Genomic DNA, 51,077 nt, shown 5'->3' on the forward strand with positions numbered 1-51,077 from the left:
TGAATCATCGCGCTACGAATGTTCTTCATGGTCGAATGACGCACGAAACAATTGCAAGTATGCCACGATATTGGCCTCATCCTGGTGCACCAAAAATAGCAACGTATGTCGCGATCTTGTCCTTATTTTGATCCACCAAAAATAGTAGCGTCTGATCCAAAAGAGTGTTATTTAATTCAGGAAAAATCAAATAATAAAAAAAAAATGGTTTGACAGTTTTTCGTGCAGTGAAAGAAACCGTATTGTACTGATACAAATTGGGTGACTATTTTGATTTTAAAAATACTCCTCAATATTCACTTAGTACCTTTCTAAAACTGACAAATATAAAAAAAATAATAAATAATCACTAGGCTTTCTATTGGCACTGGAGCTTTCCTTCTTTCTAATTTTTTTGGCATTTGTCTTTTGACGCACTTTAATTATGACAGGACATTGAAGCACTAGAAATGTGTACTCGTACTTTTTGCCCCCCTTAAAAAGCAAATCACTTGCTTGAACTGTCTGGACATATTGCTATGCAAGAGAAAACGGCATTTGGCCGGTCACATCGTTTTATTAATCATCGCGAAACTGATTGCTGGCAGTCGTGGTTGGACACGGTCTGCAAAGCAGGCTGGGACGAGTTGTTGGTTTTAGCTCAGTTGCAACAAATCTTCGTGCTTCGGGCAGGACGTGTGTTTCCAAGCTCCGTCTCTCGACAGTGGAAAAAATTGTTTTTTTTTTTTTTTTGTTTTTTTGTTTAATTAACGTTCTACTGGCAGGTGATGCCGATAAAAACTAGAAGTAAGAAAGGTGAAGAAGAAATAATGAGCGCTGGAGATTCTGCACGCTTGCTGGAAAAGTCGTCAAAGAAGCTTGATGAGATGAACACAACTCAAGAAAGAGGCCATGAAGAATTATGCAATAAGCTCGCAGGGTTGGAACAGAAAACGTCGACGTTAGCCACTGATTTGAAGGAACTTAAAGAGGGGCTTCAGTCGTTAGAGAATGATTTGGCAGACGTGAAGCAAGACGTCGAAACTAAAGCCGACACAGCACACGTTTTGGAGCTTGAAAACAGAATTATCGATTTGCAAAACAGGTCCCGTCGCAATAGCATAGTTATCTGGAATGTGCCCGAAGGCAGTGAGAAGGATATTTTCTTGGTACAATTTGTGAAGTGGAGTCTTTTAATTGATCACATGAAGCTGGAGGGTGCTGAGAATATCGAAATTATGAGGGCTCACCGTACGCCGACGGCCATTAGAAGAGATGAATTGAAGCCGCGTCCTATACATGTTTATCTTTTGAAGTATACAGGCAGACAATATATTTTAGCTAACGCGGCAAAATGTCTGAAGGAAAACCAGTATGATGGTTCGTCGCTCTATATTTCGGATGACGTTACCAAGGATGTTCGGGAGCAGCGAAAGAAGCTGAAAGAGAAGCATTTAAAGAATCTTCGCCAAAGAGATGATCTGCAATTTGCATACATGGCGTGGTCAGTTCCAGCTAAGATCCTGTACAAACTTAAAAATAATCCTGGTCTAAAGGCTGTTCAATGAAGAGACTTGACTGTCAGTTGCGTTAGTTGTATTCTTTCTTCTTACGTCGGAAGTGAGGAGCTGATCTGGAGTAGCGAAGAGAGTGCTGATTCCAGAAAGTGCGAGATTGCTTGTTTGTTTTGTCATGTGTGTTTTTGTGTCTATTGTCCGGGGCAGTAATTGTATCATATTATTTAGCAGTAACGGATCACATTATATCTTATATATTATATGTTATGTATTTTTCAGGATATGTATTACATTTTTTTTTCTTTATTTATATAAATGTTTAAGATGATGTCTTTAAATGTCAGAGGATTGAATAATTTTAAGAAGCGAAAGTTAATTTTTTTCTTGGTGTAGAAAAACAAAGTCTGACATAATTTTTCTCCAAGGAACGCATAGCAAATTTGAAGCTCAAAAACAATGGGAGCGAGAATGGGGAGTAAGTATGTTTTTTTTTTCTCATGGTTCAAACAATGCTCCAAATTTTGAGAATGGAACTTTTACTCAAAACATGGTCCTAAGGCCGACGTCATCTAGTGCGGTTACCATGGCAACGATACATCTGCCGATCCAAATAGGGTTGTTTTAGTTTATCCCCCAAGGTAACCTACCTCCACACAAGAATTGAAGGGGGGGGGGGGGGGGTTAAAATTTTTCATTTCCAACTTTGCTTCACTTTCCAGGAGAATTGCTCTTAACTTCGCAAGATGCAATTTTAGGCATCAGTGGCAATAATAATGGTTTCTTGAATTACTGTACAATACTAGGGAAATCTATTATTTATTACTGTAGAAGAAATTATGTAAAACCAAATATACAATTATTTAAGGTGAAATTAAAGCAAAAATATCAAACTGAATTGTATTTAGCTCGGAAGAATGCTACTCTAGATAATTTTAATCAAAAGTGGTTATTCAACCCTCTGGCGCTTAAATTTTGAAGGAGTACTCGTTGCGAAGTATCCGTTGCATAATGTTATGTACAGTTTCTTTTGAATTTTAGCGTTATCAATTGTGCTTAGTCTTTTGTTTTGTGTTTGGGTGTGTGTGTGTATGTGTGTATGTGTTGCATGTGTCTGGCAATGCCTGTAATTAATCTTTTTTTCAAAATGCTATGTAACGGTTTAAATAAATAAACAAGAAAAAAAATCTTCGTGCTGTGTGGATCTCAAGGGATGACAAATTTTAACTTCAAGAAAGCAGAAAACTGGAATATACGGCAATTTAATCGACAACTTCAGTTTCTTCAGTTACCGTTTGCTTACATCGAGTGACTGATCTAACGTTCAAAACGTTAGTTTTGTGCGGCGATGCTATCGATCGAGCGAAAGGCGTAGAGCCGAAACTGCTTTCACTACCGCCATGTTAATTGAAAAAGCAATACTGTGGGCCTTCTAATGTCCATTGATAGCTATAAAAACGTATCTTTTGCTTTATGATTGTCGATCATGAGCTTGAAATCCTGGCACTGAAATATTCAGATTTTCCCAACCACAAGAATCTAACTCTGGTGGCAATTTACAATCTCGGCGGCTGTAATAAATGCTGTTTGTTTAGTGCTGTTAACTGCTGTAGTGTATGTACAATGAAAACAAATTTAGCATAAAGGCGTGCACCTCTAGGGGAGTAGAAGCTTTTCACACGCTATCACGTATATTTATAGCCGGATATAGTGACAAGTTATTGGCAGCTTATCGGCGTTAAGTCCACAGTTTAAGGTAATATGCCGGCTCAGTGGGTCAGTATCCGCTGAAATCCGCCGTCGCTTTGGTGTGACTTACATATATAGCTTTGGCTGAGCAAGGGTTGATGGACCCTTCTTTTCAAAATTTCGCAACCGCTACTGAAGTTTCAAGCCCGCATACCACAACGACAACAAACTTTGTAAGGATCATTTCAATCGATAAAAGTTTGACAATAACACGATGAAAGTAAATGAAAACCCAAGTTAACTACGGCTTTTCGATAAAGAAAGGTTAACATTAAATCGAGGCCTATTTCCGTAAATTACCGTTTTAATAAGATTTGGATTGAAAGGAAATGTAATGTAATTTATTTTTAAGCCTGTTTAACAAATGAGAATGGTGCATTATTTAGTAGTGACACAGGCAAACTCGGAAAAAGAAGTCTGAGTGCTCCTATCAGGAGTCAAACCTAAGACCTTCCGATTACTAGTTCGGATGCTCTACCAGTGAGCTACAGGAGACTACAGGGTGAAGGCTGTTAACATTTCAATCCTAGCGAGGTGAAATCTGAACTTGAATGTGATTTGTATAGGTAATCACATGATTTCGAGTGCAATTTGGAATAAATAAGCAGGAGTAAAATTTTTAAAGGCTAACAAATAATAAAGGACTCGTAAAGTCCTTCGCGTCTTTTTTACGCACTGTTGCGTGAAATCCTCGAGAATTTTGTTGAGTGCCTCCGGTTCATAGTTTTCAATTTTTTGGTCGTAGCCCTTTTGTGCTGTCCAAGGCCTTCAAATTTTTAGCCTGTTATTTTTGCTTTGTCGAGTTTCTTTGCATTAATTTTTACTCTAAACTTCGAATAAAAATGCTAAATGCTGCTACTCTCCTCAAACCTGTTCGCTAATTTGTTTCGAGACAGCCGATTTGCAAATTTGTATAAATGTCAATCATTTTAATTTCACCTTTGTTGCACTAATTTCAATTTTCTGCACTCAGTTTCACATTTCTGCACTACATTTAGGATAAATTAAGACGCTCTCCACCAATCACATTGCAGAAATTTTTGTATGTATATTATTACAGCCAGATAAAATCGGATCTTGCCAAGATGAAATCTGATCTGGACGATGTTTGTAATAATGCCATATCTTCTAGGCCTTAAATTTCCCATATCACGAAAGTTCGAGGTGGAAATTCTCTTCAGAAAATTGTAGGGGATGAAGGGCTTTCCGAACACAATTTACCGAAACGATCTGTTGGGTGCCCCTTATGATTACAAAACGATGTGACTGTCCCAACTTTAAGCTTAAATGAAAATTACAGTTGCATAGCCATATGTCCTGATAGTTCAAACATGTAACTTTGCTTAATCAGGGAGCAAAAAGTACGAGAACATTCTTCTACTGTCCACTGTCTTGCAAGAATTAATTCACGTCTGAAGACAAGTAACAGATAAAAATAACAACACCAGCGGCAACAAAAGCCTAGTTGTATATTTACGCGTGATACCCTGAGGGCAGCACGTGTCTTAAAATGGGCTCGATATATTCGTCGTCGTATTTTGTTTTTTTCATGGTAGCCTAAAATCTGCATCTTCCAATTATTAACTCGTTACGCGTGATGCCCTGAGGGCAGCATTGTGGCGACGATCTTGTTTACATGTTTTAGACTCCACTAGGCCGTTCTCAAAAAAGAAAATTGAACCTGTCAAAGCGGTAAATGGAAAGAATAACTTCTAAGAAGCACTCGACAATTAAAACGGTGGAAATTGGAGAGTTCCTGGCGAAAGAATCATGCTTTGTTTGACAGTTTTAGAACCACGAAAGGAGACTGATAAGCCCACGTTTTCGTAATGGAATTGCCAAACGTTCCGGTATAACCTTAAGTAGTGTAACACAAGGGAAACAACATAATATGATCTTCATGACTCAAACTATTCCATTAGCAAGGATAGTTTTATCAATCCGTGAAAAATTCAATTGGAATAAATGAATCATTCACAGCATCACGCGTAACTGCCAGTATAGGCATCTTGTTTTTAATTGAATTGATCAGAGTTAGAAAGGGTGAATAGCTGCATTTGCACGTGGACCAGGAAGTCTTACAATGATTTTCACGTGTTAATATTCACAGCTATAGAAACCAAGGTTGCCAGCTCATGCTGTGGTTTCCCGTTTACAACCGTCATAAATATTGTTTTGTTTTTCTTGAATCCGGTAAAATAATCCGCAGATTGAATCTTTCAGGCAAGGAGTTCAAAAGATTATTGTAGTTCATTTTCGCTGGTAAAAATCGTACGGTTAATGATTGTTGAGAAAATAAATGACAATATTAGAAACGTTTTAGTTGTGCGTGTCCGCTAAAGATAGGTATCTCTTTCTACTAAAAATAAACACGACTATATTAAGATAGTGTGTCCTGTAGACATGTGTAACGGTTGCATTTGTACGTGAAACAGGAAGTCTAACATAAGGGAGATTTAGAATTATGTTTACACCAAAATGCAAACGGCAGAAATGACCACGTGACCATGTTTATCCTCTATTTGTCGTTCGCTGTTTCTAGTTTTACGGTAAAATTAAGAAGTTTTGGGTTTGCACACAAAGAACGAAATTATTTTAAACTATTCGTATCCATGCTCCTATTTTTTCAAGAAAACACAAAAGTGAATCTTACGTTCGCCGTTTGCTGTAAACGTGATTCTAGATGTTTCTAATGATTTTCACGTGTTCGTATTCACATTCTTTGGTCACGTTTACAATCGACATAAACATATTTATGACGGTTATAAATGGAAAACCACAGCATGACCTAGCGACCTTAGTTTCTATAGCTGTGAAACCAAACACGTGAAAATCATTCAAATCATTCACGTGAAAATCAGTCACGTCAAAACATACTCTTTTATTGTTGGCATTGATCCTGAATTACTGTCGCCGCGGTCAGCGAAAGAAAATTTTATTATTTTTATCAATTTTGTTCAAGAAAATAATTCACACATCAAATCCTTCAGGCGTGAAATTCGACAGATTTCATGTTGTTTAATTTGGATGATTAAAATCCACGGTATGTGCCCGCTTTATACAAGATTTTTGAGGAAGGAATGACGATATTAGCAACGTTTTAGGTGGTCCTCTTCGGGTTATGGGAGGTACTCTGCTTAATATAGACTTGGTTACTTACAGTAACCAAGGAAACAAAAATTGAATACATTGCATACTTCTGCTTAATAGTAATTATAAGTAAAGAACACTTTATTGTTCTACACTGTTTTACGTTATAAATCTTCAAACGATCTTACTATATCTTGGCCGTTATATCTTGCCCGTCTTTGAAAAATTTAAGCACACAACAGGAAACGCTGCACTCCTTCAACCTTATGTTTTCTGGTCTAATGGGCATCAAGTTCAGTGCATGTAAAATTAATTATTTATCGATATTTTGGCCAGGAGGCATGGGAAAATTATTGGCAAGATTTTTTATTTAACCTGCTGTACTGTTTGGGTACAAAACATTACTCTACGCAATCGTGTTGTGATCTTCCGGTGATCGCTAACAATCGTCTTTTCTTGTCACGTTGGTTGAAGCTGACTCAGACTTAACAGATGGATATTAAACCGAATCCGGAGGAAACCTTTGGTAAAATACAGAGGCTTTTCACAGGCAAACGTTACAAAGACAGCATCTTCTCCTGGGTGGTATGTATTTCATCAGCCGTTTGCAATGCTCTCAGCCTTGGTTTTGCGCTCAGCTTTGGAGTTCTGTTTCCCGAGTTGATGAAATATTTTGATGAAACAAGAGAAAGAACTGGTTAGTAAGAATTTTTCCTTCTAACGACTTGTAAATTTTTTAAACATCCGTCTTTTTGCAATACCAGTATCTCGTGCATTATGGCAAGTCTGCGAAGAGCGACTTTTCCTTGAACATTTCGCTTCACTTCTTAAGTTTCTTTTAAATTTTTCCTAAAACGTCCATATCTAAGAGCCGTTTATACTTAGACACAGGCGGGTGTGTTTGTTTGTTTCTATTCTTAAGGATACTTTACATTACGCAGTGATTTGCAAGTACAAATCGACTTTCCAAACACACCTCCATTAATGTTGTTCATTGATCATTGGTGTTGTTCTTGTACGAAATCAAAAAACCTTGATTTTCAATTTGGAAATAAGTCATAGCCATATGCCCTGATAGTTCAAACATGTGACTTTGCTTAATCAGGGAGCAAAAAGTACGACAACATTCTTCTACTGTTCATTGTCTTGCCAGCATTAATTTACGTAAAGAACAACTCCAGCGGCAACAAAAGCCTAGTTGTATATTTTTTAATTGAATCGGGTCAGTGTTAGCAAGTTAGTTGCAAAAGAAATATTGAGAAATATTTAATCAAGATAGTCATCCAATTTGTATCTAGTACAACACTTTTGAGAAAGAATTTTATGTGTAAAATAGTGTGCATATTACCACAATAATAATCAATTAAGCAATTTGAAAAGTATGCACCGTTGTACGTGACAAGAAGTCAGATTATTTTTAGTTCTAAGCTTGTTGGTGATTCGCTAATTCGCTAACTATCTGTTTGTATTGTTCAAAGTAATAAACTGATCGTACGTACATGAATTACCGTAGATACAGCTTGCCTGAAAGTTTCTCGAAAAGTTAATTTCTACTGACAAACACAACTGTATTAAGGGCACCGCGTGAACAGTTGCATTTGCACGTGGGGCAGGAAGTCTGACAATGAGTTTCACGTGTTAGTATTCACAGCTACAGAAACCAAGGTTGCCAGTTTATGCCCTTTTGGTTCCCGTTTACAACTGTCATAAATATACGCTTTCCTTGTTGGCATTGATCGCGAATCAATGTCGTCAGCGAAATAATTTTGTTTTTTCTTGAATCCGGTAAAATATATTCACAGATCCAATCTTTCATGCATGGAGCTCAAAATATTATTGTAGTCATTTTCGCTCAGGGTAATAATCGTACGGTTAATGATTGCTGAGAATATAAATGACGATATTACAAACGTTTTAGGTGTGTGCGTCGGCAATTTCAGTGAATTGGATCTAAGGAGAAAGTCAGTGGTCGCCGCTAAGGACGTCCGCGCTAATTGTTTATGCAGTGCGCAAGTAACGCACACGTCACGCAATGTCACGCGCAATTCATTGTTGACGATACACGGAGGAACACGAAGGTAAACACATATGTCGACTGATATGAGAGCATTAAAAGAGAGGAAAAGGGGGAAAATTCATCTCCGTTGCACAGTTTAGAAAACAAAAACTCGACGTGAAACGATTAGACGGGTTAAGGTTGCTACAAAGTGTCCAAGAAAAGGCGTTGATACCTGAGGATATTTCGCGCCAAGAGATTTATATATTTACTTCACTCTCGATATAACAAAATTATTGAAATGCAAAACTTTATGTGGTCTATTCGTCATACGAAGTCACCTTAAAGCTTTTTTAAGTTTTGATAGTAAACGAGAAAGTCTTAACTTACAAGAGAGCAATTTTATTGATCATCAATCCCGTGTACAATATCAATCTCCACATATTACCCATTCTAGGTAAATAAATAAGCTTACTTCTCACATTTTCGCCTCGCTAACGACTATAGATGTATTTTCTTGGCATTGGCTAAACAGCGGTATAGGTTTTGAAGGTATAATAACAATAAACTACTTAAACTTAAACTAAGGGATAGATAACCCTGGTTTGTCGCTAGTCTTCTCCGACCTGTCACGCAAAAACGTGACTTGGAAATTTGTCAACACAGCTACTACTTTGTCTACATTATAACTCTCTAAAATGTTCGGTGACCCCAACTTTTTTTTTTTTTTTTTTTTTACAATTGATCACTACTATCTTTATCTATTGTCTACGTTTTAGGGAAAAATGAAAACAAAATCTATGGTGCAGAAGTTTGATTATTTTCTATTTTTCTGTCCACGCGCCGACCTAGCGCATTTTCGAAACAAAAAAAGCGAGAACAAGAAAAACATTAGCCTAACACTTTTCATGTTTCAATCCATTCCGACCTACTCTGTCGTCTCTGGCCAGAGGCATTATTCGACAGTTTTATTGCACTGGGGTGATAATTTATAACAAACTTGACAATTATTTCTTTGTTTCTGCTGACAGACAAACATGTTTGGGTTTTTAAATGACATCAAATTCCCGTGATACTTCCCCTTTAAGTTAGGTAACTTAGGAATTTCCCTTACTACCTATATCTCCATTGGCATTGATATTTATCTAAACAGCTCTCTTTTGTTAGGTACTAAAAACTTTGGAGAATCAAGTCCTTGCATTATGCCGGACGTTTTCCACGTGAACATATTTTAATGGCCGTAGCTCATATGAGTCTCCTATAGCTCGGTGGTAGCGCTTCCAAACTAGTAATCCATGGGTCATAAGTTCAACTCCTGCAGTTTCTGAATTATGCGTGTGTCACTGGCTGAATAGCACATCATTTTCAACATTTCCCAATGTCTTCATTTTCAGCTTTGGTCGGTTCAGCAACTTTGGGGATGCTATGGTTTGCAAGTCCGCTGGCTGGCTATCTCTGCGATCGCTTTGGTTGTCGAATTGCGACATTTTATGGAGGGGTGCTATGCATCACGGGCTTGCTGACGTCGTCATTTCTTCAGAGCCTCACTCCGATGTACTTCACATACAGTTTGGTGCTTGGCTTGGGAGCTTGTTTTATATTCACTTCCTGCTTTCTCGTGATTGGAAAATATTTTGAAGAAAAGTTGTCCATGGCTACTGGGATTGTATCATTGGGTGCAAGCTTGGGTGTTCTTTTCACAGGACCATTGCTTCAAGTACTTTTAGACTCGTTTGGATGGAGAGGCACTTTAAGGATAATGACAGCATCTTTCGCTTTGGTCTGCATCCTCAGTCTGGCTTTCAACCCGAACGTGGAAAACAAAGTTCAAGTTGACACAATAACAAACAATGAGAATGAAGAAAAGGAAAGAAAGGGAATCTCTTTGTACTGCAGCGTTTGGACATTTCCTACTTTTACTGCGATCGTGACTTCCTTAACATTAGCAAGTTTTGGAATTTTCATCATTTACATCAATTTGGTTAGTCGATAAATTATTTGAATGTAACCTAAATCTTATTTAGCTCTATGTAACAGGAAAGGGAACGAGAGAGTTAACTTACTTGCTACGAGCTAGAATAACGTCATCTCCAAAAGTAAAATGAAGCGTACCGCCCTATAGCAAATTAAAGCCATAATCGTAGTGCAGCCAAATTTATTCGACTCATTTAGCATATATATTTCTCAATACATTTCCTGAATGTATCTTTAAACATACCTATAATTATGCTCAAGTAGTTCTTGATTGACGTAAACCTTACACCGACGGACAATCACTATAACCAATCAAAACAAACGACAACAGCATATTGAACGAATCAAAACTTGAAGCAGGAATGCGAGCAAGTTGCAGTTTGTTTTCTTGTTGGTTGAAAAAGAGGCGTCATTGTTTTTTTCCATCACACATCATATCACAGTATGTGTAACACTAAGTTTAAGGCAACCATGATTACGTTACTTTCAAGATGACAATCTCTACTGATATGATTCTACTTTTCTTCCTTAGGTTAAGTTCTCTGAAGATATTGGAATCACGCCACAAGAAGCCTCTCGCCTGTTTATTTTCATCGGCATTGCTTCATCGATGACACGGCTGGTATCAGGAAAGTTGTGTAACGAGAAAACTGTGAATCCCGTTTACATTTATCAAGCATCTGTGCTGGTAGCGGGCCTTTGCGTGTTTCTGCTGCCATTTTCCACAAATTACTGGCATTTAATTGCCTTCAGTGTTACATATGGCCTGAGCGAAGGCGTTTATACAACAACGCATCATTATATTTTGCTTAAATGCGTCGATGTTAAGAGAAGAACAGCGTCTTTTACCATCAACAATGTGTTTTATGCCGTGGCTGCAACGGCTGGTGGGCCTATTGCTGGTAGGTTATTGGTGTATACAAAACTTAGGCTAGGCTGTAGCCCAGGCCATGACCCACCCTACTGCCCACCCAATTATTATTATTATTATTATTATTATTATTATTATTATTATTATTATTATTATTATTATTATTATTATTATTATTATTATTATTACTATTATTTAAGTTTGAAAGGCAACTTACCATAGGGTGGGCCATTAAGCTGGACCATGGCATGATCTGCATGGCCTAGCCCAGTTTTTTGATACACCTGTTGGTTACTGTTCTGTATGGAGGCTCACAGCAATTTTTCTGGACTATAAAGGGTGGAAGTTTGGAATTTACAATCTCGCATTGAAGACAAAATGCGATCTCGTTTATACTACATCATCATTTCAACATTCATCAAAATTAATTGTTCGTTTTTCTCTAAGCAACAACTATTACCATAGCAACGGTAGCACATAGCCTCTCATTTAAAACGTTGTCGATTATCTCGAAATCTTTAGACAGGAACTTTATGGCGAAACTTTAAGCATTTAAACTACTCGAACAATTTTTACCGGGCTATTTTGTTTCCTTTTAACTATTGACAGTTTTGTCCAACACCAGCACTCTCAAATGAAACGGGATACCAACTAGAAAGCCGGCTAATACTATCGATACCTAATTTGAGGAGGAGGGTCAACGACTACAATAACAGCAAATACAAAAAAAACATTACTTTTCAATTTCACTTATAGACATATTATCCTCGTCTTCTTTTACAGGTCTCATAGCCGATCAGACGGGAAACTATGTTTATTCGTTCTACATGACGGGAGGTGCGCTGTTGACAGCATTTTTAATTCCCATGGTATTAATAGTTATCAACAAGAAACAGTCAAAAGTTCATCCCCAGAATGTGGTAGAAGTAGTAACTGAGAGCATTACTGTTAAACCATAAAAATATGCTTTTGTGCTGAACGTAACGTTTCGACATTATTTTCTCAGTTTGCTCTTTATTTGGGTTAGTCAGTTCTATATTGTGGTTAAAACCATAATGAGTTGTGTGCACGATATTATTGTGTATTTTTCACTTGTTAGGGGAATTCATATGAGAATTGTTATGTAAATCCTTGTCAGAAGCAGACTTAACTACCAAACGTCCTGGAGTTAACTTGTTTTCCATTCAAGTGTATTGGTAGGGATGTTTTGGTCTTGGGGTGATTAGCCAAAAACAGAACATGACATCATGCTATTATAATGTATTCCACAGTCCAAAAATGAAAATCCATCGCATTTTATTTGTGAGATCAACACAATAGCCTATGAAGTCATTGGCGTTATTTTGTTATTTCATTCCTCCGCAAATTAATGACTGAGATTCCCCCGCCACAAAAACGGCCCAAAACATCCCTTCTCGGTTCAAACGGATCAGCTTAAGAACGAAATAATTGTGATTTTAGTGAAGACTTCGCCGCTTTATATTCTCTTGATGTAGTTTCTAAGTATAATTGCGTAGATCAAAGGTTGTTTTGTCCTGGTTTTTTTTCCATAATAATAATAAATTGTTTGCTTCAGGCCGTTTCATATTTTCTGTTTTGACCTTCTGTTGACTTTTCGCTTTTGGTAATTCCCAGAAATAACATTTTTGATCGTTTTGGTTTAATTCCACCGTCGTTTTTTTACCAAATTTTCACCAGTCGATGTTTGTACTCTAGACTCTAGATTACTTTTCACCTCTAGAACTTAACCCTATCTAGACAGGTCTTTTTTTTTTTTTGGTCTTCCGGGTCTAGGAGATACGTCCAAAGATGTCTCTTTTGACTACCGCAACATGAAGTGATGACGTCGTATAACGTTGTAATGACATCATAATTGTCAAATTGTGGCCATCTAAGATTTCTGGGTTTCTCCAAAACTTCAAAAAAGCGCCGAAATCAGGCGAAAAGTAATCAGAACCAACAAATGAATACTAATATGGGCTACAAAAAAAAGTTACAGAAATAAAAGCAACTTTTCTTCATTTTAAATAGGGATTTTCAATTATTAAAAAAAACGGCCTGTAAGAAGTTAGTTGCCATAGCAACATCGAAGTCAATGAACTGTAGCGAATGACATCTACTTGTTTCCAGATAAATGTCCTAAAAAGTTCTAAAAAAAGCAGGCCGTTTGCTCAAATATTAAAACAGTTATTCAGGTTTAAAGGCGACGCCTGCACAATCGCCCCCTCCTTCCCGGTCTAGATGAGGTTAAATAAAATTTAAAGGTGATTTTAGTGTAAATACCTCTGTATTCTAAGTAATTAAGTCTCTATATCTTGTAAGCATGATAATTTACCATAATTTACGGATATAGGCGTGGCTTTACGTCCAGCCTTTCTTTATCCAAAAACGACTAGCTTTAGTTAACTTCATTTTTTTTTACTTTCGTCGTGTTATTGTCAGGTTTTAACAATAGAAATGTTCCTTACAATTTTTATATTGCTGTCGTTGTATTATGCTGTCTTGACACTTCAGTAGTGGCTGTGGAATTTTGTGAAGAAGGGTTCATCAACCTTTGCTCATCCGAAGCTATACACGTAAATCATACCGAAGTGAAGGCCGATTTCAGCGGATACTGACCTACTGAGCAGCAAATTAGTGAGACATTTCAACAAAACACAGTTCAACAAATTTTCACTATATCTATTACGTGACAGCGCGTTCAAAGCTTCCAGTGCCGTTGCTGCTGAGTGAAGTAATAAAATCAATTAAAGTGTGAAGTTTTCTGTCCCGGGAATTCCCAACGTGATCAATCCGTTCATCGTGATTTTTTCAAATAAGGTTTATAACAAGTATCCGGTTATTGGCGGTAGCATCACCAAAACTAGGAAATCAAATTATGCTGCTCAGCTGACCCTACATAGTGTCGGCCGAGTCCCAGTCTACTGAGTCAAACGGGTTGATGGTTTATTCATCCCAAGGGCTAAATTAAGCAACATTACAATCAAAGTTTTCAAATTAAAAAATTCACAAGTATAATAAAAGTATCAACAATAATCTAATTCGAAATAATATTAAAGAAAACATCACGCCTAACAAATTTTAAGTAGCAACCGATCTTTAGACAAATCTGTAAAAAAATTCTAGAGTTTTTGACGGGTCATTGCGTAAACAAAGGAGTTATTTGCTTTGTTTGTTTTTACACAAGGTAAGGCAAAAGGGCGATGATTTCTGAGTTTGTACTTTGTTGTTTGATGGTGGTAGTAAGCTGTTCAGTTAATGATTGGGGTTCGAAACAACATCGTCAAACAGTCTACTGCATAGCAGACTATGGTGCTTAGCTATAGGCGTTTTGCCCAAAAAACTGTAAGCACTGTTGTAGCTCAGGCTGGGCAAGATGATCGAAAGCGCCCTTCTTTAGATGCGCACGAGCTCCTGCGGCAGCGCATTGTAGAAAACTGGCACAGCGTAGTCTACAGAACTGAGATCGAACACACGATTTGTAGAACAGAACTAAACCTTAAGGAGGTGATTAAGCTCTTTTAGGCTGGACTAGAAAATAATTTTTTGCTAGCTTTCTTGACTACCTTGTTCCCAATGGGGATTCCAGGTCAGGTTGTCACTTGTTGTTAACCCTCATAACTTCGCACTCTTGACCAGTTTAAGTTTTTTGGCATCGATGGTTATGGCATCAAAATGCCCAGGTTTATGAGTAAAAGAAATTCTGATTTGTTTGCACCCTATCAGAGACCACTCGATTACTGGGTCGGTCATATCCTGAGCGTTGCTTGCATTTCCCTTCGGAACTATCCCCGAGGATGTGGTGTCATCGACAAATTTTCATGGATATGGTGAATTAATATCTAGATCATTGATAAATAGAATGAATAGCTACGGGCCCAATTTGATACCTTAAGGTTCCCCGGAGGGGACTGGACCCCACTCGGAGTAACAGCCCTTTGCTAACTTAATCCGTTGAAATCGGTTCGAAAGGAAATCTATAATCAAATTTGCAACACTACGGGGAATATCTAACCTACATAGCTTGTTTATCAGAATACTATGATCAAAGGGAGATCATAACAAAAGGTAAAGGTGGCTGACAACGGTTTCCAGCACTTTCCAGCGCATAAAATTGGCGAATCAATACTACCACTTTTTACTTGTTCACGTGACAATAATGGTATCAGACAAATGCCTTATCATTGAAGAACATTGGTCGTTTTTCTCATAGCAACAGCAAAAATTGTCGAAAACTCCCCTTATTTTGGCTTTAATTAGTCAAACAAGCTGAGTGACCCCCATTTCTATTATGAAACTGTAATCGGAATGCTAAAATGTTAAATTAATTGATTTATTTATTCATGTATTTAAATTTATTTGTCATTTATTTATCTCATGTTAAATTTTCGAAAATTAAGGTGGCTCTAAAGACCTCCCAGCCAGATGCATCTACACATGTATGAAGGGAAAGAGGGTCGGCTTTTTGTCAATTTGAGGATTTTAAGCAGATCTCGCCCTCCTTCGTAGCAAGTGTTTTACCAGTTTGAAGACAATAAGAATAATAAAAGATAATAAAAAAGCTAAAAGTGAAAGAAGCACCTAAAACATACTGCAAGTAGTCTATCATTGGTCTCATGGATAGTTGAAAACGCGCGAGCGCGTGCAAAATGTATACCGCGAGTAGTCGCGACGTAATGAGGAAGGGAGAAAATGAGCTCTTATTTTTTTCTTTTCACTCTGGTGGTGTTCTGCAGGTTCTACTACCCTTGAGAGAAAAAGAAACAGAGACTTTTAGCCAAAGCTTGGAAGTATGTATTAGTCCACTTAGCTGAGAATACCTTTTCGCAACGGCGCAGGACGTTCGGCGCATATTTTTCTCTTCTCTTGGCCGCTCAAACATTCCTACACGCCAGTGATAACACGATTAGCAAAGCTGATGATTAAACAAATGTACAGCAAAGAACAAGGCCAGCTAGTCTATGTAATCAATTAGAAAAATAAGCGATGTTTGCCTGCAAGAGTATATTTTGAGCAATAAGGAAATAAATTAATACATATGTATCACAATTGGGCTACAGAGGAGACATCTGTCAGTTTCGATAAGTCGGGATTTATTCAAACCCTAAAACAATAAACGTCAGTTATCAGGCCCTAAATCTAAAACCTTTCAGTACCTTGCTCGTAAGAGTTAGAGATATTTTATAAATATCAAAATATCAGTCAGTTATAGACCAGAATTTCAAAATAGAGCATGCTTGAAGCGGCTTCTTGTTAAAGTAATCTCCCGGTGCAAAAGCAATTAAAGGTAAAGTTTAGAGTCAATCCTTTTTACAAATAGCTCAATAGATTTAAGAAGAAATACAAAAAAACTATAAAAACTACGAAATTCAATTTTCCCAGATCAGCAAAAAAGTAGAGTATAAAAATTCCAAAATATTGTTTCTTTTCTCGGCGAATTCTCTCACGTGTTACATCAATCAAATAATAGATGCATAAAGTGGAATAAAGATGTAAGTCAATCTTTCCTTCTTGTTAAAAAAAGCAATAATTACATTTCAAAAACTTATTTATAATTCGTAAGCCCATTGACCTAGCAACTGGTTGATAAAACATCATGTGCAGTGGTTTTATATCCGATAAAACCTCCTCCTTATTAGTATGCGGTATTTAAAGGGCATGCAAACCTTCAAAACGCGAATTTTTCTGGTCACATAGTCATAAAGTACACATTTTCAGTATGCCGAATCTGTAAATTTTTTTAAAGCAAGCGCGTTTTCAGTTGGAAAAGGCCGCTGCAAATTCGAAGCGCCCGCCATTTTGATTACGCCATCTTTTCCGTGACGTCACGAGTGGATCTCTACCGACAGGAAGTGAACTTTCTCCCTTCCCGACCTTTTGTAATACGCACGTGTCTACATAAATTCCACCAAATATTCATTTATTTTCTTATTCCAATATGGTAATGCGCTGTGTCGTCCAGTTTTGTGGCATTCTAACACTGAAAACAAAATTTTCCAAGAGACTTCATCAGTTAAGGCGACAGTGGATTAAATTTGTTCTAGTCTTGGAGCGGGGTGATTTTATAGAGCCGAACAAAATCTTAGTAATTTGCGGCGCTCATTTCTCATCGGACTGCTTCGAGGGTGTATATCCCATCGGACTGCTTCGAGGGTGTGTATATATATATGAGAATTGGGTTTTAAAAAGTAGACGGATTTAATTCCCAGTGCAGTACCGAAAATTCAACAAACACCACAGCAGAAAGCCTTGTGAAAAATGTGTAAGCGAACAATGGAAAGCGAGGAAACAGAGCAGACTGCTGGGACATCTAGTAAGAGGTCACGAGAGAGCAAAGCTATATCAAAATTCGCAGTCGCTTCAGAAATAACGCCAAGACAGTAAAAGACACTTGTAAATTGTTCTTGTATTTATGAATAGACACTTTCACATTTATTATTTTTTTGACATACATATCTTAAATGTGTCGACATACCGAAGAAACCTGAAAGTTGGAATCGAGCTCAAAAACGGCATAAAATCAGGGCAATCTGTTATAAATAAAAAAAGGTTTTATTCGTCTTTTTCGTATGTTTGGTGGCGTTAACGTCGTGTGCAAAGGACCAAAATCCGCTAGAAATTTACTTCGTATTTTGTTGACCTCACAGGACAGGAGCACAACCACCACATTTCTGCCGAGATAGCCCCAACACCAACGACGAGTTGTCTGTAAGCAATGTACGAAATTTCGTACAAGAGACAAAAGGAATTACTGATAACTGTGCGATTCCCTATTAACTTTGTGATTTTACAGTGCGCTGTTCACAGAGAAAGGTAATGTGATAAGTGTACACCTGTACGATTGTCTGCGCCATACTGTTGTCGGAATGCATAATACGTAGTTTTAGAACCTAGACATCAAGGCAATTGGACCGAAATCCTGGATGCTTGGTTATACAGTGCATTTGCACTGCTGGTTTCTGGTCCTCTATCTTTCGCCAAATTTGGCCGATTTCTACATAGCAAACGCTCTCGTGAGTCGTTGGTTCGCACCTTATCATAACAAGAGAAAAACAACAGCATTCATAAACAAGATTCATGGTAACTTTCAGTTAAAAAACTCAATTTCTGTCTTTCAAAGGCGTAACAATCATATAAATGCGAATGAATCACAACACGAAACAATTACCAGTCTGTGTTTCCAAGACGATTCGTCTCGCTTTCGCCGTCTTCCTCGTTTGATTCAGGCTGCATATCACGCCGAACTCTGCGTGGCTCAAAGTGAAATGGACGAGCTCCGACATCCACGCTAGTTTCTGGCACTTTACCAACATCACTGTCGTACAAATAACATTTATTCATCGGATATTAAATCTCCTCCGAACTGCTACTATTTTCTCTCGGTGCCATGATAATTACAGTGGTATTCTCAATTGCGCAATGTTTGTGTTCAACCGCTGACGTCACGAGCACTCGTTATTGTTTTAACCGGAAGTGAACTTCCCACAGTAAATGCCGTTTTTCTCCTAAAATATTTCGAATTGGCAAAAATAAGCCGCAAAACTGTTTTAAGCACCACTTTGTACATAATATGAGATAAACTTGTGTTTGGGGGTTTACATGCCCTTTAATGTTTTTCTCGTATGCGGGTAATTTCCAACGTTCACAAAAGCATCATTGTTATGAACTCTCTTGACACACGCTTTTCCAGGAATATTTTTGAAGCCGATCAAAAACTCGCAGCACGTGTTTTATCGGGTCCAAAACCACTCGGCTGCGCCTCGTGGTTATAAATCCCTATAAAACACTGCTGCTCGTGTTTTAAACATTACATAATATTTTTACACAATACTTAATCCTTTCTGTCCATTTTGCCTCACTTTGCCAGGATAACATTAAGTTTCTTCTACAAGCTTCTATTAAATATTTCACCACAGCACGTTCTACATTAAAGTTCTTGAAGTTTTAAATACTATAACACCGTTTCTTTTCTCGATATCTTCTCTCTCATATAATAAGTTCTTTAAGTCGATATAACTGATATAACTCGATATAACTGCCGACTGCTCTACTCAGTTAATAGAGTACCGGACTAGGTAAGTAGGGCAGGTAGGTTGCCTTTATTTATACAGCTATTTCAGTTAACGTTGTCGGATCAAAGTATAAAGCTATAAGACAAGACCTCAAGATTCTGTGGATTTTTTATGAATAATTTCATCAAAATCAGCTAAAACTCGTCTGTCCAGTGAAGATATACGATGGCGAGCCAATTGGATGAAAGAAATGGTAGGACATCAACTTTAAAGCTGTCTTTAAGGTTTAAGCTTTTATGCTGCAACGTTAATTGAAACAGCTGTACACGATGTATATAAAAACTAAAAGCTTATGGGGTCGTGTACAATACATTACTACCAAATCAAATACAAGTAGAACTAAATATTGAATACAATTAAATGCAGACTACGGGAGGTCGTGCGTTCAAACCCCGGCCGGACTAACAGTCAGGGTCTTTAAATAACTGAGAAGAAATTGCTTCCTTTGTAATGACATCTGCAAATGGTTAGACTTTCAAGTCTTCTCGGATGAGGATGTTAAAATGCAGGCCCCGTCTCAAAACCCTTGTTTGTAGGGGAGAGTAGTGGGCTTAATTTTCCAGTGTTGTGGTCTGGTCTTGGTGTGTATATTCTCATGGTTGGGTGGGTAAATGCTAGGGGATACTAGCTGCATACGCTACTCTAAAATTCGAGGGTAAACAAAGAGATGAATATAAATGTTATTATGATGATGACGATGGTGATGATGATGATGATGATGATGATGATGATGATGATGATGATCCCTTCTATCCCTTCCAGTACAACATTTCTACATAATATTTACCCATTTGTTTCCTTTTTGTCTAACTTTGCCAGTACAGCATTTAGTTTCTCCTCCAAACTTCTCTTTACTTCAAAAATTTCATATTTCACCTCAGCTAGTTCTGACTTAACATCTTGAAGTTTTAAATCCTCGTGAACGTCTGCAAGGTTAGATTTAACCTCAAAGCGAACTACTCCCTCTTTTGTAGACATCACATTTTTACAAACATCGTCCAGATCAGATTTCATCTTGGCAAGGTCCGATTTCATCTGGGTAAATTCACATTCAAGTTCAGATTTTACCTCTTGAATTTGTAAGTCTTCGTGAACAATTGCAAGGTCGGATTTCACCTCATGCCGAACTACATCTTGTTTGGTAGATATCAACTGCTTGCAAACGTCGACAAGTTCAGATTTCACCTCCGAAAGATCAGATTTCAACTCTTGAATTTGTAAATCTTGAAAGTCAACATCTTCCCTCGGACACATCTGAAAAGGGAAGGAAATAGAACATCTTTTAAACGAAAACCATAAAAGCTTATATATGCATTTAAGAAGACAGTGAGACCCATTAGTAGGTTTATCATTATTTTTTATGTATGCTTGCTGCTCGTCGTTCACCTCTCATAACCACGCAAACAAAAGCGTTTTAGCCTACGTTTATAGCGGCAATTTTTCACGCGACTTACGCAGCACAATTTGCGGCGATTTGACTGCGATTTAAGCCGGTACTAATAAATAAACCTGGGCTATTAAACCACACAAGGCGAGCACAAACACCTCATAGTTTCCTGGCAGGGTACCTACAAGGTGGCTGTTTTGTGTTAAAACGCATTGAAATTGCACAGCAACAAAAACTTGTCGGTACTTCATTTACACATAAACAAATCGCCGTTGATATGGACCCTGAATCGGCAATAAATCCACATCCAAATTAATCTGTGTAAACAGCCTTCTACTAGAAACCTATGATGTTCCCGGAGTGTTTGCCAAAACTCTGGTTTATAAGAAATGCATGGTACTTGATCCACGGAACCTTTCACATGTACGAGGCGGTCACCGAGAGAAAAACATATACAAATGCAAACGATGTTGATACACAATGCAAATTAAAATGTAAGTATACACGCAAACGAAGCTCACATCACACATGATAAAAGTACCAATGTAAGCACAAACAGGCGGTGAAGTGGTGTTCATACGTAATACAGCGGGAGCGGTGACAGTGTTTACCTGACGCAAATTTCAACACAAACGTAAGCAATGCTTACAAGAAATATATATGCAAACAAAGTGCTTTTTCCGACGTTTGCGCATGCGTTTGGAAGGTGTTTGCAAAGTTCACACGTGAAAAAAATGCAATCACAATTGGAAGCCAATGAAAGGGGTAAACAAATTTGTTACACGCTTGAAGGTTACTTGCCCTAAAGATTACTTCTGTCCTTGGATTTGCGTTTTGATTTGACTCGAAATTGTCAATGGTATTTAAATACACTGAATTGACGTTAACTTACACCTTCTTTCTTCTTTTGCTATTAATAAAAACACACGCACACAACGAATACGCAACAGGTAAATACGGCGTGGCTGTTGGAATGACGTTACCAGTCCCAGTCTAAGTTTCGTTAGACGCCGCGGAAAGTAAGACAAGAACAACTGTGAATCTAAACGCATTATTCTTCGTGTGGGGGGGGGGGGGGGGGGGGGGGTCAAACAAAGGCGTAAACAAACGGAAGTGATAACAAATTCCCATACCAGGCTTGTTTTCTATCATTCCCAACAGAAGTTGGCGAGGAATGTAGGTTAATCACAAACCGTTGAGATTTTGCGCGCTACCATACACGTTTGAGGCTTATGAAGAAATGTACTAAACTAATTAAACAGAATACGCCATGTCATATTGTTGGACTCCTCCTCCTTACCTTGGCCAATACACTATTTTCATAGTAAAACCCTATTTGAGGGTAGAGTGGTCTGTCCGGATTGTACTCAATGTTTGTCTGACCTCGTTCTGAAACGATTTTACTTCCGTTTACAGTAAATACAACTGGAACTTCAACTGTCCCATCTCTCTCTTGTATATCCTCAAACATTACTGTACACCGAATTACGTCACCTCGACGGGCCGCACCAGGACCTGCGAGAGACAACACATTTTGTTACACTGCAATCTAAAACACCAAAAAAAAAAAAGTACAAAAAGACGCAAAGTTCAGTACAAGAACTCCTACAGTCACCAGAGTATTTTTTCGTTTCAATTTATTTAATTGGAGGACAGTACACCAGCAAGCCAGTGATTAATCTATAGACGAGTGGTCCATGAATAGCATAGTAAAAGGAGTTGGAATAACGCAAAATAGTATTATTATATATTAGCGGAGCTCCGCGCGCGTGGAGCCCCATAGCTAAGAGATTTTGGTAAATTCATCAGTGCAAGAAATTTTGGTTTGGTTATGACGTCATTTCCGTGTGAACGACCGCCCGACCGTAAGTACGAACTTACGTACGGACGTACGCTCCTTCATGTAATCCAATGTGAAATGAGACACTTAAACGCTGTGCTGCAACCCGGGTTTTTTTCGGCGGGAAGTCTTATGGCCAACTTCTTTCAGAAAAACAAACGAGAATTTTGAAGAAAACTAATTTTTGTATGCGTTGAATATTTCGACAAACGACATATGTCGAGAAAGCAGGCGACTAATAAGGAAATTTCAAACCCGAGAGCAACTGAGAGGGCGAACAAACAGGCGAAATGTCAGTTGAAAACAAGCATGTGGTGAGTAAGCAACTCGCAAGGCGCTTAGAAATTAAATGCAATTTTGCAGACAATTTTCGGTAATTTTCCATATTTAACATATTTCGAACTAAACACAATACTTAAGTCTTTGCCATACGACAAATATTCGTGGATAAATTAATTTTGAACATTCACAGAGCTATTCACAGTTATGAATTCAATTGTTTTGAACATTTTGTGTTGTTGTAGGTTAACGAGTATTATAAATTCATTCGCAGACCATATTTGTAAACAAGCAGTAAAAGCTTAACTATATTTTGGACAACAACCAAACATTAGTTTTCTTGTATTTTCCTTTTGTTAACATTTACTTAGAGACTAGAATTATTTCTGTAGGAGAAATATTCCCTGAGTTATGAATTGTTTTCAACATTTCGTGTTGGACTTGTGTAATCGGTGTAATTCATACGCCATTCGCAGCGCAAATTTGTAAACACGCTCTAATTAATTTTAAGCGCTCACTGAAATATTTCGCGTAAACGGTTTGCTTTATATTGAGATATATTTTACTCCAGAAAGGGTGAGGAATTTGTGACGTTATTACGTGTTATTACGTTCATACAATAAGCAGACTTGCATGTATATGAATTCTAATAGGAAGGAATTGTGGAGCTCCGCTTTTAGGCTGGGCCAAATTTATATATTATACAATGAACAGTGTAAAACTCGCGTTTTGTTTGGTTTAGCGGAGTTTGTGATTAGAGTATAGAAACACGATTGACGTCATCAAGTGGTGTGACCGGCGCAAGTGATCAGAGTCTAGAGTCCAGCCACAGTGACTGGTCAAACTGCTTTGGAGAGTAGCGGGCAAACATGGGCAAATTTTCTCAGGAAACCAAAACTGCCCGATAAAAAATTGGCCAAAGACCGTTGAAAGTGACCTCAACCAAGATAAAAAAGCTAGGACTTTGTTGTGACATGAAAAGGAAGCAAATATTTGTCCAAATATGTCGTCGATAGAAATCCGGTAATCGACAACAAATCGTAGTGAAGCGACTTACGTGCTGTAATATTTTGGGGTAAGGATTTCCTGAAAATAATTAATAAATTTTCAGGAATAAAGGTTAGTTTTGAAAATATTTTTAGTAAAATTCTTTCGAATTATACTCTAATTTAGAGTATCACAACAGTATGTGTGTAGTAGTAGTCTAAAACTGAGTTTGCTGGAACGTTTTAGTCTCAGCTCAGTCAACGCTATGTTCGCTCACGAAATGTGTTATGTCTTGGTTATTGTATAAAACAAATAGATTCCATTTTGCCGTGGGTCTGTACTCTGATAACGCACATAGGACGTCAAACGTGGTAAAAACATCAGTCACGCTACTCGTCGCACTTCTTTGTTCTCCCACGTTTTGACGTCATTTGTGTGGCAAATAGATAAATCTATGCGTTATCAGAGTACAGACGCACGGCAAAATGAAATCTATTTATTAAGTATTACCATTACTTTAGTATTAGTATCCCACAACTACTGTTTCAAAACCCATCGTGTCTAAATAAAAGGTATGGTATGGCATGGCATGGCATGGCATGGCATGGCATGGCATGGCATGGTATGGTATGGTATGGTATGGTATGGTATGGTATAGTATGGTATGGTCAGCTCTAGAGAGAAAGAACCTGCGTCTTTATTGTTGTCTTCAATTGTCGTTTTAAGTCATAGTAATTATTGTATTTCCCATATCCACGATGCTTCAGTGATGAACAATATCGCTCCCTATACCTTTAGTAGCCGTCTTTTTAACGCCTTCCGCGTCGGCTGACCAGACTGTTCTTTCACCTGTGTGGTATCCCAAAGTTCCTTGCGCCTTTCCTGGCAGCAGGTGAGCGTAATCTTCAAACACGACTCCGAGTGCAAACCACTTACTCACCCCACTTTCCAATACCATTACCTAAAAGAAAGTATCCGAGAGACGTTTTACCTTCTGTTGAATCGAAGTGCAAATACATCACACGGCCAAATTTACTGTCAGACATGGTTGGCATGACTGAACATCAAACAGCTAAAAGTTTGGCAGTCCATTACATGGCAGCTTGCACCATGATTCTCATCCGTGCTTCCTTAAAATGTAACTGGAATAAGAATGTTCATTCCATATTGTCTGTATGTGATTTCACTGTTAATTTTTGGTCCAGATGGCAAAATCCGACAAGAAATCATTGGAGTCAACATGTCTAAAACATGCAGTTCATATACTCTAATTACAAACGTTCTCGTACCAATGACCTTTCTACGAAAAAAGTTCCAAATTTTCCGATTATAAATATTTTGGCAAACGTGCAAATCACTGCTATTTTAATAATTTTAAAACAAAGAAGGTTACAAAAATGCTCCAAAATGTTTCTCCATCTGCTAGGATAAAAACATTGAGATAGTTATCGTCTTCCTTAAACGCAAACTGTGAGTTTTGATATGGAGCGATATTGAAGACAAAATATGTAGCCACACCAGGAGTTAAGGCGCTGTTACTCTAGGCACGAAGCGTTGCCTAATGTAACATGCCCTGAAATGAACATGTCTCGCATTTTTTTTGTTGCCGTAATTATAACCGTTGCCAGAAGTAGAAGTCAATCCGATTTGCTTCGTGCAACGGTGACTACAACAAAAACGTCGGTTGCGAGACACGTTAATTTCAGGGCATGTTACATTACGCAACGTCCGTGCAACTTGTGTCGCAACGGCTCAACGAGATTGCGAGACAATTTGCAAGAAAAATTGCCCAGTGTAACAGCAGCTTCAGTTGCTATATAATGTTCGTTACGGAACTGTGCTCAATAAATTGACATTATTTGCACCCTGCATGTTTCCTTCAAGAGTGTTAAGTCGGAAATTTCAAGAAATATATCAGAACTGTGCCAAGAAATCACCGAAAAGTCTGAAGATTATCGTCCGAAAATTATAAGTCAGAACATTTTCTCAGTTAAGGTATCGTAAAACTTTCCATTTGCCGGAGCAGAGCGCACAAGGAATAATTGGGTAAATTTCTACATCTTCCTACAATCTAAATTCTGTACTTTCTTTCAGTAGTAAGGTTACAAAAATATTTCCAATTACAAAATCACAGTGTACAGTAAAAACCTTAATTCAGATGAATTTGCTGTTCTCAAAGTTTGGAAAAAAAATGCAAAAGTTGTTAAATTTCTTTTTCAAACCAAGGACCTTCTGATGTTAGCTAACGTCATTCATCTGCATTATTCTAAGATTAACGTCAATAGATGATTTTCTATAAATATAATGTTCCAAGTTATTTCACACGACACAGTGTCTCAGTTTCTTTCAATGTGAAATATTCGCCTTTGCTCGCGCTAAATTACAAGTAAATAACGGAAACGGAGAAAGACAGAATTTTTTTACGGATTTCAGAGAATAGAAATAGTACAGGAATGTTGTTATTTATCCTTGCAGAAAATGGAAAGGTGCTAACGTGCCACCATTGCGCACATTTGTGAGAATATTATTTACTGAAATATGAAACAAATTTGGTCCGGAAATGCTGGCTAATGTCTCACAGTTCTTTTAAAAATGTCACCAAGTTTGTACCAGTTAAATAATTGGTGAATGTAAATCGAAAAAGACTATTGAACTCAACATGAGGCCATTAAGATGGTTACCCACCTCAAAATGGGGAAATCTGCGAGAAAAAGGGGTTCGGTATCTGGCGCTACCATTATTCGTCGCTGTTAAAAGGAAGCCTTCCACAAGTGCGTGTCTACTAGTCTCCCACGCCTTTGGGAAGAAAAACAACAACTTGTTGTCAGAAATAATTCCAGAAAATATTTCTTGAAACACATTGCAAACTGTGTAAACACAGTAATAAATATTGGTAATAAATATGACTGTCATCGTTTTGATCAGACTACTTCATTCGCAGGGTGAGAAATCTGGGAACGGCGTTGCTGTTCAGAAAATTTAACTCGATGACTTAATGGACTACAATCACCCAGACAGATCTACCTGTAAACCAAAAAAATACATCCGATTATAAGCCCCCCTCCCCCTCCCCCCTTCGAACTAAGCCCCCCCCCCCCCCCGTCTAGCTTTCTTTGTTGTACTTAAAACAGGAAAATGGAAAAACTATACACCGTATTCACAAATGGCGGATGCGCAGGAAAAAACTGGCACTAGGCATCAAAACGAGGCGTTATAGGATAAACAAAAAATAATTTGCCTGCGAGTACAAGCTCACAGAGAGACTATTTAGCTGATAAGCTCTTAAACAGCAAGTTTTTCAGATCGCTGGTTTCATTCCGAACGAGAGAGGTCTAGCGTTTCTTGGTTCGTTTCTTGTAGCAATCCCAAATGCAAAATAGACAATCGCGGAAACAAATCGGTTAGAGTTTTTGTTTCCGAAGGATTCAACTTTCGAGTGCAGATGGATAGAGATACTACAGAAGTTTGTTTGGTATGTCTTTCGGAATCCGAAGGTAAGGTAGGTCTTGAAGGGAAAAAAATGAACATACAAAAGGATGCATTTCTAACGAGAGTTACGTGATCAACTTCGTATCGAACGTTCCGAGCGCAAGAGAGACTACAACCATTTGTCTAAACCGCTATAATACCAATAATATTCGGTTGAAATCATTAAAGATTTGCATACTTAATTAGGGAATTTGTCAGAATTAGATTATCGTATTCCGCTTTACACTGGGTTCCTAAACTTGCCATTCCTTGTAATGCAGTTACAATATAACGCATTTGAGAGTGACATTCCTGAATTTTCTTGGAGGATCGTTTTCTTAAAATTGATACCTTACTTCCAGTAGTTCCTCTTGACTTTGGTAACTGCTACATTTTCAATGACTTGCATGAATCTTGGCCAATCTTGCGATGCATGATATCTTTTTTATTTCGGGGGAAAAGCGCCTAAAATGTACCGAAATATTTAAATCTTGGCAATATATTGCTTCCTTAGTTAAACTTTTCTTTCAGTAGCTTCCCTCCACCTCCTTTTGTTTTCGTTTTTTAGGCATTAGAGCTGTTAGGAGTCGGTTTTTGAAGCTTTTGTGATCGGAACTTCCGAGTAGTAACCACCACGCAACCCCTCTTTGGAACCGCGTCCGTTTGTAGATTCGTTTTCTTTCCTTCGAAACCTGTTTTAATTCCCTTTCCAAAAAATACATTGAATAAACCGTTGTGGCTCCTGCTAGAGTGAAGATCTTTCTAACAACTTTTCATATTTTCTGTAGACATTACACTCGTAGGTTTGAAACAAACAATCTAACTCAGTTTTTTTCCTGTGAGTGTCTAGTTTGCATTTGAGATTGCTACAAGAAGCCAACCAATAAATAATAAACACTAGAACTTGAACTCGTTCGGACTAAGTGATCAGAAAAACTCAATTTTTAGAGACTCAGCACTTATCGACCCTCTATAAGACTACATTCGCTGGAAATTTTTTTTGTTTATCCTAAAACGCCTCGTTTTGATGCGTAGTGCCAGTCTTTTCCGCGCGTGTCCGCCATTTGTGAATACGGTGTATTGTAGTACAATAAGTTTATTACTCTCTTTTTACATAACTACGATACCTTTATTGTAAAATACCATTAAAGTAACTTTTCAATGCTTTACTGTAGTATTACTGTACAACACTGAGTTAATAGGCTTCAACTTAACGCGAAATTAAAGCTTAATTGAAAACCAGTAACTAGAAAACGTTTTTCGATCAACACTGCTATAGCTCGTTTCGAAACGTTTTTTTTTTTTTTTTTTTTTTTTATTCGGGTAACCCACCTAAAACCCCTTACGAAGTTATGTATACGCCCAGGATAAATAAAGCTGCCTGTTACGATCAGTACCTTTGAACCCGTAGGCAAAAGAGCTTTATTACAGCCGTGTTGCTTTGTGAAGGCTCTGTAAAGAACTTGATTGACCATGCCTTCAGTATTCTCTGCGTCATCAATCACTTTGTCCAATTTATCTTAAAACAAAACAATAACAAATCAATAACTGAATAAATAAAAAAGTATGGCAGATATTTAAAATCTCGGCTACTGTAGCATAGCCAAGACAGAGATTCTAATCATAGCGTCTGAATTTTGACGCCGTTATTTTAGTTTATTATTTGTGGGGACATTGTCACAGATGAAATGATTAAGGTTTGTTATGGACCAAAACACGAATGGTGCATCCTTTAGTATCAGACATATACTACTATACTTTTTATGCTTGCCATCATGAAATGTTCTCAGGGAGTTCTGATGACACAAGTCAAACCTTACGGGAACAGGAAATGTAAAACAAATTAATGGATTCCTAATAAACAGACCAAGCACCGTTACCTGAGCCATAATAACACCTGAGAATACTATCTTTAATCCTTCAAAAAATCCACAATTTGTTACACTAACTAACCTGTAGGAGGAAAGGCATCCCCGTATTTCAATCTGTACTTATGTTGAAGATTCGCAACTACCAGGTTCAGCTTGTAGTTCAGCTTCAATGTAAAAAAAAAAAAAAAAGAGAAATGGGTAACTTCTACAAGAAGAAGTTCAGTTCAATGACACTTTGGTTAGGTGTAGTAATTCAAATGGCTTACTTTAAAGACATTTAAGAGGAATTATTACATATATTGTGAAACTCCAAATTTCACCCACTTTGGATTTGTTCTAACTCGTTTTCTTTTGTCTTTTAAAATGAACCTTTGTTCTCCAAACTTAACGACCTCAAAAATTGTACAGATCATTCTTGGCTATCAATTAAAGCCATGGTATTCAAAACTGAGTCAAGACTAATGGTAGACAATACAAGCCACTTATCTTGGAACTCAAAACACCAAATAGGAAAGAGAACAAGTTTTCAAACGGACAGTTGCCAACTGGTTGAATTCGTAGGATTATCTTTGCCATTTTTAATATTAATTCCTTCAAATGAGATGAGGTTCTGGTTTATTGACGCGTTTGTTTGTTTAGAAGTAGTCCAGAAGTTTCCATCATACAATTTTAGAAGGACCATACCTCACTTTTTCTACTGGCTACTAGGTAGTCTTCTCCGAGACTGATAGATGTGAAATTTACTCCAGTTATTAGTTTTGAATTGAAGCTTGACAGGATTGATATTTTTGGTAAAACCGATATTAATCCGACGACAATAAACAAAAATCTTTTAAATCAATAAATCGGAGATTTTGCGCATTCCAGATTAGAATTCAAAAACCAATGCCAACAACTTGAACTCCGGTATATAGCAAACAAAGTAGGCAAACATGTAAACAAAAATCTGTTTATTTGATTTTAAATGAATCGCCAAAACATTTTAAACCTTTGCCTCGTAAAAGTAAAAAATACGAAAAACACTACTTTGACGAAATTACCTGAAAATAATGCCAAAATTGTGCCCTGAAGTTATTATTTGACGCCACAGAAGTCTTGTTGATTTTCCCTGTAGCGACCTTAAGAACGAGTTTTGTTTTTAGTTTCGTTTTTGTTTTCGTTTTTTTCTCAGGTACGGTAATCCTCGCCTATGAATGTTGTTTGATTTTCTTTTCTCTGCGTTTTTGCAAAGATTTCTGGAACCACTCAAAGGACATTTTTTAAGATCCTTTGTTTGCATTTTTGATGATGTAAATTCAATTTTAAACCGCGGAATCGCTTCACTTCCGATTTATCCCAAAACCTGCGTATGGATTATTCGCTACGGCTATAATGTGTATAAGAAATGATTTACACAGCACAATAAGCATAAAAAATCGTAAAGGAATAGGAATAGATTTTATTTTATTCTGAAATTTGCATTCCAGAAGCTGGAAATAGGGAGGAGCAAAGCCTTTTATACCGGAATGAAATAAATTCTTTTATTACACCCATTTTGAAACCACTGGTTATCCTTGCAATTTGATTGGCTCTCAATAGTGCGATTCACTCACGAATCGCACTATTTTTGGCTCTAAATCGCGTCATTTGTTTAGCCCATCAAAATGAAAATGTGAAATGTGAAAGTGGATAAATAAATATCGAAATTGACAAAAAAACTGTGTGATTTCAAAATGGGTGTAATAAAGTGGTAATTGAACTTCGTGTCATGCAATTTTGGTCGAAAATCATACTTGTGATTTCAAATTGAATTCGCGCTGTGCGCTCCTTAGATTTAGAAGTCATGCGTATGATTTCAGACCAAATTACAGTCCACTCAGTTCAATTACCATTATAAATTATATTTTGTGTTTTGATCATTTTACTTTTGAACATAGATGATTAACCCTATGTGCCGCTCGGACTCACCAAACGTTTCAACTTCCTTTGGGTAACTGACACGTTTTTGTTGATCGTTTTAGTGTTTTTCTGGTGTTAATCAATTTTTGGTCAATTTCTGTGGCTTTCTGCAATTTTGAAGAAATCCAGAAAATAAAGCTGGTGGATAAAAGATGGCCGCCGTTTGAATCACGACGTAATTCCCGCCTCTTGTGACCTCATCACCTCACTCAAAAGAAACAGTCAATACCAGGAACTCCATTTGGACTTTCAACTTAATGTGAACTTGTTTAATTATGTTCAGTCTTAACTGTAATTTAGATATTTTGGGATTTTTTAGCTGTTTAGCTGTTTCTTGTTTTGTTTGTTCCTCCTTTGACTGTGATGTTTTAAAATCAATGTAAATGGCGTTAGCTCCCTCGATGAGCACTTTTTTGCTCTTAGAGCAAATGTGGAAATAAATATTTTTTAAATAAAAAAAAGGAAACAGTCCCGAACGTACCATTCACTTTCCAAGTTTTCATTTCCATAGCTTGATACTCTCGAAGTTATGGTGGGAAGCGAGGGTTCCAGCTCCCTGCACCCCCACCCATTCTCCCATTCTTACGCCCAGATCTTAGGGTTAAATATTGGTAACTATACCGTTCAGTATCGATCGTTTCATAGCATTTCTGCAGGGTATTCTATTAAAAAGAAAGAGAACCTAAACGCCGGGGATTTTTTATTTTTTTTTTTATTTTTTTTTTTTTCAGTACTATGACAGTGGAAGTAATATATCAAACACGAAAAAGCGTGTTTCATCAGATATCCAAACACCGAGAAGTAGGTTGAGAAAACGAGGCGCCAACGAGTTTTTTTAAACGACTTCGAGGTGTTTGGTTATCTGATGAAACACACTTTCGAGTGTTTGATATGGCTTCTCTAATGATCAATAACTCGTGGACAAATTCAAGGCAAAAGATGGCAAAATTTTATGGTAATTAGTAACGCATATCCAAACCACTGTCACAGTAGTGATTTTCTTTGTTTTCTCTTGATGAATTAATTGAGTTTGAGAAAGCCATTTCTTTGCTAATCAGTCTTTGTTTGCTGGTGTTCGACTTACCCCAGCATGTTGTTCACGTCTTACCACTGCTTCGTCTACTTTCCATTTCTTTCGAAGAAAACAACAGCACATAACGAGGGTAGAGAAAATGTTGAAAGGCACTGGTATGGGGTGATAACTGCTATACGTCTGGATAGTAACAGCGTTTTGGAATGCCCATTCCTTTTGTGAATTATCCTGAGGATAAACATCAGTTAATAATGTTGTATAAACACCTCTGAAAGGTTTTTTGTTTTTCTTTTTGTTAGGCAGGCACATTACTGACTAAAACCTATTCCATTATTTCAGAGAAAGTTATACGCATCTTTTCTAAAATGCCTTACCTCTTCCATTACCGTTTGTTTCGTTTTCTTATGCAAAATTACCAAAATTGTCCTTTCAAATGACCCAAACTTATACAAATATCCATCAAAACACACCACTAAAAACTCGTGTTTTAAGTGCTTTCAGGTGTAAATCGTCGTCAGAATACTGCAGACTCCAGTTCATTTCTTCACGTAAATCTACCAAAATCGTATTTTAAACTCTCTCAAATTTCCCATACAAACGTAACTAAAGTACAGTGACCTCGCGAAAATCGATGAGACCGTCTGACACCACAGCCAGTCCGGCTAAGTCTTGCAGTGGCTTCTTCAGGACCAAAAAGTTAATAGTGCACGGATTGAATTGCGATTTCTGAGCGACGAAGGTTTTGGTTAACGGAGGTAAATTTAATTTTTTCCCGTCCAATGAGTATTTTGGGCACCAATGAACTATTATAAGTAAAAAAAATAGCCAAAAAAGGACAACTTTCCCCGAACTGGAACTTGCTAATTTGCTTGTCACTTCTATATCTGTGTCACACAAAGGCAACAAAGCAGCTATTTCATGGAACTAAGGCCTCAAGGCGCTTAATGGACACAAGAGGAACTCATTTCAAATCACGCGTTTTTGCCAAAACTGAACTAAATTCTCCAAAAGTCCGTTGAACCATGAACTGAAACATAATACTAACGGCTTGTGTATCACAACTACGATGTCATTTAAACCTAAAAAACGAAGACTAAGTTTTCCTATGAACTACTGAAACTTGATTTACCGTCATCATGAAAGTTATGTTACTTGGATGCATTGGTCAGCCTGAAAGAGTGAAATATTTCAAGCAGCATCGTACAACGCATACTGCAACAGAGTTGTTTAAAATTCCTACGGGGGCTCGTCAAATTTACCGGAATATTCTACCGATAGGTACAACAGAGTTTCGAGACCTCAGTCGGTTTCAAAGCTAGTTACACAAGTAACTTTTACTTTTATAATTAATACAATTGCATTTGCATTTTTGTGCCTGCTTTTTCGAAACGAAAAACATGAAAGAAATTCAAACTCGCCAAGGAAGAACTTGTCGAGTAAAACAACTACCTCTCGTAAGCGAACAGCAAGTTTTCTTTGACAAATTGTAATATGGCAAACTTTATTTCCTCGTGGGTTTGACAACAATTTCCAAGTTGTTTCTTTGAAAATTTTCCTTCTTCAGAAACAACATAAACAGCAGGAAACAGATAAATGATAGCCAGTTACCTGTACTCGCTGGTAAGTGTTGGACAGTAACGCAATCAACATGTTAATGAGAAGGATGACGGCCATGACAAGGTAAGCAGCAAATAACAGATGGACGAGAGTTTCTGATAATGAACCAGCTGATTTGAAGAAATCCAATCCGTTGGATAACTGTAGCACAGACCAACCAAGGTGAGTAGTTATCCTCCACCAACTGAAAAAAGAAAAAAAAACAGGCGCACGAAAGCCTGAGAGATATCAAAAGGCTAAAAGAGAAGTGCAAATGGAAAAATAGACAGTGGCCCACGAAAGAGATATCAAAAGGCTAAAGGAGAAGTGCAACTGGAAAAATAGACAGTGAATGTTTTGTCTGTCTGGTCTTTGTACCCTTGTTAAGTTGAAAGGGTATGTTTTTTGTTTTGTTTTAAGACGTTACTCTCCAAACTCAAAACTTTTGGATTTGAATAAATGATGTTTGACATGCTCTAACCAGAAAAGATTTGCGTCGTTTGTGCTCTGCAGTTAACATATGGGAGTCAAACGCAAGATCCCAGGCAAGGAGGTCTCAGCGCACAAGCAGAACCCCAAGTTATTTAAAGGACTCACGTTTTGGGAAAAGAAAGGTAAATATACTACCACCTACTCCTTAGCCATGAGTTAATGTCGACATGATACGTCAAAGCTAATACATTTGAATGTAGATCCTAGTATAAGCTGAAATAGCCGATGAATTCTTAATAAAACAATGATCTTGTTCTTGAAGATTATCGTCTTGTAGTCAGGTGTCCTTTTGGGCGATATTTTCACGAACTCGTTACAAAGTCGAAGAAGCGTCAAATTTGGCACAAAGATGTATCATGGTGTAAGAAACAAATTTACAAGGATTGCTACTGGCTGCAACATCAAGGAGGTTAGAAATTACGACTTACATTTTCCAGGGGGTGGGAGTAGGAATGACTGCAAATAATATATCGTTGAGCTGAATTATTCTTCCAAATGTACATCCCCATCAAAATATTGAAATCACCAGTGTTCGAATAAGAAAAAAATATGTCAACAGAAAGAGTTCTGACTAAGGATGTTTATTTTTACAGGGAAGTGTGAAGGGGTGATCATTAGCCAATGGTATCAATTTCTGCAGAACACCAAAACATACGCTGATCGAAATTCCTTCTCTGTCTTTGATGTAAGAAATGCTAGCAGCGAAACAATAATTTTCTGCTGTATATTGACTGCATCTTCATTTCACCATGGGCTAAGTTCATGGTTATTTCAAAATCTTAAAGGTCAATTAGCTTCTTAGTATTGCTGTTAAGTAGCAAGCAATTGATCTTGAGGTTAATATTCTACAGCCAGATAAAAGAATTGAAGGTGACTGCGGGAACGTGTCTTCCAAAAGAAGCTCGAGTCTTCCACCGAGGTGTCCAACTTAATGCAAACGAGAACAGCACGAAACAAGAGAGTTGACAAGAGGTCGAATGAGCAAGACAGTTATGGCACTACACCTGCTCATTTCTTTACCGTCTTCCGCAACTTCAGATGAACCAGTTCAAGGTTAATACAGAACGTAAACACATACAAAGACGCCAATTTTCCTTTCTCTTTTTGAACTTCAACGCCTTCCCTACAAAATGACTTAATGGATGGTTCAGCAAAATTTCACAAATTGACAGACATGGAAAAATCCCGAATCATTAAGTGACGTTTCCTTGATGTTGACGTCCATCTTTGTTTTAAACGCTAAGAATTGCCAAATAAACGATAGATTTTCAGCAAAGCAATTATTAAGAAAAAGGAGAAAATTCCACAGGGTCTAAATAAAGCGACATAGACGACACCCATTTCTCCGCATGCGATGCTCGTAAGCTTTTATGAAGAGACTTTTTGGATTTATACGAAAGGGAAATTAAATAAGCCAAAATAACAGAAACATGTATAGACAGGCGATGAAACGTTCGAAAGTTTTTTTCAACTCACCATACTATTCCGGTTTTGTTGCACATGCTGAAAAAGAACGGAAGAAAACAAGAATAAATAGCTTTAAATAAGTGTATTACTATATGTCGCGAGGCAATTTGACCAGCAAAGATTGTTTCCACATCTTTTAACTAGGGAGAAAAGTGTGCCCAAGTAACTAGAAAGTGTAAATCCTAACCTATATTCTGATGAGTGGAAAAAGAGGGACGGAAAAGGGGAGAGAGTGGAGAGAAGAGGGGAGAAGCAAGAGTATAGGAGAGGAAAGGAGAGGAAAGGAAAGAAAAGAAACGAAGTAAAGGAAAGAAAAGAATACAAGCGAAAGCGAGACAAGAAAGGAAGAAAACAGAATAGAAGAGGAGAGAAGAATAGAGAAGAACAGAATATAAAAAAGAAAAGGGAAAAAAACTTGTAACAAAATGTTTCGCTTTATACATCAGCGCAATAATTACACGAGTAGTTTACCCTTATCTACACCATAAACCGGCTGTTCGAAAGCCGATTAACGCTAATCCCCGCTTAATTGTTAACCGAGGTTTTTATCCTGCTCATTAAAAACGTTTTGAAAGGTGCTTCTAAGCTCAAGGGGAACTGAACGAGAAAAATCGTTTGGAAAAATGATTATCGATTACTAATTAAACTTGAATCAAAGTTCACGTTAACCCAGGATTAGCTTAATCGGGATTTAAACAACTGGGCCCAGAGCTACAATTTTGAATCGTTATACTTACAGGTTCTTTTTTGTCTCCTCGTCAACAATCGACGTTTCCACAACAAATACTTTCATTATTGTGCTTGAAAATGCCAACATGATTGTACCAAAATGCAGCACCACTACAGCTGCGTCCCGGATGATTTGAAATAATGCGATCTGAATGGTTCCAACTTCTTCAAATGCTTCCAGAATGGAACCAAACACTCTGAAAGTTAACAGCATCGTGTTCAATCCATAAAGATAGCCAGCTATCTCCAGGATCCTGTTGTCTGTTACTGATTCTGACTCCACCCAAGTAAATATTCTGAGAGGAGTTATCGCACAGAAAAAGGTGAAGAGAATGCCAAAGTCAAAATAGTTCCAACGATCTCTGCAGGAAAAAGAAGTAAGACATATGTTGTCGCAATTAATGTACAACTAAACTCTTAAAATATTATAATAAAACGAAGAAGCTTATAAACAACATATTTCACAGAACCGATTAAAGCTGTAAGAAATTCTTGACCTCCGCCAAGACCATTGCCACACTCTACCAACCGAATTAAAAAAATAAAAATAACTTTATTGCCACAATTGTCAGTTAATCTCTAGATTGGTTTTGGTGATTGCCATTAATCATTTAAGTGCAGCTCAAGTACATGTATAAGACTTAACTGTTAAACAAGATATACTGTCAAGATCTCGGAATAAGTGTTAAGTTTTAGATTTTGACGACGAAGACGGACATGTAGGGATTTCTCACTATCAACAGACCATATTGGTACTCTCGATAATCAACTGGATCTAGTTAAGAATTGGTTCATGCTTAGCGTGTGTATATCGAGTTCTGGATGTACGCAGGAAGTTTGGAGAGCACGAGAGAAGCGCAAGAGTTTTAGTAAATAGTTATAACTTCAATATAACTTTTCAACACACAGCAGATTAAAGCATCGCCATTAGTTCTTGGCGACTAATCAGTTTTCTAGCGAACGTTTACAGCAAGAGATCACCAACAGTGGTCGAAAAACTATCTCATTCAGGGGAAAGGAGAAAAGCAGACAACAAAATTAAATGTCAGTGATTGACATGATCAAGACAAGTGAAAATTAAGTACCTGAAATAATTAGTTAATGCTCTTGATTTCTTTCCGTCGTCTTCAGAGCGTACCAGGCGTGTGATCTGCTTGATTTCCATCAAAAGGCGGCCTAAGAGAAACACCAAAATGGTCCACTCTAGGCCGCTGAATGTGAGTTGCGAAGGCTCGAAACAAATTGCCAAGTGTAGTCCAAGAAGGGCCAGGTAACTCAGCGAATCCCGGACAAAGATAAAGTAGGGGAGTGTGAAAAAATCCTTGTATCTTTTATATATGCCTAGAAGGACGATATAGACATTTCTCAGTATTTATTTTCTCCAACATCAAAACGAAACATGTATCAATCAAGGTTGAACCGCCTCATCTTACTGCCCCATTATTTTTCATATTATATTTTAGTCTTCATGCGCCATCCAGGACGATCAGGTTTTCACACAAAGGAAATTGACTTGCTAAGCTCATGTATAACACAGCGTTTGTGATTTTAGGTAAGATTAAGAAAAACCTTAGGAACTGGCTAAAGAATCAGTTGTCATGACAAGTTATAAAAAAAACACTAAGCGATGCCTTTTTTTGATATAAGAGCAAAATCAAGTGACGATGTGCCATAAACGCTTTCTATACTAACATTAAGTTGTAAAACATTCCATGAGAGGAAGTTTATAAAACCCAAAAATGTCAGGAGCGTAAAAAAGTCGGATTCGAGTGTTGCTGTTTCTTTTAATGGCGGTTTGGTTTTCCATCCGATGAAGTTCAAGTGGAACAAGTTAACGTACTGATAGAAATTTTACAAAAAAACTCACATGTAGACTTGACCTCGTCTTCTCCTAAGAAGAATAGTCTTCCTTTAAAGAAAATAAAAGAATAGAAACATATTTAGCTCAATTTATCTAAACATAAAAGTTTTTTCCACAAAGTTTTTTTCTACGCAGTCAGATTAGCCTTGCAGTTATTTCAGTTACTTATTTTTATTTTTGGCTGATTAGATCTTTCTGATCCTGCGTATACTTGCAGCATTTTCGTTCGCAGCCCTTTGCAGTTTATTCTTCTCATCAATGCGCACATGCGCTTGGAGTGACATAGTGCCTTTAAATAAAATATTTCACTCTATTTCACTGTAACAAAGAGTCCGAAAATGACACTAGCACGTCAGCAATGTCTTCTAGACAACATCTGCATTCTTAAGGAAAAAACTGACTTACTTTGGAAAAATGACCTAAGACAGCTGACACGGGCTGCCATCCACCCTGCACAGAAACAAAAGTATGTCAAATAAATGTTTATAAGATCTTAGGAGTTATTATGGAAAATGACCTGAAGTGGAACTGTCATGTTGATTACATTATTATGAAAGCTTGTAAGACGTTATACTCCCTTAGAGTACTGCGCAGAGCCAGGGTGTGCCAACCCAACATCTTGAGGATATACCTTAGCACAATTCGGCCAGTTTTAGAGTATGCTGTACCAGTCTGGCAGGACATTCCTGCATACCTGTCCGAAGCCATAGAACGAGTGCAAAAAAGGGCGCTTAAAATAATCAACCCCGAAACAGAGCCATATGCTCATGCCTTACAGTTAGGTAAACTAGATAGGTTAGATGATAGAAGAGTACACTTGTGCTACAAATATATGACGAAAATGAAGTCCCCCAGCCACCCTCTGCGCCATCTGCTTCCCAGCCCAATTCTGGATGCGCCTAATTATTACACCTTAAGGCAGAAAACACAAAAGTATTATCTTTTCCGGAACATTCAGGTCTGTAGGACAAAGAGAGTGGAGGACTTTTTTACATTTAAATATTTTAGGTGAATCAATTGTTATTATCATTGTTATAACTGTAAATTACTATACATTAGATAATAGTTGCCTTACAATTGTAAATTGTATTCGATAATTCAGTTCTTTTACTGCAAGAGAGTTTTTAATAAACTTAAACTTAAAAAAATAATTGTTCGAACACTCTAGTTGACATTTAATTTGCACGGCCGATTCCATTTGAGAGTAAATAACTCTGCCGTCGTTGGTGTTGGTGTGAGTCAAAAACACTCACTCTTGTTATCTTCCGCTTTTATTAGGAATTAAGTCGCACCTTTCGGAAACCGATTGACATTCATTTCTGACATAAAGTAAGAAAATGAATAAATTGGCAGCTGTTCACATTTTATTTATTTCGTTAATCTTAGTCAGAAGTAACCACGCATGCAAAAATTTGTGGCAATTAACTTCTGGAATAAGGAATACAGCTGTTTCGACAAAGGTTGTCCAAAAAAGCGTAAAAGCGTCCGCGACAATGCCGAAAGGTAAAGTCTGGGAAATATCCAATAAATTTCAATGAAAGCTCAGAATCCATAATGGCTCGACCGTACAGCGAAGACTTGAGATGGCGGGCAATATGGATTCTGAACTTTGATTGGAATTTATTGGGTATTTTCCAGACTACCTTTCGGCATTATCGCGTACTTTTTACGCTTTTTTTGGACAACCTTTGTCGAAACAGCTATATATCACATGTCATGTTCATGTTCATGTTCATACATAAGATTAAAAAAAATGGTCATGTTCGCACTTTTTGAAAAGCCAATGGAAGTTAATAATATAATATTATCACCAGAGATTCTAGTCTTTTACATTTGGAGTGGAGCATCAAACAAGTTGATAATTTATTACTTACCTGCAGCGAAAGCTAAGAAGAATGACAGCGGGAATAGTACCATGTCTAAAATGCACCAAGTGTTGAGGAACAACCACCACAGTTTTGAGTCTTTAAATGCTATGCGACGATCGCCATGCCATCTCTCATTTAAAATGTCGATGATGATAGGATGGTCAAAAAACTACAAGAAAACAAAGTAAAGTTTTGGGCTGCAGTCCGTTTGGATATTACAGTGCGACTAATGTTACCGGGCTCACTTAAAAAAAAAAACTGGCCAATCAGATTGCAGGACAAGAACAATGAATTTCAACCACAGCCGATTGAACCAATCATGAATAGACGGAAAACAACAGTTAAAACCCAAAAGTTTGGAATTATTGATCATTCGTATCATAATGTGATCTAATTGGCCAGTTTAAAGTGACCCCGGCAATAAAAGTCGCACTGTAAGCAACTTAGCTGTTGGCTACATGTCACAGTCATGGATCACTTGGCCGAGAGCTCCACTTTTAAATTGTTAAAGATGATGTCAGAATTCCAAAGTTTAGTTTTAAAAAGTATAGATAGCATCTATACTAATCGCCTTAAATTTTTTCACGCGCCGCCATTTTGGATTTTATGATGTCAAATGCCAGGTTCCTATTTTCTAGAAGCAGCCATGAGTCATGAAATCGAGAATGGGTGCAGCGCGCGGGAAATTTACACGCGAATAGGTGACAGTCAAATTCTACTTTACCTGAAACTGAAACATCATTTCCGTGCTCTCCCACGAAATTTGAAATTAGTCGTATGCAATGAGAAGCATGCAACGACTCGTGATGTTGAAGCCAAATCTATGTGGATTTGGTACTGAGCGAACAGGTTACAAACCGGCGTCGCATTTAAGGAAATTTTCTCCTTGTGGTTGACACATTAGTTATTCAGTATGCCTCTCAGACGTTCATTTTAATAGGGAGTTTTAGCAACGCGACGGCGACGGCAACGAAAACGTCAATATTTGTGGTAACCAAAACAGCAACTCTCCAGGTGCATTACACTTTTTGGTACATTTCTTTGCCATCACTGCACGACTAGGGCGTGAAATTTCCTGATGGCACGTTATATGGATTACGTAAACACAAGACGAAGAATTTTTGCTTCTCTTTTTAAACTTGGGTGCGCTCTCCAAGAATTCATCTCCAGAAAATTTCACCTACATTTTACATCTAAAGCAAGTTGGAATAATTGCGACGACGTTTGAAAAAAGGCGGATTCATTTTAATAATGACATTCTCGCTGCCTTCGCCGTCGTTGTTGCTAAATTTCCCTAATATCTTTAGTTAAGACTTTCGAAACACGTTCCAAATATTACCTTCTTTTGCTCAAGCTTAATTGCGGTCTCCAGGATAATGTCCGTTTTAGGATTGAAGGCAAAATCTTCACGCCAACGTTTCCGATCTTTCAAAGGATCCAAGAAACGCAGTGTAAACTCTTCTACGCGATTGGCCAGATCGATAAAATTATCTTCATTAGGCTCCTTTTTGCTTGCCCGTTCATGGAGCTTTTCAGTCACCTGACAAAACACAACAGAACTATAGTAAGCCAAACCTTATATTACAGCACTGTAACGACCAAATTTACTCGAGTGTTAAAATTTGAAATTGACTAATGCATTAAATGAGTCATCAGTTTACGAGCTACTATCTTAAAATTTTAACACCCTTTTAAAACGATCACTTATTCCATATTGCACTGGAAATCGTTGTATAACCTATGCATGAAGACTTAACTTACTTTGATCGCCAATAGTAGAGGGTTTTCTTCATCATTCATTAAGGCCTTGGCGGTCACTTTTCGTTGGATGTCGTCATATTCATCCCAATCCCAGGATACTTTGTCTAATAATGACCACTTTCTCCGGGTGGGGCGCTCTGGTGAATAAAATAGGACGATGACCAAAATTAAAGGTACGTTCGAGTTGCTACAGTGTACAAGTGCAGCCTGAGTCTCTCAAGGAAGGCCGCTTCCCCTTAGACGTTTACCAAAAGAGAACGCTTTCTGTTTTTATCCAATCACAGCGTTGCATGAGATGATGGTGCCGCATAGAAAGCGTCGCCTCGAGCCTTAAAGAGCAAACTGCAACTACGCTGCATTCATACAACTACATGTACAACACCATGCCCTTGTAAACTAGTCTCCTGTAAAGTAACAAGTGAGTATTCCCTGTCAACAAAATTCAGCTGCAGATTGAGATGCCTAAAAGTTACGCACAAACCAAAATCTGCTCGGTGCATTGCGTAATAGCTTAAAAAGTGGACCGTTGCAATAAGATTGCTAAAAACAGCTGCAATGTCCCGTGGAAGGCTTTACTCACATACCATTATCAGCAGCACCATTTTCTCCTTCAGCTACTTCGATAAGTTCAATGTTTTCCTGCGCTCTCCTATCAAATAATAAAAGCCTAAATTAAGTAAGTCAGCAGGCTATCTGCAAATGTATCTGCTAGCACCTTTAAAACAGATGACTTGGGGTCCAACATGTTCTTCATAGCAGGTTTTTAATTTTTTTTTTTTTGTCTCACCACATACAAAATCTGCAAAACGAAAACTTTTGATCAGCGCGCTCATACACTAATACAACATACGCTAATACAACATCCGTGCCTCAATGCGGACCACAAAGCATATTATTTATTACAGTCAGTAAGTCAGATAGTCAGGTAAAATTTGAAAAAGGAAATGTCCGAATTCTCCCAACAGGAGAAAACTCAGATTTCTTTTTTCTGAGTTGATACAACATCCGCGCCTCAAAGCGGACCACAAAGCATACAGGCGCGTAGCTAAGGTTTCGATAGGGGTGTTCGTTGAGCCCCAAATGTTACTGAGCGCCGGAGGCGCTCTTACTAGGGGGGGTCCGGGGGCATGCTCCCCCGAAAATTTTTGAAAATCTAGGTTCCCAGAAACCTCATTTCCTGCATTTTGAGACCCATTTTAGGCAAATCACAACTTTACATCATTTCGACGGCATAATTGTTTCTACTTAAACAAGAAAGTTCAATGTACATTCCGCACCCTGTCGACGTCAAGTTCTTATAGTTATTCGATCTGCTGATAGTCACACACTAAGCTAGTAAACTGCATCATTCTCGGGTGTAGGCCTTCGAACAAATTGACTATCTCGTCAAGATTGACAGGCATATCATATTTGATATGCATTAGAGCCAGGGCGGACAGCCTACTCTCTCCCAATCGTACACCTTATGTAGTTGTTCAACCTCCACATTGCGCTTATGGAACGTTCACATTCACAAGTGAATGTTCTCAGGCGAACTTGTACGTAATTGCGCGTGAAACTCAACAAGGCTTGAACTATAAAATTTGAAGTGAATCGCATTCAGAGAACAAAACGTAACGCAAAGCATGCTTTTCTATGGCTTTTTCGGGCGGATGCGGTTTTACCGCAAAAATTGAAACGTCATTAAAATTAATCTCCAAGGGTTCTTGACAATTTTTATTTTTACTGAGGATAAGACATAAGGCCTAAAGAACGGGTTTATATCTCTATTTTTCTTTGGTTGATGTATTTCGACCAGAGGAACTCTATTTAAAAAGTTTTTCTTCCGCCATTATTGATCTTCAAAGGGGGTTCGTTCGAACCCCTCGAACCCCCCCTCCTACGCGCCTGGCATATTATTTATTACAGTCAGTAAGTCAGATAGTCAGGTAAACTTGGAAAAAGGAAATGTCCGAGTTCTCCCAACAGGAGAAAACTCAGATTTCTTTTTTCTGAGTTTGCCTTATGTCACTGATTGAATAACACAACATTTCCGCGTGTTTACCAAGCGTAATATATACCACTGATCACATTTATTCCATTGCGCATAATTATTATTAATTTTGTAACGTTTCTTATTGCTGTCTTCAGTCACACATTTTTTTTCCTGCTGTGCAAAAACTTACCGAATGTGGATTCTACTCAGCTTGTCTCTGAAACGTATCACTGAAGGTGGTTCACTAGTACTAGCATTTTTCAAAGGCAGACCATGATTCAGGATTGATGGGGCCAGAATTGAGCTATGTATTATTTCACTGCCAGAGCTATATAGGCATGATACTGCACCCAAGTACAATGTATTAAAGATTGAATAAACGCAGCCTATGTTACCTGTATAACCTGTAGCTCTAATCGCACCAAATTATCTCCAATTTACAAATAAGTCTTAGTTAAAACCCTCTCACCTATCACTTTCTCGGTTAGGTTCGTGTGCTCTTGCTCCCTCAATGGATTCTGGTGAGAAAAATAGTTGTGGTGAAATGTCAAGCTGCTTATTGGAAAGTTAACTGAGAAAAGTAAAAACGGTCGATGCTATCTATCCTTTGTAATACTAGAAACTTGAATAGCTCGTGATTTTCTTGCTTACTACTTTTACCTATTTAACGGGTCCTTTGGGCCAGAGATATAATTTTTGGTATTCCCTTCAAGTCTAATATTTAACAATTAGATTATTCGCTCTCGATTTCTATCGCGTGATAGTTGATGAGGGCGAAGCCCGAATCAACTATCACGCATAGAAATCGAGAGCGAATAATCTAATTGTTTTAGTATAAATCTACTAGTCGTTCAAAACTAAACAAGTAAATTATCTATTTCCCCATCGCAGACGCTTCGAAAACGCGAAGAAGCGGGCGCCATTTTGTTGAAAATCGCTACTCACTATCTATCACAGAATAGATAGCGAGTAGCGTAGCCAATCAGAGAACGGCATTCGTGATAGAACACTAGTAGATTTATACTAACAACTATTAGAAACCAAAATGCTAGCAGAGCCAGAAGCCCTATACCGTAGTCGTTCTTAAGATATACGGGGACCACACAGTTGAGGATCTTAACTGCAGTTTCCATCAATAGCATATGCATATACAGCAGCTTGGAGTATTCCTACTACCCCCTGGATGGCGAGCTTATTAAGCTTATTAAGCTTATTAGTCCATTGCAGTGTTACCGCCAGCAATTTGTCACTGATGCCCACTGATACTGATACATCTGTGTAGAAGACTTTAATACATGTACGTGTACAAGTGTATATCGACAAAATAATTGTCATGTCTAAGGAGACAACACACCAATGCAGAGACCAACCTTAGACCCTCAAGCGATCAAAAACCTTAATCTTCCAACTGAAAGCCCTGTGTGAAGTCTGACACAATAACCACCACAACACTACTCCTCCAATAAAGACAAATACACATACAGTAGATCAAATCTAGCACAGGCTGGTTGAATGGTGTTATATATATTTGCAAGAGCTCTCAACTGTGGATTGCTTGGGAAAGTAATTTGAACATTTGCTAGAATGAGTTTATATTTCCTTTATACAATGCATCAGTAATCTGCTCATTAATTAAACTGTCAACACTCAAAATTTATTAACATTTTCCTGTCTGTCCTTTTCCATTTTGCCTCTTTCTCTCCTTAATTATTAGTATTAAATACTAACGACTGCTTCTTATAAACCTCATCCTACTTTATAACTTATCTACTTATATTATTTGATGCCTTTCATTTCCCTTTTTTCTTTCCTCCCTTCCATTTATCATTCAGTTCATGCACATACCGCTGTTTTGTTCACCTTCAATTGATACAGCAAGATATCCTTGATGTCCTTTACCTTCTGCAACAGCATGTCTTCCTATACACACAGTAAAACAGCAAATTACTTAGCCATCTAAAGGATCACTTGTTTAGACTTCCTATTATAGCTTTTATCAGTGTGGTTCAGCTCAACTTGAAACAAACCACGTGTCCAACAGGCCAGTGAGAGTGGAATCTTGTCAATAGAACAGCAATGCTTAACCCTCTAACCCCTAATATCAAAGAACAAATCCTCCTATCTTGTCCCCATACTTTTCTCATAAAAATACTGGGGAGAAGTTATTAAAATATCAAGAAAATTCACCTTGGGGCTGATCATATCCTTAATTCTCACAACCTAAGGGTTGAATAAGCATTGATATTACAAGGCAAAATTTGATGCTGATCACACTTTAAAAGGGTTAATTAAAGGAGACAAGGCTGTAGACTAGGTTCAAGTCAAACAAAATATTTTTGTGGAACCTGTGGGTGGGAAGGGGGATTGCCAGAGCAACATTAACACATGATTGGAGAAAAATTCAAACTACATTACTGGACTAAAATGCTGCCTGCATCATGCACAAATGGAAACAATTCACTTACAAGCTGCACACTGAACGATTGCTGACAGCACATTGTACTTAATTGGGCTGGGAAAATTTGCAGACTGAAGATTGTAGATGTAAATTTGGAGTAAAATACAGACTCTAGACTGTAGACTCTGCAGATTGAACACTGACGACTGGGGAGGGAGGGGTGGATAATATATAGACTGCAAACTAACATGGAGATTGAAGTCTGCAGACTAAGTATAAAAGTATGGACTGATTTCCTGCTTAATTACAGACTGCTAGCACACTCTAAACTGTAGACTGGAAGTAAAATGCAGACTGCAGGCAGTACAATTTTGGGTAGAGACAAGCAAAATTCAGATTGCATCCCACAGATGACTTGGAAAGGGGGGGGGGGGGGGGGGGGGAATGACCATGGTCCACAAACTAAAGCTTACTTGAGATCAATATGGACATTATGGGGATGTTTAGCCTAGGAGGTACCATCAGTAATATTTTAAGGCTTACCAGTAGGCCTGCATGCATTCAAATTATTAAGCCTAATAATCTAGTAATCGATAAATTAACATTGTGCATGTGCCATGTGAATACATTCACATGCACATTATATAATGAAACTATTATTACAGACTTCAATTGCCCTGTGTTTAATCACGCACTCACAATAACCAGACAACAAGAGGTTTGGGCAATAAGTTCATTAAGTCAGGTTTTACTGCTGTAAAATGAGTAGCAAATGACGTCATAGCTGAATCAATAGACTCCCATGGGAGCGAGGGTCGGGTTGAGTCATGTGTTTGCCCTATGAAATAAGCTTATGACTGACCGATCAACAAAGCTCACGTTCCGATAAGCTTAGTGACGTCATATGACATGCGCCTAATTAGCAAAAACCGCTAAATGTAATTAGTTCCCATTTATTATAGAGGATCTGTTGCAGTTTGTTTAGTTCTAGTCACTGCCACTGTGACTAAGGGCTTTGTTTATCCTTTGTCATTTATTTATTTTCTGCATAGTGTGAATGGCTTTGAATGTGAATGGCTTTGAATCTTTTACATCACTGTTTTTCCTTTTATTTCCTTACAGGGGAAACTTGAATTCACGCCAATCCAGGCATTTAACTTAGATGTATTATTTGACAAATTTACCTGTACTGAAATCGTTTTCCATCTTCAGTTTAAGGTACTTCAAGGGAGTAACTGTTTTTCCATCTGAAAGGAAAAAAAATTGCTCATTTGCATGTAACAAGAATTGCACACATCAGTTAATGGATGCACTGGTGTTTGTTTAACGTTTCATGGATACACCCTTACGATTGTACACTGTTTTAGTGAATTAGATTGAGAGAATATATCTATGTCACAATACAAAACTAATACAACTATTTTTATTAATTTACCATACACTTGAAGAAACTAAAAAGAGGTTATAGGGCAACTTGAGAAGTATCCAATGACAAACATGTAGCATTGTCCAAGGCAGCTGATAGAGCATTCCATAGACTAGACTTAGTGTTGCTGCAAAACTACAATGAATGATAACCAAGGATAATATCATGGAATACCTATTTGTACTGGATGGTACGAATTAAGGATCAAGTGGTACTCATATCATCCCAAGTTCGATTATATGCATGGTCTGCATAATCTACAGTCTGCTAATGCATTTATTTTACATTGACTGCTCTAGCACCTTCCTTTGTCGGGTCCACACATCAGGGCTTGGATTTCGAAGTTCACTTCTAAAAGTGCTTTCCACTGGTTTATTATTTTACGGTGACAAGTGACAACAAACTTTACCAATAACAAATGGAAATCAATACAACTTGCGCGACTAGAATGCGAAATTTTAATCTGCCGGAAACTACATGTGTTAATCGGAAGAAGTAATCAGGCCGATTAGATTTCAAATACGTATCAAAAAGCAAAATTTCAAGAAAATTCCGTCAAATGTTATTCTAACTTTAAAGCACGTACACAGCTGTATTGACACAACGTGATACACATCGGTAAGTATACTCAAAGTGATTGAGCACAAATTATTACGGTTGCCATTGAAAGCCTTTAGTTAGGCTCTTAGTGAATGTTACATGTTTTTCAAAGAAAGTCTTACCCGTTCAGTTCAGCAGAGATTAAAAAGAACAAACCTCAACAACAGTCACGCAAAGGCCGCCATTGCATACACTGGGGTCCAGACTGTCTCGGAGCTTAATGAAAAGCATCAGTCGTAATGACTGGAATCGTGGATGGACCACCTAGAAACTTGGATTCCAGAAAAACACCTTCTGGAGGGCGCAGCTGTGACGAAAAAATACAGCAATTTCCTTGCTAGGACTAATGCTGATAGGGGATTTTACGGGTTTATTTGGCACTATGGCAAAAACTGCAGAGTTAATTGTCTGATCCATAATTTATGCTAGGGTTACTCTGGCAATGGGTTCAAAAGTATATGTACAGACATAATACTGTCAAAACAGAAATAATCTTGGCGTCAAATACTTGACAAACTGCACTGAAATTAAATTTACTTGTGTCCGCCACTACATACTGTAGGGGTATTCTACTTCCTTGGAAACAGGCCCAAAATCAGCCCAAGAAGACCACAAATAGCAATAAATACAACACAACAAGGAGTTAAGTAACTTTTTTTTATTCCAAATGTATACGCGTTTCTAGCATTTTAATTATAATTATTTGCTTTATTCCCACGTAAACTCTTATATTTGAACAAGAAGTCTAATTAGAAGCTTATTTCGCTGCTCTCAGCATGCGCTTGCAATGCCTGTGATGTAACGAGCTTGATTATTATTGTGATTTATTCCGTCTGCTCTCAAAAAAAATTAATAATAAAAACGTCGTCCATTGAATACCTGTCCATTCAGAGACGCGACAACAAAACATTTAAACCTTGAATTACGAAAGTTTAAATTTGCCTTGAGATATATTGCTAATTCACGACAGAGACCACTCAGTCACATACTTTGCTGAAAGATCATCAAGTGTTTCACAATTATATTTGCTGTATTTCCATGCAAACGTGTATATTTAAAAAGTCCAATTAGATGCTTTAAAAAAGATCTCGGCATGCGCTTGCAGTGGCAGTGATGCAGCGAGCTTGATTACTATTGCAATAAATTCCCTCTGCTCTCAAAATAAATTAATAATGAGAATGTTGTCTTTCCAGTGACACAATAAAAGTTTAATTAAAACATTGAATTGTAATGTTAAGGGTTGCCTTGAAAATGCTAATTTACAACAGAAGCCACTCACATTTTCCTGTAAGATCATCAAGCGCTTCGCGCAGCTTAAGGTAGGATACTCTTGTTAATTAAGTTGTAGGATCTTTTTTAAATTACTTGTTTTATAAGTCTCAGTTTTTTGTTTGCTCGGTTTCTTTTCTTTTTTCTTTGTACTTTTTTTTTAATGCATCGGTTAATCACCAGAAACATCACTGTTTTTTCTTAAACTCTGACCGTGTTGCTGCGAAAGCAAAGAGAACGGGTTCTGAGCAATTTGTTGGAAAATGACCAAAATCCTTGCTATATAGGGGTTTGGGGCTTATAATTAATTGGTAACCTTCTGAGAAGTTGACAGAACTAATAAGAGGAAAAGTGGACAGAACGGCGAAAGTTTTACTATTATGCCATCTGGCAGCATATAACAAGCTGTTAACAGAGACTTGCTGTTCTCGGCGTCTCCGTCGTCATTTTTGCGTGCAACTTTATGTCGCGTAATGACACCTGTTCGTTAGTTTGAGCTCATGGACTAAGATCTAGATATTTCTAAGGGATATTTCTCTATCGGGGTTCGGTTCCATGCATTTTACTGTAACTGCTTTATACAGGGGTTAGTTATACCGGCTGCCATTCTTTGTACTAAGGCTGTATTCGTTAAATGCAAAGCTAGACATCTGATACCATCGCTATTCAATTTGTTTAATTACAAAAGAGAAGAAGCATGTGTCACTTTTACCAACTAAACTTTTCTTCAAGTTCAGGCGAACCGAAGGGAGGTGGTGTTTGGAAAACTAATTAGGGCACGAGAACACGACAGCAGATGAATTACTATTTAAACAGGAACAATATAAGGAACGGTTGCAAATAAAACTTCATGCTCGGAGGAATACAGCACGAAAAATGAAAGTCCTTGGTGAGCTGTACCCTTAAGATATTTTTAAAATGGAATATTCAGTCAGCACAATACGAGGTCGCCACGGTAGTTAACAGGTACGACTGAGAACCCGCAATGTCTCGAACTTCCTGTATTTATCCAATTAATTAACCACCCTGGGGCCCGTTTCTCGAAAGTCCGGGTAACTTACTGGGCCCAATAAGTGTTTCTTAATAGAAGTCAATTTCTGTTAGCTTTGAATACTAAATTTTAAAATCTTACAATTCTATGAAAACATTGGCCAAGTACCAAGTCTGTAATCACTGTGTAATCGGCGAAAAACATTTAAAAATATATTCATCGGGCTCGGTAAGTTACAGGGACCTTCGAGAAATGGGCCAATGGGCGCTTACTTAATTTTAGACCCATGAGGGTGGGGCGCTTGTTCGAGGATGGGCGCTTATTATTTTCCCAACATTTTCAGCAAGAGAGAACATTTTTAGGGAATAAAAAAACAAGGGATAAGAAGTTTATTTCGCTTCAACAAATGCGGTAACTTTTTTGTTTTAAATTTTGTGTAGTCTCACTGCAAAATTAAACGAATAATAATAATGATGTCCGATAGACTATCATTGTAATTTTAAAACGAAAATGTCAATGAGCCATCGCTCCACAAGACTTGCACAACTTCCGTTCAAGGGAAATATTCTCGCAACTTAGGGTAAAGTTTTTCAATA

General features: G+C 37.7%; 3 protein-coding genes across 6 annotated transcripts; 1 reads left to right on the top strand and 2 right to left on the bottom strand.

Annotated features, from left to right (window-relative positions):
• Window positions 1-6,762: 6,762 nt before the first annotated feature.
• LOC146449945 (monocarboxylate transporter 10-like) lies at window positions 6,763-13,625 on the top strand. The gene is made up of 4 exons (XM_085100962.1): window positions 6,763-7,029; window positions 9,723-10,309; window positions 10,835-11,204; window positions 11,957-13,625. Exons 1-4 carry the CDS (start codon window positions 6,825-6,827, stop codon window positions 12,130-12,132), a joined length of 1,338 nt encoding a protein of 445 aa, XP_084957088.1. The 5' UTR covers window positions 6,763-6,824; the 3' UTR covers window positions 12,133-13,625.
• Window positions 13,626-16,158: 2,533 nt separating this feature from the next.
• On the bottom strand, window positions 16,159-18,514 carry LOC146449946 (uncharacterized). Its single transcript, XM_085100964.1, has 2 exons — window positions 18,342-18,514; window positions 16,159-18,205 (listed from the first exon to the last, which is right to left on the bottom strand). Exons 1-2 carry the CDS (start codon window positions 18,512-18,514, stop codon window positions 18,064-18,066), a joined length of 315 nt encoding a protein of 104 aa, XP_084957090.1. The 3' UTR covers window positions 16,159-18,063.
• On the bottom strand, window positions 16,246-48,417 carry LOC146449947 (transient-receptor-potential-like protein). Of its 4 annotated transcripts, none has more exons than XM_085100957.1 (21): window positions 48,344-48,417; window positions 47,380-47,442; window positions 45,658-45,717; window positions 44,267-44,315; window positions 42,407-42,471; window positions 41,823-41,959; window positions 41,401-41,601; window positions 40,068-40,230; window positions 38,599-38,643; window positions 38,200-38,241; window positions 37,418-37,673; window positions 36,341-36,694; window positions 35,613-35,639; window positions 33,657-33,849; window positions 32,100-32,276; window positions 29,160-29,241; window positions 28,604-28,725; window positions 26,424-26,534; window positions 24,531-24,699; window positions 21,933-22,147; window positions 16,246-20,499 (listed from the first exon to the last, which is right to left on the bottom strand). In XM_085100957.1, the coding sequence occupies exons 2-21, from the start codon at window positions 47,399-47,401 to the stop codon at window positions 20,029-20,031; spliced, it is 2,961 nt and encodes a 986-aa protein (XP_084957083.1). In that variant the 5' UTR covers window positions 47,402-47,442; window positions 48,344-48,417; the 3' UTR covers window positions 16,246-20,028. The 4 variants fall into 4 exon arrangements, with proteins under 4 accessions (XP_084957083.1, XP_084957084.1, XP_084957081.1 ...); XM_085100958.1 differs by lacking the exon at window positions 42,407-42,471 and adding an exon at window positions 42,538-42,621; XM_085100955.1 differs by having other exon boundaries at window positions 45,643-45,717.
• Window positions 48,418-51,077: the final 2,660 nt, after the last annotated feature.

Source organism: Pavona decussata, unplaced genomic scaffold (assembly GCF_977016875.1).
Source record: "Pavona decussata unplaced genomic scaffold, jaPavDecu1.1 SCAFFOLD_543, whole genome shotgun sequence".
Lineage (NCBI taxonomy): Eukaryota > Metazoa > Cnidaria > Anthozoa > Scleractinia > Agariciidae > Pavona > Pavona decussata.

Excerpts from the sequence above, each read along its gene's own strand:
- LOC146449945 (XM_085100962.1), top strand. The coding sequence starts at position 6,825 with ATGGATATTAAACCGAATCCGGAGGAAACCTTTGGTAAAATACAGAGG. Across the intron at positions 7,030-9,722 it reads TGAAACAAGAGAAAGAACTG|CTTTGGTCGGTTCAGCAACT; the intron begins GTTAGTAAGAAT and ends CTTCATTTTCAG. Across the intron at positions 11,205-11,956 it reads GGCTGGTGGGCCTATTGCTG|GTCTCATAGCCGATCAGACG; the intron begins GTAGGTTATTGG and ends CTTCTTTTACAG.
- LOC146449946 (XM_085100964.1), bottom strand. The coding sequence starts at position 18,514 with ATGAATAAATGTTATTTGTACGACAGTGATGTTGGTAAAGTGCCAGAA. Across the intron at positions 18,206-18,341 it reads CGTCTTGGAAACACAGACTG|GTGCGAACCAACGACTCACG; the intron begins GTAATTGTTTCG and ends TGTTATGATAAG.
- LOC146449947 (XM_085100955.1), bottom strand. The coding sequence starts at position 47,401 with ATGGAAAACGATTTCAGTACAG. Across the intron at positions 42,472-44,266 it reads CCTAACCGAGAAAGTGATAG|GAGAGCGCAGGAAAACATTG; the intron begins GTGAGAGGGTTT and ends ATTATTTGATAG. Across the intron at positions 24,700-26,423 it reads GCAGATTTCCCCATTTTGAG|GTAATGGTATTGGAAAGTGG; the intron begins GTGGGTAACCAT and ends ACTTTCTTTTAG.